The sequence below is a fragment of the Apium graveolens genome, chromosome 6, assembly GCF_009905375.1.
Source record: "Apium graveolens cultivar Ventura chromosome 6, ASM990537v1, whole genome shotgun sequence".
NCBI lineage: Eukaryota > Viridiplantae > Streptophyta > Magnoliopsida > Apiales > Apiaceae > Apium > Apium graveolens.
In genome coordinates, this window is record NC_133652.1 from 118651878 (window position 1) to 118723966 (window position 72089).

The window sequence follows — 72089 nt, forward strand, 5'->3', positions numbered from 1 at the left end:
TTCTTGACTTGCTCTTCGATGAAGTACTTGAGGGATAGGCAATTCTCTGTCTTGTGGCCAAGTGTTTCATGATACCTGCATTGCATGTTGTAAGATCTGCTATCTAGAGGAGTCTGCATTGGCTTCGAAGGGTAATAGAATGGATTATATTTTATTTTCTTCACGATTTCCTCCCAGGTCTGGTTCAATGGAGTCCAATATGAATCTTGCTTTGGCTCCCTAGCTTGCTTAGCTGGTGCTGGGTCACTCTTGGGCTCTGTCCTAGGACTAAGTCTTTAGAATATTGGAATAGTCTGCCTCTCCAGATTCTGCTGGCTTTGCATGAATTTTTTGTCCTGATGGTAACCCCTTTTCGGTCGGTCATCAGAGTTCTTACTCCTAGATCCCTCACTCTAGGTCATTCTCATAGCTTGGAGCACATCTATTTCTTTGATGAATCTGCAAACCATAGAGTAAGCTGCATCCATACTCCGAGGCTCTTTGTTGATCAGTTTTGCTCCGGGTCTAGGTTCCTCCGGAAGATTCTCAGAGCTTCCCGCTCATTTAACTTAATGATCTTATTGATTGGTTTCTGGAAATGCATCATATAGGCTGAGAGAGATTCATTGTCATACTTCCGGATAGTTTTCAGGTGACACATATGCAGCTCATTTGTCTTGTTAGCTCGGAACCTCCTGAGAAAGAATCCGCGGAATCCTTCCAATTATGGATGCTTCGGGATGGGATCCGAATAAACCATCTCTGATCCCCCCCTTAAGAGTTGATGTGAATAACCTGTACTTTGTTAAGTCGTTGTAGTAGTATATTTGTGCAATTTGCTCAAAATAATTCAAGTGTTCTTATGGGTCTCCCATCCCGTCAAACGAATCAAAGTTATAATGCTTGAGGTTTCTCTATCGGGGAATAGCCTTCAAGGAGTGGGTAAATGGTGTTAGAGTCTCCCCAACTTCCATCCAGAGTCTCTATCCATCTTCCTTTGCAGTTCGTAGATCATATCCTTAAGGTCCTTCTACTTCTCTTCGTCATCATCAGAGATGACTTCGGGGGTGGGGTCCCTCCGGGTCCTCTAGGTCGTGGACTTTTCCAATAGCTTCTCTTCTTCTAACTGCATTCTTTTTTGAATTTTTAGTTCAAGCTTTGCTTCTTCTTCCTTCCTAATCTGTTCCCTCATCTCTTCCAATCTCTTCTGTTTGGCTGCTTCAGTTTCTTTCTTATTGTTTTGATCCTTCTGGTTCTACTTCCCTTTTGCTCCAATTCGGTCAAAGACAGATCTCCAAGATTATTGGGAGTCATCGGACTCTTCTGATTCCTCCTCTTGTTCGGCCTCCCCCTAACCCCGAGCTTTGCTCTTTCCAATAGAGCTGGATTGCTTCAGCTAGTTCATTACTGGTCAGGTTAGCAATGTGCTCCTCAGCGACTGAAACATTGGTATACTTTTATTGGTTTAGCTCAATGAGGCTCCTCGCATCCCAGGGTGTTATTACTCTCTTCAGAACTGGGGAATGTGTTAGTGGTTGATCCTGGAGGGTGTCTCAGTCGGCCCCCGGGTCTTGTGCCCGGGAGTGGTCCGGGTCCTGGGCCTAGGTACTAGCAAAAAGTCTCCTAGCAGTATTCTTTCCTGCTCTTGCCATTGTTTCAAATATACTAACAATAATTTGGACAAGATTTTAAACTAACAATATCGATCTAAGGTTGCTTTTTTGAAAATAGTGAACACCACCCAGAACAACAACAAATAACTTTCTGGGACTGTTTAAAACAATTTTTTGGGGCTGGTTAACAATATCGTAGAATAGGTGTAGCGGGTCTTAGAACACAAAGGGAATATGCAAAATAAAGCAAATTTGGGGTTCTGAAATGATCAAGGCTATCTATAGCACACACAAATGTGGCTCAAATTAACAAAATATGGCTCACACAAATGTGGCCTAAAATAACAAGCACACACTAACGTGGCTTAGATAAACAACATTCATTGTTATGAGATCTAGGTAGATTGGGTTCTTACAGATTAAAGAAATGGACTCTTTTAGGAGTTTGCTGGTGAAGGCGAATTTAGGGTCACCGAGACTCAAGGATGGAGAGCCTCTCCTTCTAGCACCAAATGATAACTCTGGTGTACGGGGCTGCTCTTTTGATGCCGCGCCTGGATCTTTGTAGCAGTTATGGTGTAGTTGTTGTGGGGTTTTTCTATAAAACAACACCGGAAGGGGGATTTGAGTCCCGTGGCGCCTTCGGTGTGAGAGTAAGAACTCGCTTTGGGGAAGATGAAGATAGATAGGAATGCAAGGTGGTTGTGTGTGTATATGAGTGTATGAGAGTTATTAACCCCAAAACCTCTCCTCCTGGGGCTATTTATAGCCCAAGGGTAGGGTTTAGGGGTTTGAATCGTAGTCGTTGGCTCTGGGAGCGGAGGACACGTGGTTGGGTTGGATGCCTCACACCTGTCAGGATGGGAATGGCTGAGGAATATTCTAAAGATCCTCTAACACGTGCCCTGATTATTCTTATGATTGATCAATGACAGTTGTCTCTATCACGCGTTTGGATATGCGCCTCAGGTTTTAGGGCTCTTAAGGATTTGGTCATTGGGAACCGCTAGTCCGGGCTAGAGGTAAGTGGGACCGGATGGAGGCAAGAGTTTGGACCCAGTCCTTCTAGGAGCCATGTGTACTATCAATGACAGCTTTCAAAAGGGCAGAATGGGGAATATGGGGTGAGTAATGCTAAATGCATAAAAATGATAAGAAAAAGTTACAAAATGATATATCATAACTGATATGACAATATGAATAATTTAAATGGTGGTATCAGTGTAAATGAAAGGTCCATTTTTAGGCCGATAAAAGAAAAGGTTCATTTTCATTAAGTAAATAATAATTTACATACGATATTTTATAACTATTTTAGTAATCATTTTATTCCTGTAGTATTTTCCTTTAATCTCTAGCACATGTGGATAGCTAAAACTACTACTTGGAATTTTCCTACCAACAAAAAGCTTTAGTGTTCGTTTAGTTGCTAAGTGAAGTCGCACGGGGTTGTAATAAGAAATCGGGTTACGGTAATATAAGTTCAAGGCATGATTTTTGTTATCATGTATTTGATTAAGTGTTGAAATTAATATAATTAGTTTAATATAATTTTAAGTTCTTAATTTTAATTAATTTTAATTTTAATATAATTAATATTATATATATATATATATTTAAATTATTAATTTAATTTTATATTAAATATTTATACGTAATAATATAAAAGATAAAAAATATATTTAATCACCTATATTCATATATCGTACCAACCTTCCTGTTAGGATTTCAAATCAAAAGACTGATAACCGGTGGGTTTGAGGTAGGTCCGTCAATAGAGCAAAAATCTGATTCGGTCTCGTCCAATTCGAGATCACTTTAGCGTATATGGATCGATCTAATTAAAATCTGATCTAGGATCTGATCGGATAAAAAAAACGATTATAAATGGAGCGGATTTGGATCTAGACCGATCCGATCCGTTAATAACTTGATACGGTTTATATATATATTTATTTAAAATTATATATATATTATAATAATAAAAATATTTTTTACTATTTATAATTTAGAAGTTTTATCCTTAGTGAAGGTCCATTGTCTATATTTTATTCGATCCAGTCTCAGAGTTTAGTCCATTTTTATATTATACCCTTTTTTAACTTTTCAAAGCCGCGTGTCATTCCCAATCTCAATTCACATAACAGGTCTTCATTGCTACATCAACTTTTCATTATTATAATCAAATACTTTTCAATCCAACGATATGTTTAAATTTTGGCATATTTCCAATTTATAATAGCTTTTGTGATAAGTTAGGTTAAAAATAAATATACATAAATAGAGCGGATATCTGATCCGAAATTCATGATCCGAACGGATTCGGATAAGGATTGGCCTATAAAAAATCCGGTGTCAATCTGATCTGAATCTAAATAAATAAATGGATATGGATATGGATTTAGGTCGATCCGATTCAAATCCGATCCATTTACAGGCCTAGTTTAAGGTATTGGTTTGTTAGAATAAATTTTAAAACCAAATATTATGAATGAATTTGTAATGAAAAAAACTTATAGGTGATACTTGAAATCCTTAATAATATGCTTACTCTTTCGAAATAAGAATAGATTTGTATTTTCAAATATAAAACACATAATTTTTATATATACTCCATCCGTCTCAATGAATTGTTAACATTTGAAATAGAGTGTTCGACACACATTTTAAGACTTTTATCTACTATAATTACATAAATTATTTTAAAAACTTTTTCATTGGATTAAATATTTATTTTCAAATTTTTATTCAAAAAAAAATAAAAATAAGTTAGGGAACTATACTAGACTAGTAATATAGCCCGTGCCCGTGCTTCGCACACGGGAATTTCTTTTTATATACAAAATAAATTGTAAAATATTAATATTAGTTTAATCTTTAAGTTTGCACCTTTATATAATTGTTTAAAGTGAGACACTTTGTGAAGTTGTACTGATATCAAAATCAATGTGGTTTAGTTCAATGAAGGTGCTCACCTAAAGATGTGGCAGGAAGATAGTTAATTATATCATTTTCTTAGACAATTGCTTTAGTATTAAGGAAGCTTTAGTTAAAAATTAAAAGAATGAGAAGACATATAACTACAATGGTGACTTTTCCCTTTAACATTCGATTTTTCTCATCTTAATACATCAAGTTTTTTGGAACATTATAAGTTCAGAAAATGAAAGCAGGATATCACGAACTCTACTCGAAGAAAATACAAATAATTTCCTACGCTAATTTGTGGTTAAAATCTGATATATTACACAGAAAAGACTAACAAATTCGTTGCTTGAATATGTAGAAAACCTCTATAGAAATCTGCTAAAATAATATGCAGAAAAATGTGATAGGTTTGCTGCAGAAAACTGTAAATATAACTGATGAAATTGATTTCAACATCGAGTTTTGAGATTACTTTCATGATTTGTATCGAAGCCCTTTTTAAACTTGAATTAACTGTTATCGTACTCTTAAAGATGCTTGAAGTTCTAATATTCAAAGAACATGAAACTATGTTAGAATTTTACTATATTAAGATATTCTGAAATTTAGGACCAAATCCTAATACTGAATTTTTAGATGCAGTATACAGGATAAAAGTTATGCTAAACTTTTCGATGATCAAATGTCCAAACCTAGTGAATCCAGATTATGGGTAATCACATTCCAGTGAGAGCCTTCAGATTACATCAATGTCCTCAGTGATGGATATTGATATTGTACTATCGATGTTTTTGATATGTTCGATGATAGATAAATATACCAATGATCATGGTGGTTAATGTGATATTGTAATAATGATCAGAATTCTAAGATAGTTGTAGCAAATGCTTCTAGGACAAATGGATTTTCTAGCCTTTCAAGTAAAATACAGGCCCTTTCCATTTACACATACACATGTTTAAAATTACTTCTGATAAGAAATTCTTATTGGTTTATCTATATTTTGTAAGTCAAGAGACTATAACATACTAACTTATATGGTTAATTAACTTTGACTATAAATTGTTCAAAACAAAATCAAATGCTACCACTGTAAAATAATACAAAGAGAAAGTTCCAGATATTATGAAAAATATCTATGACTGGCATATGAAATGACCCGGTAATGTTCTATCGATTTAGTGTGAAAAATCAACTCCATTAAGCCTTTGTTGGGATGGTGTGTTAAGAACTGCAGTGCCTCACATAATTCCAAAATTTTCTTTGACAAATTGATAGATATAGGTTTTATTATGTATTGATTTTCATCATATTAAACCTTATTCGATAATAATATACCCATTATAATAGCATTAGCAAGTGGTAAACTATGTAAACTAAAGTGTAATTTGGTGTAAGCATAGAAAACTAAAGTGACAAAGAAGCAAAATTAAAAAACCTTGTAAATATCCGACAGATATGAGGTTGCTACTTTTTCCTGCTCTAGGAGCGTCTATGCTTGAGGATAAACCGATATAAAGTGGGGAATGTGAAAAAAGCTATATTGTTATTAACAAAATAGTAAATGATACTTAACAATGAATAAGCAATTTACAAAAGAATATAATCAATATCACATCCAATTTGTCAAAATTAATAAACTGCAACCTTTGGTAACCTGATAAGTTAGTTGGAAGAGGTTAATAGCCCTAGTTTTCATTAGAATCTGACTGATTAAATGAGCATGATATGATTTCTTATCTCGACGTTATTTACTTTCTTTGTTTGGCTGGCTACATACAGTTTAGAGTCTTGAAAACTCTATCCACCTTGCTACTTATTTCTTTTTCAAAAAATGACGGTATGCTGAGAGAGTGAAAGTCAGATTATAACTTTTAATCAAATAAGATTTCTTGTAAAAGTGTTGAATATGTCAGACCCCCTAAATTTAGTTTCTTATTGTAACACTTGTGAGATCAAAGTAAACATTCCTCATTACCAAAGTCATTTGTTGATGATTCGAGAGGAGTGAGGACAATAGCTACTGTTAAAAAATTTGATAATAAGGATCTATATTGTTAACTAATCTAACTACTTAGATTCAATTTAAGTAAAGCCAAGTTTATGTTTTCTATTGTAAAGATTAAATTTTTCTCCTTGATCAAATATGACATAAGTATTGGTTATAAATTCAAAAGGAAGAGACGATTATTCAATATAATCATTAATCATTTAAATGATTATCCGATAAAATTAAACAAGCAGAATTATGTATTAAATGTTGGTAACATGACGAGTTAGTTGGAAGAGGCTGAGTAATGTCAACTCTAGCCCGTCTTTTCCGAGACGGTGTTAGCGGATTCCCATGAACGAGATGAAGAGTAGAAATTTCTTAGAGTTGGAAAAAGCATAAATTCTGAAACACTTAAGATACGTTATTCTGAATATCAATAAAATATATAAATTTAAACGCAAAAAAGAAATAAGACACAATTGTCCTACCATTGACTGATAGTACAAAAATTTAAAACACTTAACATTGACTGATAATAGAAGATAGTGTCAGACCTGATGTTCTTAGTTGTTGTGTCAGTATATTCATCCAAAAGGAGTTATCATGTGTCAATGCCTCTACATGTAATGGATTTTTTTTATTTGCTGAAGTACGTTCTGCGGAAAATTAGGATAAAAACGTGTATTTAGATGAAAAATAGAAATATTTAATCTATAGTATAAAATGTGTGGCGCCCTCCAAACCCGGGTCAGAAGTTTGGGGTCCACACACACACACTGTAACACCCCCAGATCCGGGGTCGGGGATCCGGGTCGTCACGGTCTTTCTTTCCACAATATCACTTCACTTAATTAATAATAATAACCTTATGCTGTGACCCCACACTAACACACACCATAACCCGTTATAGTCTCAGAGATAAAATTGAAATAAGAACAAGTCTTTGAATCCACAATTTAAAAGTTATTACAACCCAAAATGATTACTTGATAAATTTACAGTTAATTGCCATTATCTGCCACAAGTTATAATTATACATAATTGATTCTCAAAAGTAGATGGTCTGATCTACAATAGATCTATCTCTGCAGCTATAGCAGCTACAACATCAACGGGAAGACGCGGGACGCTTCCCACGCGCTTGCGCTGGGTCTGCTAGAGTCTGGCCATATTTCCTAACTGTTATTGTGTGATGAAGAAATAAAGCAAGAGTGAGCCATACAGCTCGCAAGATAATATATAGTGATAACAATAATACAAGTATCTAAATGGATACTTACTAGAATTCTTTATCATGAGTAAGGTAATTACTTACCGGATATAAGTTTTAAAAGAAGATGAAGTTACCAATTACTTCACTATACTTATACCATTTTGTTAGAAATCTACTTGAACTACTACTGTTCGAAGTATAATAAGATTCACGTGGTCATCCCATAGATGAGACCACAAATAAAACTTGAAAATATTTGATCTTTGAAATATTTTGAAAAGAAATGAAGTTACGAGATACTTCATTCAATGGATACACCAATAAAAATGTTTGACCCTGTCAATGCTTCGGCAACCACCCATTAGTAGCCTTTCAATCGAAATGCTACGGGTAGTGTTGCAGAATTATCCAAATGGATGATGAACTCATTACGGGAGTTTGTCGCGCCAGGAAGACCACTTACGATGATCAGTCGTAGTAGTACAATCCCACCATTTTCTACATGTAGAGGAGAACCTGTCGGATTTACTTGTCAACCGAACACTGAACTCCTAAGGAATGGACCGCCTTAGCGGAACTTCCAGGCCATTTGGGCCAATATAATAGGGCTGGACCGGCGCCACTCGACCACTTACACCACTCCTAGTTCAGATGAAATCCATGACTCTGAAACGTAAAGCTCGTTCCCCCTTTCCCCAAGTAGAACTTGTTGATACGGCTCCACCAAGAAGTCGTATCTAGTTGGAAAGGAAAACTCATCGATATTTCCCAGGCGATGCCTGTTAATGGATTAACTTGTTCCAAGAATTTTACTTCCCGAATATTGGGTAAGTAATCAAAAACTCTTTTATCAAGACAGCAACCTTGTTGCGAATATAAAATACACCACAGAGCCGGATCCCTCAGGTTTTGAGCGAGTATTTAAATCCCCTTAAAAAGGAAGATCTTAAATATAAAAATGAGTTTTGGGATCCGCTCTAACTTTTAAAAATCATTTTGAAGACTCGAAAACACTTTATAGAGTGTTTGGAGTAAAGCTGATTTAATGAAGTAAATCAGTCCCCAGAATATTTAGAAAATGACTGAATATTATTATTTAAATAATATTCCCATATAGAATAATCTTTATAAAATAATTGAAGTAGAAGTATTAAAACTTATACTTGAAACGAATATTAAATAACCAAAGATATACTTATATAAAAGTACTATCTTTATTTGAATAATTGAAAATAAGTTTGATTATTGACACCTTATTCTTTAATAAAATAAAGAATATATTTCAGTAATAAGCGGAGTCATAATACCTCGAATGAATATTATAAATAATATTCATAAAATAAAGGAGTCATACATCCTCAAATGAATATCCAAGTAATATTCAATAATAATATAAAGGAGTCATAAGCCCTCGAATAATATTCGAAATAATATTCAATAAATAAAATAAAGTTATCGAATAAACCTTATTCGATTAATAGTTTTGAAAACTATAACCATATAAATATATATATAAATATATATATATAAAATCTACTCGGGATCCTCGACTCCCGGTTTTAGAAAATGTTTTCACCTTTGGGTCCCTATACTAAGGGTATATGCAAATTACTGTTATCCTCTAGCATAGGTATTATCAACTGAACCAACAGATATATATATGGCAAGAATACGAAACAGGCATGCATATGTACCATATAACATGCTACAATATATCGCAACATTTGCTAATTAACCAACATGCATCTACTGCAAGATAATGCATATACATATATACATCACAACAACAGTATAACGGGTAGAAAACTTGCCTGAGCGACTTGGGGTGATAAAAGGCTCGGGACGAGTCTGGTAACCTATAAACAACAAGTAAGTTGGAATTAAACCAAAGTCACTCGTAAATCTATTCTTTAACTAACTTAGACTCTAACGCTTGTTTTGCGCTCACTGATTCGCTTAAGTCACTCGGGTACCCTCGGCTCCACCATTTTTAATAATTTAACATTTACGAGTTTTAAGGCGATTCCTTCGCGAGTGTCTTACCAACTGCCTAACACACTTACCATAAATGTTTCTTACCCCAATTAGTCATTTAAGGTCCTTAACCAAGGTTTCAAAGTAAGGCGAGGGGAAATGTTTCGTTCGCGAAACGCCGTTACTTAAAATGGTCGTTTCTCCTAAACCGTGCATCGGAATCGAACGAACTAGATATCAAAACGAAGCTCGTAACATGAGCTATCTAAACATGGCAGTGGTCATAATCTAGCAGGGGGTCCTCGGGTCCTAATGTTATGCAAAAAAACAGTCTAAAGAAAATCGGACGTTACGACGGCTATGTTTACGCGATTTCCCAATTTTTAAACCATTCAAAACCAACCCAATTCAACCTCAAATCCAACATACAACCAACATCCATCCTTATCACATCATAACAACCCCAACCAATTCAATTTTAACATTCATACTTATGCCTAAGCTTAACTTTAACCATACTTAAGTTCTTTTAATCAAAACCACAATATTTACCATTCCATTTCACTACCATTTCAATTCCCAAACTCTAATCACAACAACAAGCTACAATATCATCCTACTAATCAAAATCATCTTATAATACATAGAAATCTAGGGTTTGGAGATGGTATACCTTCCTTGAAGTGGTGGGAGGAGCTAGGAAGCCTTAAGAAGCTTTGAGAAGTCTTAGGAATGCTTGGATCTTCAAGGAAAACAAGAAAAACTTCAAGTTAAAAACTTGAAAACACTATTCATAGTCTTCTTCTTTGATTAAATGAAGAAGATGGAGAAGGAATTGATGGCTTAAACTCATGATATAGCCCTAACTAAGCATGAAGATGATTAGGGAATTAACTCACCAATTTAGGAAGCTTGGATCTTGAATTTTTGAAATTTCTTGCCTTTTGAATAGTAAAAAGCCGAGAGCTTCTTCAAGAACAAAGCCTTGGTTCTTTTTGATTTTGATGAAAATGATTTTTGCTTGGCTTGGTTGATTTGTTTTTGTGTTTGATTTAGTCAATTACCTTCTTGCCCTTGAATTTGTGTGATTCTCATTCAACCACACCTCCTTCCTTCCCATGTCATGCCCATGTCATGTGGTGATGTCATCTTTCCCTCCTTGTCCCCTTCTCATTGGTTGGGTGACATCATCCCCCCTAATCCCTTTGATTACTTCCTAATTGTTTGCCTAATGACCGCTTATCTGTTATACGGTTCGCTTAACTTTCGTTCTCGTTTATCGTTTGAAGGATCATACCCGGGATCTTATTACTGAGGTTCCCTTAACCTTTCTCAATACATTATATTCCTTTTTATGATCCTCTATCATAATCCTTTAATTTAAATCCTTTTTATCCTGTTACCTTATACTCAATTCTCTCCGTATCTAGTTGATTTCCGGGAAAAATCAAAGTGTTCGGAATTGGATTCTGACGATCTTTACATACACTTATATACTACATAGAGTACTAATAATATCCCAGAATATCCATAACAGAACCCCTACATAGTGTGGCGTGAAAAGTTTTCTCATTCAGCTAAAACACTATTCACAAGGGTTACAAAAAGTTGAAAATTTTGGGGGTTATTACAGTCTCCCCTCCTTAAAAGGATTCCGTCCCGGAATCAAACAGAAAACAAATGGGGGTACTTTTCTAGCATTGCGCTCTCTAGATCCCAAGTTGATTCTTCTATATTATGATCCTGCCATAGTACTCTGACTAGCTTGATCACTTTGTTCCGAAGCACCTGCTCCTGCTTATCTATAATCCTTACTGGCTTCTCCACGTAAGTTAGATCTGGCTGCATATCCACCTGCCCGTACTCCACTATGTGTCTGGCATCCCGATGATACTTCCTTAGCATTGACACATGGAACACATTATGAACTTGTTGCAAGTTAGGGGGTAAGGCTAGCTCGTAAGCTAACTTTCCAATCCGTCTTAATATCTCAAAAGGTCAAATGTATCTTGGGCTTAGTTTTCCTTTCTTTCCGAACCTCATTAATCCCTTCCAAGGGGACACCTTTAGCAGTACTAAGTCCCCGACTTCATATTCCTTATCCTTTCGGGCTAGGTCTGCATATTTCTTCTGTCTGTCTTGGGCTGCTACAATCCGTCCTCTGATAAGATCCACTATGTCTTTGGTCCTTTGGACCACTTCGGGTCCGAGCATCTTCCGCTCTCCTACTTCATCCCAGTATAAGGGAGATCGACACCTTCTTCCGTACAGGGCCTCATAAGGCGGCATTCCGATGCTAGCATGAAAGCTATTGTTATAAGAAAACTCGATCAACGGCAAGTGATCATCCCAACTTCCTTTAAGGTCTATTGCACAGACTCTCAACATATCTTCTAGTGTCTGGATGGTCCATTCACTCTGCCCATCCGTCTGGGGATGGTACGCGGTACTCATATTTAACTTGGTCCCCGCACATTCCTGAAAGCTCCTCCAAAATCTGGAGTTGAACCTGGGGTCTCGGTCTGAGACAATGGACGCTGGGACTCCATGTCGCGTCACTATTTCCTTAAGGTAAATGTCCACCAGTCTATCGACTGTGTATCTCTCATTGATAGGAATGAAATGAGCTGACTTTGTCAGTCGGTCTATAATTACCCAAATGGCATCGTGATTGGCTTTCGTCCTTGGCAAGCCTACAACAAAATCCATCGCTATCTGTTCCCATTTCCATTCGGGAATCTCCAGGGGTCGTAAGAGTCCACTGGGTCTCTGGTGCTCTGCCTTTACCTTTTGGCAAGTCAAACATTTGTTTACCCATTCTGCTACGTCCCTCTTCATGTTGGGCCACCAGTAATATTCCTTCAAATCCCTATACATCTTGGTACTTCCCGGGTGAATGGAATACCTTGAACTATGGCTTTCATCCAATATCTCATCTTTAAGCTCTTGAACATTCGGAACCCAAATTCGGTAGGAGTACCTCATTATCCCTTTATCATCTTTCTCAGTATGGATCTCCTCTCCAGTCATTGACTTTCTGCCTTCATTCATTATTTTCTCCTGGCACAATCTGATCTTTTCCAATAACTCTGGCTGCATTGAGATCTCAAAAAGCTTTTCAGTTCCGGTTCCGGTTACCTTTACTTCTATTTCCATTCTCTCAAAATCCCTTATCAATTCTTCCGAAGTCGTTATCATTCTGAGTCTTTCCCTTCTACTAAGGGCATCAGCCACCACATTGGCTTTCCCTGGATGATAGAGAATCTCACAATCATAGTCCTTGATTAATTCTAACCATCTCCTCTGGCGCATGTTGAGCTCTTTCTGCGTAAATATGTACTTGAGGCTCTTATGGTCTGTGAAAATCTCGCACTTCTCTCCATACAAGTAGTGCCTCCAAATTTTTAAGGCGAATACTATTGCCGCGAGCTCAAGGTCATGAGTAGGATATCTAATCTCGTATTCCTTCAGTTGTCTCGACGCATACGCAATCACTTTACCGTGCTGCATAAGCACACATCCTAATCCTTTATGCGACGCGTCACTATATATCACAAAATCTCCTTTTCCGTCCGGCAATGCCAACACCGGAGCCGTTATCAACCTTTTCTTTAATTCTTGAAAACTGTTCTCACATTTCTACGTCCATTCAAACTTCTCTGTCTTACGAGTAAGTCGTGTCAAAGGGGCTGCGATCTTCGCAAAGTCCTGTACAAATCTACGATAGTAGCCGGCCAATCCTATGAAACTCCTTACCTCTGTGGGTGTGGTTGGCCTTTCCCAATTTGAGACCGCCTCTATCTTGGAGGGGTCGACCAATACTCCTTCTTTATTGATCATATATCCTAAAAACTGTACTTCATTCTGCCAGAATTCACACATCGAGAATTTGGCATACAACTGCTCCTCTCTGAGTATTCCTAGAGCTATCCTCAAATGCTCTGCATGTTCTGTCTCATTCCTTGAGTAGATCAAAATATCATCGATAAAAACTATCACACATTTGTCCAAGTACTTCTTAAATACTCTATTCATTAAATCCATGAAAGCCGCTGGGGCGTTGGTTAATCCAAAGGACATTACCAAGAACTCATAATGCCCATACCTGGTACGGAACGCTGTCTTGGAAATATCTTCGGGTTTAATCTTTAGTTGGTGATATCCAGTTCTCAGGTCGATCTTGGAAAAATAAACAGCATCCTTTAGCTGGTCGAACAGATCGTCTATTCTAGGTAATGGGTACCTGTTCTTTATGGTTAGCTTGTTCAACTCTCGATAGTCTATGCACAGCCTCATGCTCCCATCTTTCTTCTTAACAAATAAAACCGGTGCTCCCCACGGAGACACACTGGGTCTTATCATACCCTTATCCAAGAGTTCCTGCAATTGGATAGCTAATTCCTTCATTTCTAACGGGGCTAACCGGTAAGGTACTTTTGAAACTGGCGCCGTCCCTGGGGCCAACTCAATAGCAAATTCAATCACTCTATCGGGTGGTAATCCCGGAAGGTCTTGTGGGAATACATCTTCAAATTCGTTGACTACTGGAATTTCTTGTAAGTTGGGCACCTCCTTCTGCGTGTCCACCACATAGGCTAGGTAGGCCTCATTTCCTTTTTGTAGCATCCTTCTGGCCTGGGCCATAGTCAAAAATTTCTGCGTCTGCCTCTTTCCTCTAAATATAACTTCTTTCTTCCCGGGGATATTTAACTTAACTTTCTTCCCTTTATAGTCTATCTGAGCATCATTGCTAGATAGCCAGTCCATTCCCAAAATCACATCAAACTCCCCTAATTTAAAAGGAATCAGATCAACACTAAAAGATTGCTCCCCTATGCCTATCTCACAGGCGGGGTGAATCTGGTTAACATGAATAATTTCATGATTGGCTATTTCTACTTGTAAGGGTTCTATCAAGGGTTCAGCTTTAAGTCTTAATTTACGCGCAAAGTCCCTTGATATAAAAGATTTAGTTGCTCCCGAATCAAATAAAAAGTTTGCACTGACTGAATTTAGAGAAAGGGTACCTGCTATCACATCTGAATCTTTTATAGCATCCTGGACTGTCATGTTGAGAGTCCTTGCAGTAGGTGGCTTATTGGAAGCAGCCCTGCTTGCTCCCGAAGCTGCTGGTTTGTTCATTGGGCATTCCCTCTTCCAATGACCCGGGCGTCCACACAGATGACAATTGGTGGTTGGAATGACGGCAGGGGCTGACGAAGGGCATTTGTGAGAATAGTGGCCCACTTGCCCACACTTAAAGTAGGTTACTGGCTTTCCCTTACATTCCCCAGAATGCACTCTTCCACAAGTGTTACAGGTTGGCAATGGGGGTCAAGACTGGTTGGAATAAGACATTCTTGACTTCTGGCCGCTCTGGCTCACATTCATGCTCATTGGCCGCTTAAACCCAGTGTTCTTTCCCGGTAGGGACACTGCTCCTCGATTAAATCTAGTTGGGAAGCTCCTTCCTACTGAACCCCCACCCATGCTCATACTTTTCCTCTTTATTCCCTTCTTCTCTCTTTCCTTCTGCATCTGTTCACTTCCGGCTTCTACAATCGTTGCCTTTTGCACCAGAGTGGCATAATCCGTAAGCTCAAGGATTGCCACCCTATTCTGAATCCACGGTTTCAGTCCCTGCTAAAACCTCCTAGCTTTCTTTTCCTCGGTGCTCACAAACTCCAGCACAAACCTTGATAACTCAGTAAATTTCGCTTCGTACTCTGCTACAGATAAATTATTCTGCTTTAGCTCCAAGAACTTAAGCTCCATCTGGTTTTCCATAAACCTCGGAAAATACTTTCCCAGAAATAACTGACTGAACCTCTCCCAGGTTATGATAGCATATGTCTCCATTTTTTTCTTGGCCTCCCACCAGTAGTTAGCCTCTCCTTTTAGAAGGTAGGTAGCAAATACAGTTTTCTGTGCCTCATCGATACTCAAAATCTCAAAGGATTTCTCCATTTCCTTTAACCATGCCCTTGCCTCAACTGGGTCGGCTGATCCGTGGAACTCAGGGGGCTTAAGGGACTTAAAAGCCCTGAAAGAGTTTGCCACAGTATTGTTATTTCCTTGAGGGGGTGGGTTGGGTTGACGTTCCAAATTCTGCCTTAGGAGTTGCATGAACTGGCCCATGGGATCCATGCTTGGGTTTGGTACTGGTTGCTCAACCTCGGTTTCTCCTTCTTCAGCCTCTATCTCAAATCCCTCAACATCATATGTTTCCTCTTCCTCTTCATACAGGGAGTCATCCTGTTCCACATAATCCTCATCTTCCTCTTCACTGTGTTCCTGGTTCCTATCATCCTGGTTATGGCTTCCCTGGTCCTCAGATCCAGGGTTCGCCCTAGTTCCAATCTTTCTTGGCGGCATGATTCTGATAAATAAAAAAAAATTATTGGGAAAATCAACGTTAGGTCACAATCATATACAACATTGTGCCTTGCACGGCTCTTATAATGGGGAGAACGTATCTCGCAATTCTATTATTTTATGACAGTTCTAATACGAAGTGCAGTAATAATAATGATAAAAACAGTGATCTCGTCACTAAGGAACTGAACCGAAAGGAAACAAATATATACATAATACGAGAAATACATAGTTGATCTGGTCAAAAGTACAACAGTGCTACAGCCATCTGTCCCAAAAGTGATACACAAGAGTCTATCTGTCTAGTCAGAAAAAGGGATGCTATATACAAGTCAACTATCCCGGAAAATTGGCTCTTACTAAGGCCTCGGCTAACTAGACACCTAGACTATTCCATCGTCAGTCCTAAATCATACACCGGAGCGGGTCAGCTCTCATACTCTTTCCATCGCACGACGGAAGATATAGTCGGCCTGCCGCCTGGAGATCCTACCATGCCTGTCCCCCTGGAGAGATCTGAGTCTCGCTCGGGACGTGAGCTCTATCCCCGTAAGCTCCCTCCTCAAGGATCGGGGTATAGAAGCCCTAGTCTCATAAGCTCGGGTACGCCTACCCGCCCTCTCCGCATCCAACTCCCTTCTGGCCTCATCCAGTCGGCCCTCGGCAACAGCCACTCGGGTCCTCAGAACATCCTGAACATATCCATGTGCTAACGAAGACTGCCTGTGGGCAGGGTCAAGAGGTGGTGAATCCGGAGCCGCTGAGGGTGCCTCCTCGGTCTGCCTAGGCTCAGAAGTATGGGTCTCTGAGCTGTCATCATCGGGAATCCAGGATAGTGGTGGAGGGGTAGGGGCTCTGACCACCGGAAGTGTGGGTAATGGGGTACCAGCATACACTACCATAGGTCCAACACGCTCCTCAGCTACTGGGACCTCATCCGGGTCCTCCTCATCTGGAATAGCAATAACCTCTGTCTCTGACTCCTCTGAGGGGTCCTCCTCATCTGAAATAGCAATGACCTCCGTCTCTGACTCCTCTGAGGGGTCCTTCTCATCTGAAATAGCAATGACCTCCGTCTCTGACTCCTCTGAGGGGTCCTCCTCATCCTCCTCCATCTCAGGCTCCTCCTGATCCTCAACATCTAGCAATGCCTCATCGTGCTCACGCTCGAACATCTCAGGGTCCTCTATCTCAGGCGCCTACACATTAAACGAGCTAAGTTACTATCATGATACTTATAAGGGTTCCCGTAAGGGTTTTAACTGTCAGCACTACTTTAAGTAGTCCGACCATGAACTTGGCAAGAGTTCTTATTATCTTTGTGAGTTTGTTATTATATCGACGCATCATCTCTGAGGTTTATAACGCTTAGCTCTGATACCATTTCTGTAACACCCCCAGATCCGGGGTCGGGGATCCGGGTCGTCACGGTCTTTCTTTCCACAATATCACTTCACTTAATTAATAATAATAACCTTATGATGTGACCCCACACTAACACACACCACAACCTGTTATAGTCTCAAAGATGAAATTGAAATAAGAACAAGTCTTTGAATCCACAATTTAAAAGTTATTACAACCCAAAATGATTACTTGATAAATTTACAGTTAATTGCCATTATCTGCCACAAGTTATAATTATACATAATTGATTCTCAAAAGTAGATGGTCTGATCTACAATAGATCTACCTCTGCAGCTATAGCAGCTACAACATCAACGGGAAGACACGGGACGCTTCCCACGCGCTTGCGCTGGGTCTGCTGGAGTCTGGCCATCTTTCCTAACTGTTGTTGTGTGATGAAGAAATAAAGCAAGAGTGAGCCATACAGCTCGCAAGATAATATATAGTGATAACAATAATACAAGTATCTAAATGGATACTTACTAGAATTCTTTATCATGAGTAAGGTAATTACTTACCGGATATAAGTTTTAAAAGAAGATGAAGTTACCAATTACTTCACTATACTTATACCATTTTGTTAGAAATCTACTTGAACTACTACTGTTCGAAGTATAATAAGATTCACGAGGTCATCCCATAGATGAGACCACAAATAAAACTTGAAAATATTTGATCTTTGAAATATTTTGAAAAGAAATGAAGTTACGAGATACTTCATTCAATGGATACACCAATAAAAATGTTTGACCCTGTCAATGCTTCGGCAACCACCCATTAGTAGCCTTTCGATCGAAATGCTACGGGTAGTGTTGCAGAATTATCCAAATGGATGATGAACTCATTACGGGAGTTTGTCGCGCCAGGAAGACCACTTACGATGATCAATCGTAGTAGTACAACCCCACCATTTTCTACATGTAGAGGAGAACCTGTCGGATTTACTTGTCAACCGAACACTGAACTCCTAAGGAATGGACCGCCTTAGCGGAACTTCCAGGCCATTTGGGCCAATATAATAGGGCTGGGCCGGCGCCACTCGACCACTTACACCACTCCTAGTTCAGATGAAATCCATGACTCTGAAACGTAAAGCTCGTTCCCCCTTTCCCCAAGTAGAACTTGTTGATACGGCTCCACCAAGAAGTCGTATCTAGTTGGAAAGGAAAACTCACCGATATTTCCCAGGCGATGCCTGTTAATGGATTAACTTGTTCCAAGAATTTTACTTCCCGAATATTGGGTAAGTAATCAAAAACTCTTTTATCAAGACAGCAACCTTGTTGCGAATATAAAATACACCACAGAGCCGGATCCCTCAGGTTTTGAGCGAGTATTTAAATCCCCTTAAAAAGGAAGATCTTAAATATAAAAATGAGTTTTGGGATCCGCTCTAACTTTTAAAAATCATTTTGAAGACTCGAAAACACTTTATAGAGTGTTTGGAGTAAAGCTGATTTAATGAAGTAAATCAGTCCCCAGAATATTTAGAAAATGACTGAATATTATTATTTAAATAATATTCCCATATAGAATAATCTTTATAAAATAATTGAAGTAGAAGTATTAAAACTTATACTTGAAACGAATATTAAATAACCAAAGATATACTTATATAAAAGTACTATCTTTATTTGAATAATCGAAAATAAGTTTGATTATTGACACCTTATTCTTTAATAAAATAAAGAATATATTTCAGTAATAAACGGAGTCATAATACCTCGAATGAATATTATAAATAATATTCATAAAATAAAGGAGTCATACATCCTCAAATGAATATCCAAGTAATATTCAATAATAATATAAAGGAGTCATAAGCCCTCGAATAATATTCGAAATAATATTCAATAAATAAAATAAAGTTATCGAATAAACCTTATTCGATTAATAGTTTTGAAAACTATAACCATATAAATATATATATAAATATATATATAAAATCTACTCGGGATCCTCGACTCCCGGTTTTAGAAAATGTTTTCACCTTTGGGTCCCTATACTAAGGGTATATGAAATTACTGCTATCCTCTAGCATAGGTATTATCAACTGAACCAACAGATATATATGGCAAGAATACGAAAAAGGCATGCATATGTACCATATAACATGCTACAATATATCGCAACATTTGCTAATTAACCAACATGCATCTACTGCAAGATAATGCATATACATATATACATCACAACAACAGTATAACGGGTAGAAAACTTGCCTGAGCGACTTGGGGTGATAAAAGGCTCGGGACGAGTCTGGTAACCTATAAACAACAAGTAAGTTGGAATTAAACCAAAGTCACTCGTAAATCTATTCTTTAACTAACTTAGACTCTAACGCTTGTTTTGCGCTCACTGATTCGCTTAAATCACTCGGGTACCCTCGGCTCCACCATTTTTAATAATTTAACCTTTACGAGTTTTAAGGCGATTCCTTCGCGAGTGTCTTACCAACTGCCTAACACACTTACCATAAATGTTTCTTACCCCAATTAGTCATTTAAGGTCCTTAACCAAGGTTTCAAAGTAAGGCGAGGGGAAATGTTTCGTTCGCGAAACGCCGTTACTTAAAACGGTCGTTTCTCCTAAACCGTGCATCGAAATCGAAAGAACTACATATCAAAACGAAGCTCGTAACATGAGCTATCTAAACATGGCAGTGGTCATAATCTTGCAGGGGGTCCTCGGGTCCTAATGTTATGCACAAAAACAGTCTAAAGAAAATCGGACGTTACGACGGCTATGTTTACGCGATTTCCCAATTTTTAAACCATTCAAAACCAACCCAATTCAACCTCAAATCCAACATACAACCAACATCCATCCTTATCACATCATAAGAACCCCAACCAATTCAATTTTAACATTCATACTTATGCCTAAGCTTAACTTTAACCATACTTAAGTTCTTTTAATCAAAACCACAACATTTACCATTCCATTTCACTACCATTTCAATTCCCAAACTCTAATCACAACAACAAGCTACAATATCATCCTACTAATCAAAATCATCTTATAATACATAGGAATCTAGGGTTTGGAGATGGTATACCTTCCTTGAAGTGGTGGGAGGAGCTAGGAAGCCTTAAGAAGCTTTGAGAAGTCTTAGGAATGCTTGAATCTTCAAAGAAAACAAGAAAAACTTCAAGTTAAAAACTTGAAAACACTATTCATAGTCTTCTTCTTTGATTAAATGAAGAAGATGGAGAAGGAATTGATGGCTTAAACTCATGATATAGCCCTAACTAAGCATGAAGATGATTAGGGAATTAACTTACCAATTTAGGAAGCTTGGATCTTGAATTTTTGAAATTTCTTGCCTTTTGAATAGTAAAAAGCCGAGAGCTTCTTCAAGAACAAAGCCTTGGTTCTTTTTGATTTTGATGAAAATGATTTTTGCTTGGCTTGGTTGATTTGTTTTTGTGTTTGATTTAGTCAATTACCTTCTTGCCCTTGAATTTGTGTGGTTCTCATTCAACCACACCTCCTTCCTTCCCATGTCATGCCCATGTCATGTGGTGATGTCATCTTTCCCTCCTTGTCCCCTTCTCATTGGTTGGGTGACATCATCCCCCCCTAATCCCTTTGATTACTTCCTAATTGTTTGCCTAATGACCGCTGATCTGTTATACGGTTCGCTTAACTTTCGTTCTCGTTTATCGTTTGAAGGATCATACCCGGGATCTTATTACTGAGGTTCCCTTAACCTTTCTCAATACATTATATTCCTTTTTATGATCCTCTATCATAATCCTTTAATTTAAATCTTTTTTATCCTGTTACCTTATACTCAATTCTCTCCGTATCTAGTTGATTTCCGGGAAAAATCAAAGTGTTCGGAATTGGATTCTGACGATCTTTACATACACTTATATACTACATAGAGTACTAATAATATCCCAGAATATCCATAACAGAACCCCTACATAGTGTGGCGTGAAAAATTTTCTCATTCAGCTAAAACACTATTCACAAGGGTTACAAAAAGTTGAAAATTTTGGGGGTTATTACACACACCTTAATTATAACCTGCTTATAACAATAATAAAGATAATAATAATATATGCAGTGACCCTACTTACCAACCACCACGGACCGCAACAGGTTAAAGTATGCACACAAGCCAAACACACTAATATATTACAAACCGTTCAAATCCCAACTATTTCAAACTCAAACTGAGTATTAAACATTATTACACACTTTTACAAACTTAAATTATCCCAAAAGAAGCCTACTAGCTCAGCTTTCTCAACCTGAACCCCTAGCTCTCGCGCTGGACTGGGGATCCTCGCTACCAACTGGTTCCTTTTTAACTGGAAAGAATATAAACAACATCGCACAAATGAGCTAACTAGCTCAGCAAGTCACAATGACAAAACTGAGAATAATGATCATCAGGTGAATATGATTATGATATCAAGTGAACAATGGATTATGATTTAGAATTGGATATTATACTTTTAATTTAAAAACCAAGGTTAGGCTGCTGATCAGTCACGCACTAACCCCGAGCAAGGCACACAGCATTGCTCTAACTACTGGATCCAAGGCACACATTGGCCTAACTTGACCATTATATGGTCTGACCACGAATCTGGTCCATAATTTTATAAAAACAATCCAATTCTAACATAATAACAGAATATGCAATAATAAACAATAACCGAAATCATTAACAACAATAAATGTTTAACAATGAAAGGGTTTCAATCCTTGTAAGGATCAATAAGGCAATTTAAAAGCTTGGATGCTGGGTAATGAAAGAATTGGATAACAAAGGAATCAACATTTCAGGGTTTCAAAGATTTGGGCTTTCAAAGCATAGGATACAATGATTGAATGTACAAGTAATTCAGTTCAGTGTTTGGGATTTTGTTTACATGTATTTGTGGAGTAATATCGTATACTTGAGATTTGTGTTTAGGTATACAACAATCAATGGTCTAGAAAGAATAAGGTTTATGGCTCAAGAACAATAACTGGAATCAGAGTTTAGGTTTTAGTGCTTCAAAGCACTTGCAGTATCAATCTGACTATCAAATACTATAATATCTCGAGAAAGTTCAGAACACTTGCCTGATATTAGCTTACTACACTGCACTCGCTTCCAATCACAAGCGTCTTACTCCTCAACTATTTGTTTCCCTTTCCTACGTCTTGCCTCTTCTGCTCACATATCATAAGCATCTATCAATAATTTACTCATGGAATTCTATTCAACACATACTTCTATCTACCCTTCGTTTTACCCAAATCCGATTAACGGATTGAAAGTTATGCGATAATCAAGTAAACACCGAATATATAGACCGATAGTCAATTAACAAGTCACATATAGCACATAATACATCACGTAATCAATGATATATTATTTATAAAGAAGTCTCGGGTCATAAATAGGCTTTCTGGTATTTAAAATGATTTTTAAAACATTTTTTGGAATTAAAACGGGTCGTTGGATCAATTTTGGGTTAATAAATAGGGTTCGGTTGGCCAATTCTGGCTCCGAAATAATTTTAGAATAATTATCGAGCCTTAGAAATAATTTAGAATAATATTTTAAAGCTCGAAACTATTTTTCAGAATTTTTAAATCATTTTTAAATAATTAAATCTAATTAAATAATTAATTAAAATCAATTAATAATTAATTAAATCAATTAATCAATTAATTTTCGAATTAATTGACCAATTAATCAATTAGAAATTAACTGGAATTAATTAACTAATTAATTTAGATTTATTTGTGAATTAAAAATAATTTTCAGAATTAAATAATAATTTTTAGAATTTTCAGAAATTAAAAACGAATTTTTATAATAAAAATAAATAGGAAATATGATTTTTAAACATTTTTAAAACAGAAATCCACCTTTTGCAAAGTCTGGAAACTACAGGGACCAAACTGCATCGTTTTCAAAACTATAGGTACTAAACTGTAATTTTCCAGGGGGGTCGCCGAAAAACAGTCGGGGATGGCCGGAGAACACGTTCCAGGGATGCTCAGGCCACCATCACCTCCAGATCACATCTACACAACACCAGGAACACAACCATGCAATCAATTCATCCTAACAATCCCTGAGTTGGCCGGAATTTGGCCGTGAAATTTTCCAGTTTCCGGCGAACATCGGAAAACTTCAAAACACAACTCCCTTCTCTACAGACCTCGTTGGTTCATGAAACTTATACGACTAGATTGCAAATTTCACAGGGAACACAACTCACTATAACACAACATCAATCTATCACAGAATAAGAAACCCCCAAATTTCAATTAAGAACATTCATACCGGTTATAAACCCTAATTTTTAAATTCGAAAATCAAACTCAAATTTGAACATGTTATTGAACTCCAAATCAGACGTATGACATATGAAAATCATCAGGAAAACAAGCTCTACAACATGCAATCATCAAATCATACAAATAATCATCCGAACAAAAATTCATATTTTTAATAAAATAAATTCGAAAATAAATAAATTTTTAGAAAAATAACCTTGATTTCTGCAGGTGTATGGATTACAGAATCTGGTAGAGCTCTTCAAGACCTTCAGATTGGTTACTCGAGCTTTCCAAACCGAATTCAATAACACCTCCAAATGCTTGTTTGATTCTTAGAACAGTTTTAAGAAATTAGGGTTTTTCTCTGAAAATTATATAATTATCTGTCTGCAAATGATTTTGATACGAAATAAAATACGGTAAAAGGCTATTTATAATTACGGAAAATTAGGATCCCGTTGGATCATTCCGGATATAAAACGGTACGTTTATTTGTAAAAACTGATCCAAACGGTATCGGTTTTCGGGATAATTATCCAAATCAGTATAATTTGTACTGCGGTCTTGGTCTCAGCGCCTGGTTACACGTATTACGAAGTGATAATTGTGATAGTTTAATAAAAAAACTTCCGTTTATCAAAAATACGGGTTTTATTGATTTACCGAAACAAATATTGTATCGAAAATGTTGCGCCGGGACCCGCGCAGGACAAACTGTATGCCGGATCGAAAAAGTCAAAACATGGAATATGCTCGAAATATTACAATTAGGTTAGGAAGGAGTTCTCGAAAGAGTTTCGGGTTCCAAAAACGTAACAACGGTTGACGTCGGTTGGTTCCCGTTTTTATAAAATAGATTTTAATTACCTGGAAAAAGATTTTAGAAATTTCATATGATTCTTATAAATCCATAAACCAACATAAAAATAATTAGGAAGATATGACAATCATCAATATTTTATTTTGGACATATAAAAATTAAAATACTCAATTAATATTATTTTTGGATATTCAAGTACAGATAACACTTAACAATTAGCTCACAGAATAGATACTGAACACACATAATAATTATATAATAGCAAAAATAATTACACGATATATCCCGGATATTACATCCTTCCCCCCTTAAAAGGATTCTGTCCTCAGAATCTCTAAGAAAACAAATGAGGGTACTTTTCTCTCATATCACTTTCTAACTCCCAGGTTGACTCTTCAACCTTTGGGTTTCTCCACAATACTCTTACTAACTTTACCACTTTATTTCTCAATACTTTCTCTCTTTCCTCTAGAATCTCTATCGGACTCTTTACATATGATAAATCTGCTTGAAGTTCTATTGGCTCATATTCTATTACATGCCTGGAGTCTGGATTATATTTCTTAAGCATTGATATGTGAAAAATATTGTGGATGTGCTCCATGTGCGGAGGTAACGCCAACTCCTAAGCTACTTTGCCAATACGTTTTAGGATTTCAAAAGGTCCGACATATCTTGGGTTTAGCTTCCCTTTCTTCCCGAACCTTGTTAGTCCTTTCCACGGTGATACTTTCAATAATACCAAGCTTCCTTCTTCAAATTACATGTCTTTTCTTGACTGGTCTGCATATTTCCTTTGACGATCTTGTGCGGCTATTAATCTTTTCTGGATAATTTCAACAACTTCCTTTGTCTGCTGTACCAATTCGGGTCCGAGTATTTTGCGTTCTCCTACTTCGTCCCAATATACTGGAGATCTACATTTGCATCCATAAAGGGCTTCATAAGGTGGCATCCCAATGCTAGCGTGATAACTGTTGTTATAGGCAAACTCTACTAGGGGTAAATGTTCGTCCCAACTTCCTTTGAAATCAATAGCACAAACACGTAGCATGTCCTCGATTGTCTGGATCGTTCTTTCACTTTGGCCATCCGTTTGGGGGTGATAGGCCATACTCATATTCAATCTTGTTCCCAAACATTCTTGAAAACTCTTCCAAAATCTTGAATTAAATCTTGGATCTCGATCTGATACAATAGACACTGGAACTCCATGACGAACTACGATCTCTTTCAAGTATATATGAACTAACTTGTCGAGCGAAAATCGTTCATTTATAGGCAGAATATGAGCTGACTTGGTAAGTCTATCTACTATAACCCAAATGGCATCATGATTAGCCCTTGTCCTTGGTAATCCAACTATAAAATCCATGGTAATATGTTCCCACTTCCACTCTGGAATCTCCAATGGCTGTAGCAATCCGCTTGGTCTCTGATGCTCTGCTTTAACTCTCTGACATGTATAACATTTACTAACCCATTCCGCAATTTCCCTCTTCATATCTGGCCACCAATAATTCTTCTTTAAATCTTTGTACATTTTGGTACTCCCTGGATGGATGGAATATCTTGAACTATGTGCCTCTTATAAAATTTCATTTTTCAGCTCCGTCACTGGTGGAATCCAAATTCTTGAAGAAAACCTAAGAATACCTTGATCATCTTGTTGCGTGCATAATTCCTCACCTACCAAACTATTTATATCTTGATCCATTACCTCTTTCTGGCATTTCTTTATTTTCTCCAATAACTCCGGTTGGAAAATCATACTGTACACTTTTGCTTCCTCAGGCTTGTAAATTCTAATCTTCAATTCCAATTTTTTAAATTTTTTATATATCTCTTCTGGTACGGATAACACATTTAACCTTTCCTTCCGACTTAACGCATCTACTACAACGTTCGCCTTACCAGGATGATAATTAATCGAGCAATCATAATCCTTGATCAATTCTAACCATCTCCTTTGTCTCATATTAAGTTCCTTCTGGGTAAATATATATTTCAAACTTTTATGATCCGTGAAAATCTCACATTTTTCTCCATACAAATAATGTCTCCAAATCTTCAAAGCAAATACTATGGCTGCTAACTCCAAATCATGAGTAGGGTACTTCTGTTCGTGTGGTTTCAATTGCCTTGACGCATACGCAATCACCTTATCGTGCTGCATAAGAACACATCCTAATCCTTTGTAAAAAGCATCGCTATAAATTACGAAATTCCCTTGATCGTCTGGAAGTGACAAAACAGGTGCTGTGATTAATCTCCGCTTCAATTCCTGAAAACTTTCTTCGCACTTGTCATTCCATATAAACTTTTCATTCTTTCGTGTAAGCTTTGTCAATGGTGTTGCAATTCTTGAGAAATTCTGAACGAATCGTCGATAATATCCTGCCAATCCCAAGAAACTTCTTACCTCAGTGGGTGTTCTCGGTCTTTCCCAATTCGTAATTGCCTCGATCTTTGTCGGGTCCACTTTGATCCCTTCATTACTGACTATGTGTCCTAAGAACTGAACTTCCTGTAGCCAAAACTCATATTTCGACAATTTAGCATATAACTTCTTTTTCCTTAAAATCTCCAAAGTTGTCCTTAAATGTTCCGCATGATCCTCCTCCGTCTTTGAATAGATCAAAATATCGTCTATAAATACTATAACGAACTTGTCCAAATATTCCTTGAAAATTATGTTCATCAGGTCCATAAACGCTGACGGGGCGTTGGTCAATCCAAAAGACATCACTAAAAACTCGTAATGTCCATACCTTGTTCTGAAAGCTGTCTTTGGTATATCTTCTGGTTTGATCCTCAGTTGATGATATCCCGATCTTAAATCGATTTTGGAGAAATACTTGGCTCCCTTCAATTGGTCAAACAAATCATCAATTCTGGGTAACGGATACTTATTCTTGATTGTCAACTTGTTGAGCTCTCTTTAGTCGATGCACAGTCTCATGCTTCCATCTTTCTTCTTGACAAATAATACTGGTGCACCCCACGGGGATACGCTGGGTCTGATTACTCCTTTCTCTAACAGCTCTTGTAATTGCTTTGCTAACTCTTTCATCTCAACGGGCGCCATTCTATACGGGGCCTTGGATACTGGTTCGGTTCCAGGTGCTAAGTCGATTGCAAATTCAATTTCTCTATCTGGAGGAAGTCCTGGTAACTCGTCGGGAAATACATCTGGAAATTCCTTCACAACTGGAATATCTTCAAGTTTTGCTGGCTCCTGACTTCTGTCGATCACATATGCTACGAAATGCTCACATCCTTGTCATAGTAACTTCTTGGCTTGAATCATCGTTAAGAACTTCTTTACCTGCTTCTGTCCCTTGAACGTTACTATTCTTTCGTCTGGCGTTTTCACCATTACTTTCTTATTTTGACAATCTATCTGAGCATCATGCTTAGATAACCAATCCATCCCTAATATAACGTCAAATTCTCCTAACTTAAACGGTATCAAATCTACACAAAACTTACTACCAGAAATCTCAATCACACAATTCCTACAAACTAGGTTAACAGTTACACGTTCTTGATTTGCTAATTCCACAGTCATTATTTCATTTAAATACTCAACTGGACAATTTAACTTACTAACAAAATCTTGTGAAACAAACGATCGAGTTGCTCCCGAATCTATTAACACTTTGGCACATAAAGAATTCACATTAAGCGTACCTGCCATGACATCCGCATCCTGGATCGCATCCTTCACCGACATGTCAAAAACTCTAGCCCTCGGAGTCTCATTCACTGTTGGGGTAGATCCCATAATCCTTAATGCATTACTGACTGGGGCTGGTGTCTTGCAATCCCTGGCCATATGTCCTGGCTTCCCACATTTAAAGCATGTGAATCCAATGACTGGAACCTTCACTGCTGGATTCCGGATAGGCTGATCCTTATTTGTTGGCTCTCTTGCTGGCTGATTTCGGCACTCCCTCGAGTAGTGCCCTTTCTGGTTGCATTTAAAACATACCACATTCAACTTGTTAGAAACTCCTCCATGCTTCTTTCCACATACTTGACAATCTGGAAAAGTTAATCTTAACTGATTCGGCTGATTCACATTAGCTGGACGATTGCCCTGGCCTCCGTCTCCTGCATTTTGTCTCCTGAAATTAAAATTTCTCCCAGGCTGAAACTTGCCCTTCTTAAAATTTGGAAACTTCCCTGTTTGTGACTGACCCTCACTTCCCTCAACTTTCCTTTTCTTGCTTTCCTTTTCTTTCTGGAACATCTCACTCTCTGTCTCTACGATCATAGCTTTCTGTACAACCCCGGCATAGGTATCCAATTCAAAAATAGCTACCTTCCCTCTGATCCATGGCTTCAAGCCTTGCTGGAATCTCTTAGCTTTCTTTCTATCAGTATCAACATACGACGGCACATACCTTGACAATTCCTCAAACTTCCCCTCATAATCTGTTACCGACATGTTCCCTTGCTTTAATTCTAAAAACTTCAGCTCCATTTGATCCTGAACAAACTGAGGAAAATACTTTTCTAACAACAATTCCTTAAACCTTTCCCAAGTAATAACATTTGTGCTTTCCAATGTCTTCACCATCTCCCACCAATAGGTGGCCTCATACTTCAGATAGTAACTTGCAAATTCAACCTTCTGCTCCTCTTTCACTTTTACCAAGGCAAATGCCTTCTCTATTTCCTTTAACCACACATTTGCTTCAATTGGCTCTAAGGAACCCTTGAATTCTGGTGGGTTTACTGCCTGAAAAGTTTTGAAAGTTACCTGGGGATTGGTCTGTCTCTGCTGTTGTTGTGCCAGGTGAACTGTTTGTTGGGCCAAGATTTGAAGAATCCGGGCTATTGCTGGGTCCATGGGTCCTGGGTTCACATTCTGGTTTGTATCATCTTGGTTGTTATTGTTGTTGTTGTTGGTTTCTTCATTCTGGGTGTTGGTGCGGGTATTTCTTCTGGGAGGCATTTTCTGTAAAGAATCAATCAATTTATTTAGCTTTTGAATCAAATCTTTGTATAAAAGAAAAGTTTTGTAAAATAGGAATATCTCTTTTTGAAAACAGTTGTAACTAAGTAAATTGCATGCATCTTTACAGAATATAAACAGTTATGGAAAACAGGGTACATGGTATCACAGGGTATACTGGTGCAATAAATAAGGTAAAGTAAAACAGGTGCAATAAAGTAAATGACAGTGTTGGAAAGGAAAAAGGTACTGATATATAGATCAAAAGTTTTAGGTAGTACAAGCGTAAAAACGCTTCGAAAGTAAAAGCAAAAAGGGTACAATAACCTACTCACTAGTCAACATCGCTAGTCTATAAATATAACTCAAAAGTCTACTGATACACACTATACACTACTGTACATACAACATAACCATAACAACACTACTCAGCATCTCCATCTCAGAATCTCTGGCTCATGGCAAATCTGGACCTCCTATCTCCTCAAGCTCCTCTAGAACCCACTTAGCCCACTCCACTAGGAAATCAGGGGTGATGTCCTCATGTGTAGCCTCAGCAATCCTCACAGCAGCTGCTCTACGAAACGCCTGGAGCCTCTCCCTAAGTCGCCTCTCACCACTCCCCATCTCTCTGGTACGCATGATATGCAATAACTCCTGGATCTGACCCTGTAGGAATCGCTGCTCCATAAGGCAAGCCTCAAACTGATGATATGGGACAGGATAGGAAGAGAACTGGAAAGGTACTCCTATGACTGAATGACTAGTAAAGCCTGAATCAGCAGGTGGGGGTCCTCTGACAGGTGGTGTAACACCCCCTTCTTAAAATAGAAGGGAAATATTACTTATAATCCATAAACCTGCAAATAGAGCACTAATATATCTATAAATAAAAAAAAATAAACAGTCTAAAATCTCCAAAATAATATTAAATCTCCAAAATGTCTAAACCAAATATATAAACGCTGAAATCTCTAATAAGTAATTATGTCTCAATAATGATAGAAGTCTGAAATCCTAAGAACGAAATAAAGGGAGCTCTCCATTCACACAGTCCCAGATCCCCCTAAGCACCTGCCAGAAAAAGAATACGGCATGAGCCAAACGCCCAGTACGGATTTGGAATACAATTTATAAAACAAAAAAAATCAGAAATAAATAATCAGCAATTTATAATAAAACAACAATTTTAAAAATAACTAAGGCTGAAGCAACGAGGGGCTAGGATCTTTCATACCGAGATCAGAATAGATACAAATACACACATCATAGGGTACCTAATGCGTGCAACAGAATGGATAACGTGTACGGCATATACGACATCACCATAAATCAAATCACAAATCAAACTCTGGGTGCACCCACGTATCCTGAACAAATATCAAATACGCAAAAGCTCCTCCCGAGAGCTAACAGAAGGATACGCCGTGACCAATCACACTGTCACGGAAGTGTCATGTCACTGGTGCCGCAATGACATGGCAGTAGTACCCCTACAGCTAGTTAACTCGGTATACCCTATATCACGCTAAGGGTTCAAAATAAATATTCTCGCAAAATTTAAAATCACCTGATATAAGTAATTCAGATTTCCAAAACAAAGGGTGTCATAAATAATTTTTGAAAATCGCATAAACAGATATCTAAAATTTTCCAAATCAAATTTTAAAATAATTTTTGAAAGTCAAAATGATCAGATAATATTAACGGATCAAATAAAATATGGAATTGAGTGAATTAGAGATATTCAATTCTAAGATGAGTAGCGCTGAATAAAAAGGGGATAGAATTCGTACCTTAAAAAAACGGAAACTCTAATACTCACGAAATCCACACGCGATTCGCCAACTTCCCGGCCCGCGATCTAATTTACAAAATATAAAATTTTTTTTATTAGAAATTTATTTCTTCACTTATTTTCCGCACAAGATACACGTACTAGTCAACTAATTATTTAATACTCTATAGCTATAACATTATACTGACTTAACTAAACTAGATCTACGCCACATTATTCCAATTATATTACTAAATATTAAAACTAGCAGTGTATAAATTGTGTTCATCATAAAGGAGTAATGCCCTCTGTACAACACTAAATTGGATTGTCCTTTTTAACTTAATTATTAGATAATGAAAAACTCATGCTACCATTTTGACTACATCAGCCAAACTTGTCCAAATGGTACATGACTAATATATAATAACCTTATTATACAACATGCAACATAGATATTAGATATCACATGCATTACAGATTGAGATACCAGCACAAGTTAGCAATCTTTTAAAAATTTAAGTGTACTAATCCAGTTTTGTACATGCAGCCTATTAATTTAATATAAATAAATAGTATACGAATAATATAGTAACTAATTTAGCCTTAGACACATATAAAAAATATATATATTAACGAACCAATATGGTGCCCGTGTTAATTGAAAGAAAATATTTATTAACATATATAATCTAAATATCAATAATCATAAAACCAAATTTAAGTACAATTGCCACTGTGGTGTGCAAATATCATTATTACAACTTAACAATTAAATTATTATATATTAAACAATCACCCATAATAATAACTCTAAATACACCCATATTTCATAACCTAACTGCACCTGAGACCTGAACATATAATTAGAACATAATATTTACACGATATTAAAATATACATAATTTGATTAAAGTTCACTTTAAATTTCACATACAGTTTGGTGTACCTTAGTTATCAAACAAGACAAAATAAGTCTCGACCAAGATCTACCAATCATGGAGTCATGTGCATAAATAAGTAGTAATAGTTAAACATCAGAAGTTTATTATAATAATAATAAGTGAAAGGAGTTGTCATACTTGATTACTACTGCACGGACTCACTCTCTCAGACTTGTCCGCCGCCCTGTTTTTTTTACAATCTCTACTTCGCTCTTCCCAGCTTTCACCAATAGGGTTTTTATTTTTTTTATGAGGCTGAATTATATATAATGTACTATCTCACCTATTTCAGTTAGAATTCTAAATTCTTTAATAAATTAAACTCAACTATAAAATATATTTTGGTTTCTAACTCTTCTCCTATCGGAAAATGCAAAAAAAATAATTCAAAGTCTAATTCCATTATGTTCTCTTTATTATTATTATTATTATTATTATTATTATTATTATTATTATTATTTTAAAATAATTCACGTATATTACATATATACCCCCTTAAAAAGGATTCCGTCCCCGGAATCAAACGAAACTAAATACGTACCTGAATCGAATAAATGCGGATATTTCTCACGAATAGACTCTTCTAATTCCCAAGTAGCTTCTCTCTCCGAATGATTTTTCCACAAAACTTTCACAAACGGAATGGTGTTCTTCCTCAAAACTCGCTCCTCTCGAGCTAAGATAGCCCCAGCTTCTTCCTCACAAGAAAGATCATCTCTAATCTTATGTAATGGATACTGAACTACGTGTAACGGATGATATTTATAGCCCCTCAAAACAGACACGTGAAACACATTATGTACATGAGATAGTTGTGGCGGCAACGCAACTCTATAAGACACTTCCCCCACTTTCTCCATAACATCAAAAGGTCCAACATATCTCGGACTAAGTTTTCCCTTCATACCAAAACGTTTAACACCCTTACAAGGTGACACCTTTAAGAACACATGATCACCTGGTTCAAATCCACCAAACTTCCGATGTTGATCCGCATAACTCTGTTGACGCGATCGAGCCTCCTTCAAACTTTCTTTAACTTTCTCCACCTTCTCATTAGTGATTCTAACTAGCTCTGGTCCTTCAATGACTCTCTCTCCAACCTCATCCCAACAAGATGGTGCTCTACACCTCCTACCATATAAAGCCTCAAATGGTGGCATACCAATACTCGCGTGCCAGCTATTATTGTACGCAAACTCAACAAGATACAAATATTTATCCCAATCACCTGTTCACTCTAACGCGCAAGCCCTCAACATATCCTCCAATGTCTGAATCGTCCTCTCTGACTGTCCATCGGTCTGCGGATGATAAGCTGTACTGAAATTAAGCCTCGTACCCCAAGCTTGCTGGAATCCCTTCCAAAAACGCGATATAAACCTTGTATCTCTGTCAGAAACTATCGACACAGGCACACCATGAAGCCTAACAATATCTCGCTGAAAAATCTCTGCCAACTCATGAATAGGAGTAGTCTCTCTAATAGGCAAGAAGTGAGCGGACTTAGTAAGTCTATCAACCACCACCCATATGACATCGTTCTTCTTGAAAGTCCTCGGTAAATGAGTCACAAAATCCATAGTAATGTTTTCCCACTTCCAAACTGGAATATCTAGCTGCTGCAACAATCCACCAGGCCTCTGATGGTCTATCTTCACTTGTTGACATGTAAGACATTTTCCCACAAATTCTGCTATATCTCCCTTCATTCCACTCCACCAAAAGTGCTTCTTCAAATCCCTATACATCTTGGTGGAACCTGGATGAATAGAAAATGAAGAACTATGAGCCTCCTTCAAAATTTCCTCACGAATCGTCGGGTCTGCGGGCACGCACAATTTTCCACCCAACCATATCACGCCCTCATCATCAACACGAAAGTGTTTTTGCTTTCCACCTGCCACCTCGGATCTAATAGCTTCCAAACCTGTATCACTCTTCTGAGCTTCCTTAACCTTTGAAACAAGATTCGGTTCCACTTTCAAATTTGCAATGCTACCACTTGATCCTCTAACATACAACTCAACACCCAAGCGCTCCAAATCTGAAATAAGGTGCGGCTGAGTAATGAGAGATGCAACACTCCCCAAGTTCTTCCTACTAAGAGCATCTGCCACTACATTCGCCTTCCCCGGATGGTACTGAATATTTGCATCATAATCCTTAAGAAGTTCAAGCCACCTCCGCTGCCTCATGTTAAGCTCCTTCTGAGTAAAGATGTATTTGAGACTCTTGTGATCGGTAAAGATGTCACAAGTCTCTCCATAAAGATAGTGTCTCCAGATTTTCAAAGCAAAGACCACTGCTGCTAACTCCAAGTCATGGGTAGGATAATTCACCTCATATGCTTTAAGCTGCCTAGAAGCGTAAGAAATCACTTTCCCATGTTGCATAAGAACACACCCCAATCCTCTCTTAGAAGCATCACTATACACCTGAAAACCTCCACTCCCTGATGGCAACACAAGTATTGGAGCTGACACCAACCTCTTCTTTAACTCTTGAAAGCTCTTCTCACGATCATCATTCCACTTGAACTTAATTCCCTTCCTCATTAGCTGAGTCAATGGTAAAGCTATGGAAGAGAAACCTTCCATAGCTCTGATACCATCTCTGTAACACCCCCTTCTTAAAATAGAAGGGAAATATTACTTATAATCCATAAACCTGCAAATAGAGCACTAATATATCTCTAAATAAAAAAAATTAAACAGTCTAAAATCTCCAAAATAGTATTAAATCTCCAAAATGTCTAAACCAAATATATAAACGCTGAAATCTCTAATAAGTAATTATGTCTCAATAATGATAGAAGTCTGAAATCCTAAGAACGAAATAAAGGGAGCTCTCCATTCACACAGTCCCAGATCCCCCTAAGCACCTGCCAGAAAAAGAATACGGCATGAGTCAAACGCCCAGTACGGATTTGGAATACAATTTATAAAACAAAAAAAAATCAGAAATAAATAATCAGCAATTTATAATAAAACAACAATTTTAAAAATAAGTAAGGCTGAAGCAACGAGGGGCTAGGATCTTTCATACCGAGATCAGAACAGATACAAATACACACATCATAGGGTACCTAATGCGTGCAACAGAATGGATAACGTGTACGGCATATACGACGTCACCATAAATCAAATCACAAATCAAACTCTGGGTGCACCCACGTATCCTGAACAAATATCAAATGCGCAAAAACTCCTCCCGAGAGCTAACAGAAGGATACGCCGTGACCAATCACACTGTCACGGAAGTATCATGTCACTGGTGCCGCAATGACATGGCTGTAGTACCCCTACAGCTGGTTAACTCGGTATACCCTATATCACGCTAAGGGTTCAAAATAAATATTCTCGCAAAATTTAAAATCACCTGATATAAGTAATTCAGATTTCCAAAACAAAGGGTGTCATAAATAATTTTTGAAAATCGCATAAACAGATATCTAAAATTTTCCAAATCAAATTTTAAAATAATTTTCGAAAGTCAAAATGATCAGATAATATTAACGGAGCAAATAAAATATGGAATTGAGTGAATCAGAGATATTCAATTCTAAGATGAGTATCGCTGAATAAAAAGGGGATAGAATTCGTACCTTAAAAAACGGAAACTCTAATACTCACGAAATCCACACGCGATTCGCCAACTTCCCGGCCCGCGATCTAATTTACAAAATATAAAATTTTTTTTATTAGAAATTTATTTCTTCACTTATTTTCCGCACAAGATACACGTACTAGTCAACTAATTATTTAATACTCTATAGCTATAACATTATACTGACTTAACTAAACTAGATCTACGCCACATTATTCCAATTATATTACTAAATATTAAAACTAGCAGTGTATAAATTGTGTTCATCATAAAGGAGTAATGCCCTCTGTACAACACTAAATTGGATTGTCCTTTTTAACTTAATTATTAGATAATGAAAAACTCATGCTACCATTTTGACTACATCATCCAAACTTGTCCAAATGGTACATGACTAATATATAATAACCTTATTATACAACATGCAACATAGATATTAGATATCACATGCATTACAGATTGAGATACCAGCACAAGTTAGCAATCTTTTAAAAATTTAAGTGTACTAATCCAGTCTTGTACATGCAGCCTATTAATTTAATATAAATAAATAGTATACGAATAATATAGTAACTAATTTAGCCTTAGACACATATAAAAAATATATATATTAACGAACCAATATGGTGCCCGTGTTAATTGAAAGAAAATATTTATTAACATATATAATCTAAATATCAATAATCATAAAACCAAATTTAAGTACAATTGCCACTGTGGTGTGCAAATATCATTATTACAACTTAACAATTAAATTATTATATATTAAACAATCACCCATAATAATAACTCTAAATACACCCATGTTTCATAACCTAACTGCACCTGAGACCTGAACATATAATTAGAACATAATATTTACAATTAGAACATAATTAGAACATAATATTTAAAGTTCACTTTAAATTTCACATACAGTTTGGTGTACATTAGTTATCAAACAAGACAAAATAAGTCTCGACCAAGATCTACCAATCATGGAGTCATGTGCACAAATAAGTAGTAATAGTTAAACATCAGAAGTTTATTATAATAATAATAAGTGAAAGGAGTTGTCATACTTGATTACTACTGCACGGACTCACTCTCTCAGACTTGTCCGCCGCCCTGTTTTTTTTACAATCTCTACTTCGCTCTTCCCAGCTTTCACCAATAGGGTTTTTATTTTTTTATGAGGCTGAATTATATATAATGTACTATCTCACCTATTTCAGTTAGAATTCTAAATTCTTTAATAAATTAAACTCAACTATAAAATATATTTTGGTTTCTAAATCTTCTCCTATCGGAAAATGCAAAAAAATAATTTAAAGTCTAATTCCATTATGTTCTCTTTATTATTATTATTATTATTATTATTATTATTATTATTATTATTATTATTATTATTATTATTATTATTATTATTATTATTATTTTAAAATAATTCACGTATATTACAGGTGGCCTCATGCCTGGAGGTGGAATAGCCTGCAATGGTACGGGCTGCAACACCGGTGGAGGTAGAATAGCCAATGCTGGTGGAATAACAGGTTGTGGATCCGATGATGGTGCTCCAACTGAAGGCTCTGAGTGATCAGCTGATACGGGAATAAAAGAGTCGGCCATCTCTGTTATCTGAAATCATATCGTAATATAAGAATCTTGTACCACGACGCAAACTATACTAATACCGGTTATACCATAACACTCAACCTCTCGACGTTCTATCATCCTATACCTTACTTCTAATCCTATCCCTCTACCCATTCCCGTCAACCTAGGCTTGTGTCAGTGACTTATAACCTATAGCTCTGATACCAAACCTATGGCGTCCTCCAAACCCGGGTCAGAAGTTTGGGGTCCACACACACACCTTAATTATAACCTGCTTATAACAATAATAAAGATAATAATAATATATGCAGTGACCCTACTTACCAACCACCACAGACCGCAACAGGTTAAAGTATGCACACAAGCCAAACACACTAATATATTACAAACCGTTCAAATCCCAACTATTTCAAACTCAAACTGAGTATTAAACATTATTACACACTTTTACAAACTTAAATTATCCCAAAAGAAGCCTACTAGCTCAGCTTTCTCAACCTGAACCCCTAGCTCTCGCGTTGGACTGGGGATCCTCGCTACCAACTGGTTCCTTTTTAACTGGAAAGAATATAAACAACATCGCACAAATGAGCTAACTAGCTCAGCAAGTCACAATGACAAAACTGAGAATAATGATCATCAGGTGAATATGATTATGATATCAAGTGAACAATGGATTATGATTTACAATTGGATATTATACTTTTAATTTAAAACCAAGGTTAGGCTGCTGATCAGTCACGCACTAACCCCGAGCAAGGCACACAGCATTGCTCTAACTACTGGATCCAAGGCACACATTGGCCTAACTTGACCATTATATGGTCTAACCACGAATCTGGTCCATAATTTTATAAAAACAATCCAATTCTAACATAATAACAGAATATGCAATAATAAACAATAACCGAAATCATTAACAACAATAAATGTTTAACAATGAAAGGGTTTCAATCCTTGTAAGGATCAATAAGGCAATTTAAAAGCTTGGATGCTGGGTAATGAAAGAATTGGATAACAAAGGAATCAACATTTCAGGGTTTCAAAGATTTGGGCTTTCAAAGCATAGGATACAATGATTGAATGTACAAGTAATTCAGTTCAGTGTTTGAGATTTTGTTTACATGTATTTGTGGAGTAATATCGTATACTTGAGATTTGTGTTTAGGTATACAACAATCAATGGTCTAGAAAGAATAAGGTTTATGGCTCAAGAACAATAACTGGAATCAGAGTTTAGGTTTCAGTGCTTCAAAGCACTTGCAGTATCAATCTGACTATCAAATACTACAATATCTCGAGAAAGTTCAGAACACTTGCCTGATATTAGCTTACTACACTGCACTCGCTTCCAATCACAAGCGTCTTACTCCTCAACTATCTGTTTCCCTTTTCCTACGTCTTGCCTCTTCTGCTCACATATCATAAGCATCTATCAATAATTTACTCATGGAATTCTATTCAACACATACTTCTATCTACCCTTCGTTTTACCCAAATCCGATTAACGGATTGAAAGTTATGCGATAATCAAGTAAACACCAAATATATAGACCGATAGTCAATTAACAAGTCACATATAGCACATAATACATCACCTAATCAATGATATATTATTTATAAAGAAGTCTCGGGTCATAAATAGGCTTTCTGGTATTTAAAATGATTTTTAAAACATTTTTCGGAATTAAAATGGGTCGTTGGATCAATTTCGGGTTAATAAACAGGGTTCCGTTGGCCAATTTTGGCTCCGAAATAATTTTAGAATAATTATCGAGCCTTGGAAATAATTTAGAATAATATTTTAAAGCTCGAAACTATTTTTCAGAATTTTTAAATCATTTTTAAATAATTAAATCTAATTAAATAATTAATTAAAATCAATTAATAATTAATTAAATCAATTAATCAATTAATTTTTGAATTAATTGACCAATTAATCAATTAGAAATTAACTGGAATTAATTAACTAATTAATTTAGATTTATTTGTGAATTAAAAATAATTTTCAGAATTAAAATAATAATTTTTAGAATTTTCAGAAATTAAAAAAGAATTTTTATAATAAAAATAAATAGGAAATATAATTTTTAAATATTTTTAAAACAGAAATCCAATTTTTGCAAAGTTTGGAAACTACAGGGACCAAACTGCATCGTGTACTAAACTGTAATTTTCCAGGGGGGTCGCCGGAAAACAGTCGGGGATGGCCGGAGAACACGTTCCAGGGATGCTCAGGCCACCATCACCTCCAGATCACATCTACACAACACCAGGAACACAACCATGCAATCAATTCATCCTAACAATCCCTGAGTTGGCCGGAATTTGGCCGTGAAATTTTCCAGTTTCCGGCGAACATCGGAAAACTTCAAAACACAACTCCCTTCTCTACAGACCTCGTTGGTTCATGAAACTTATACGACTAGATTGCAAATTTCACAGGGAACACAACCCACTATAACACAACATCAATCTATCACAGAATAAGAAACCCCCAAATTTCAATTAAGAACATTCATACCGGTTATAAACCCAAATTTAAATTCGAAAATCAAACTCAAATTTGAACATGTTATTGAACTCCAAATCAGACGTATGACATATGAAAATCATCAAGAAAACAAGCTCTACAACATGCAATCATCAAATCATACACACAATCATCCGAACAAAAATTCATATTTTTAATAAAATAAATTCGAAAATAAATAAATTTTTAGAAAAATAACCTTGATTTCTGCAGGTGTATGGATTACAGAATCTGGTAGAGCTCTTCAAGACCTTCAGATTGGTTACTCGAGCTTTCCAAACCGAATTCAATAACACCTCCAAATGCTTGTTTGATTCTTAGAACAGTTTTAAGAAATTAGGGTTTTTCTCTGAAAATTATATAATTATCTGTCTGCAAATGATTTTAATACGAAATAAAATACGGTAAAAGGCTATTTATAATTACGGAAAATTAGGATCCCGTTGGATCATTCCGGATATAAAACGGTACGTTTATTTGTAAAAACTGATCCAAACGGTATCGGTTTTCGGGATAATTATCCAAATCAGTACAATTTGTAATGCGGTCTTGGTCTCAGCGCCTGGTTACACGTATTACGAAGTGATAATTGTGATAGTTTAATAAAAAAACTCCCGTTTATCGAAAATACGGGTTTTATTGATTTACCGAAACGAATATTGTATCAAAAATGTTACGCCGGGACCCGCGCAGGACAAACCGTATGCCGGATCGAAAAAGTCGAAACATGGAATATGCTCGGAATATTACAATTAGGTTAGGAAGGAGTTCTTGAAAGAGTTTCGGGTTCCAAAAACGTAACAACGGTTGACGTCGGTTGGTTCCCGTTTTTATAAAATAGATTTTAATTACCCGGAAAAAAATTTTAGAAATTTCATATGATTCTTATAAATCCATAAACCAACATAAAAATAATTAGGAAGATATGACAATTATCTATATTTTATTTTGGACATATAAAAATTAAAATACTCAATTAATATTATTTTTGGATATTCAAGTACAGATAACACTTAACAATTAGCTCACAGAATGGATACTGAACACACATAATAATTATATAATAGCAAAAATAATTACACGATATATCCCGGATATTACAAAATGTCAGAATGGTATTGTGTATGATTGTAAAATTGGAGATGAGAAACAGCATACCTATATTCCTTTGTCAGAAAATATTAGGATCTATGTTCTCAGCCAGTGTGGATTGATGTGTTGAGTTATCATTAACTATTGTGTTCTGAGATGCATTAGTTGCTCGTTTTTTGGATACTACAAAAAGAAAAGAATTACAAACTTAAGCAATAATCATCTAAAAAAAGATCGATAAATACAAAGATGGATTAAGAACAAACCATTATATGCAGATGAAGGAGATGACGGTTCAAGCGGTTCATGTTTACGATCTTGAAACACAAATGATTTCATGACTAGATATTTAATATTAACATCATGAAATACAATTATTATGTAATAACTTACCGACTCTATCCATCAGAAATCAAAGAAGATTGTGACTGCAATTATGATGAAAGACTTGAAATATTAGGCATCTGTGAATGGAGGACTTATTTCTATGATTGAATGTGGTAATCGTGATTTTGAATTTTAAATTTCTGATTATGGTTATTCAAAAAGTTATATCAAGCATTAGGCACATAAATTTTAATTTGAAAAACACGGGTCGATCAGCTAGTATGGATAGTCCGACAACATACAACTAAAGTACAGTGTATATATCTAATTGGGTCGGCCCATTTTACCATCGGATGCTCCGGTATTTTTTTTTGGACCAAAAAGTACATTATGTGGAAGTTAGTAAGTAAGGGAAGGAATGGCAGTTTCTGTAAATTGGCAAACCTAGTGCTAGTAAAGTTTAGTATATTGATAAAAGTTTAATGTCGAACTTTTCGTTTCAAATGTCGAGAATCTACCGAGAAGGGGGAGTACTATTTTTCAAAAAAAATTATTGAAAAAGACTATAATGTTACAGTTTTATGAAACAAAAAACATGAAAAGAAGTAATATGTGAAAGTAATTATTTGTTACATTTGAAAATTAAACTATTTTGAAATAGAGGAAATAATAATTTAAATCTACCAAACTTGGCATGATTGACATGACTGATATGTAGATAAGATAATGTTTTAACTAGTAAAACAATTTATGGTTATGAAATGATATCCATACCCAAAAATGCTAGAGATATCAAATATTGTTATAAATTTTTTTCTCAAATATTTTACAAATTATAACTTTTCTCGTAATAATATTAATTTTGCATGTATTCATATACGTTCACGAATTAAATTTCGACACTTATGTTGTCACGTCATTATTTAAATATTTTGATATCAGTTTTTGTTTCAGTAGCATTATTCTTCAAAATAAAGATTTCGATAGGGGGTGCAATGGCAAACATACTACTAGAAAAACGTCAATAGACATCAGTTCTGGATCGATGTAAAAAACTTAAAAAAACGATGCCTATGTGGGTGTAGAGAAAATTCCATATCTTTGACATCGGTTCCAGGCCAATGTTATGTTAGGAGCAATTGATGATATCAAATAAAAACTATCAGAAGCATCGGCGGATGATGATTACAAGCATCGACGGATGATGATTACAAGTATCGACAGATGACGATGAAATCGACGAATGTTGATATTCGAAGGATAACAATATTTACGGATGATTATGTCAACGGATGATGAAATCAGTATTTGTCATATCAGTTGATCTTTGAAGAGGAAAAGGAAATAGAAACTCAAGTCGGTGAAGGACTTTATCTCAGAAGCAATAGTATAGGTTTTCTTGTTGTTAATAGAATAGGATTCCTCATACATTGGTAGTTGTGCTTTATTTAAAGCACAGATTAGGTTCATGCTATAAGAATTGCGATATTATTATATCTTTTGCATAGCCTAGTAGCTCTCAAGGATATTTGTTCATCCTTTCGAGAGAGTACTTTTGTAATAAGTTTTTATAAGCTTAATATAAAAACTGTTGATTATGTTGAAACTTTGTCTAGTTGATTATATTAACTGTATTCACACCCCCCCTCTATAGTTGATTAAGGGTCTAACATGTTAAAATTATCTTATAACTTCAGTTTCGAAGTAGAACCGATATATGTAACATACTATCACATCAGTTTTTAACCGATGTAAAATATCTCCATAAAAGTACTAAAATAGACAATAGTTTTTAGGTGATATGTTAAAGACTCAAATCGATGTATGTAATGCAGTAACATCGGGTTTTTTTAAAGCGATGTATTATATAATTTTTAACATCAGTTTTTTCATTACCATGTGACGTGTATATTTGATTATTATGTGCCCAAAAATGTACAAGAAAATCACCAAAAACCAAAATTGGCATTGCATCCAAATTCCATATATATATATATATATATATATATATATATATATGTGTGTGTATATATATATAACCAAAAACTATAATACACAAATTCGTCCAAAGTCATAATTCACTAAATCTACTACTACATCCTTCCTTCCAAGATCTTGTTTATAATTTATTTATTTAAAAATTGACAAAAAATATTAAGTGACAGGAAATTGGTGTGCACTTCTTCCTCCTCACATCTTGTGCTCCTCTATAATCATCTCCATTATTTTGTCAAACCTTCCGCTATATACACAAGTCTCTTCCTTATTCCATGTAAATTTAAATTCTTGAAAAACCATACATAATTGGAAAAATTAAACTTCCCTGTAATTCAGCTACCTCCTTAGTTGGTCTAGTACGACGCCCTTCCAGCGTCACGGTTCTGAAAATTGTCTAATTGTTAGATTCAAACTCTTTAGTCCAGGTACTCAACTTGCTCTCACTCAGCATTTCCAAGGACGACATGTATTTTATATATAAAGCTTTTATCTAGTTTTGTCTATCATGTGAGCATAAAGGATAATTAGAACTGAATAGCAAAGAATAATTCATGGCATTAAGAATTCATTTTAACGTAATTGTAGTTAAGACAAAATTCCCCAATTACGAAAAGATAATATATATTATGCAAGAATAAGGTCAAAAATAAACTAAAATATAGAAGACAAAGCAATATAAAAGTAAAGGTAAAACTGATAATGCCAATCAGGTACAGGGCAGTTCAATTAAGCTCCTGACATTAAGATCTAAATTTCTTGCTACAAGAAATTAAAACCTCTCAATAATTCATATATTTATATTAAATTATTTATCATTTGTACTAAATCTGAATTTCCACTAATATAGGGGAATTATATAAGCTTCCCGGACTTTTATCTAAGGATTAAACTGACTGAATCCATAAATGAGAAGGTAAATTATAAAATAAACAAACACTAACAAAATTTTAATTCTGTAGACCAGGAAGTACAGTCTACGTAGAAAAAGGAACATACAAAGTAATGCACTTCTCCAACTGAAAAATAGTGAATGCAATATAAAATGCTCTAGTTATTACTATCGGTAAATTAGTCACACAATAAAAAACAAAACCAACTAAGTTGTTTTAGTAAAAAAGGTACTTCAGCGGATATGTAAAGATATTAGCGGATATAAAATTAAATTATGTACCTTTGAGATGCTAGTAACAAATTGTACCTCAAGTCGCTTTTGTTGGCAATAGATGCATCAGGCTTTCGAGTCCCATTTCGTGTAGCTTCTTGCTGTTCAAAAGCCTTTGAATCAAAATATTGAAGTACTCAAGTCAGGCAGTAGCATCCTGTACAATTGATTTTTGCAATTAGAACTACACAAAACTATTGACTGGCTGATGTTTATCGTACATAAGCAGTGGAAATAATTATAATTACCCACTGTTACTTTTATATGTTCCCTTAGATTATATAAGACTGTCATATTTATGTATCATCACATATAACCGTTGAGAAGGAGAGACAGGAAAACAACAACAGTCATTGGAGGTGCAAATATCAATTAACCTAATTAGAATGGCAGGTACATGTATGCACATGTCATCTAGGCCCAAAATTATTTTTAGAATCTGCAACTACTATAAGTTCATCGGATGCAAATAACTTCTAGTTTAATTCCCCTACTAATTTCACCCGCTTTGCAGATTCTAGAGATTCTGGTCGCGTAAACCAGTCATCCACAACTCCAAGGTGCTCTGCCTATGAAGACATTATGTATCCATATATATGCAAGTTAAACATTTCTATATAGTAGTTAGATACTTTCATTCAATTACACATCCATCAATTAAATTTCATTATGGTGAATCAATAATAGTCCCACTGAAATGAGTTATAAAGTAATTAATATTAGTCTATTACATTAATTTTAGATTTCAAACATAGTAAAAGATAGCAAAATGCAGATAGTCCTAGCCTTGTGGAATTAAAATCCTGCTCAAATACTACCAAAACACCTTATAGAGATGTCACATGATGTTATTTACGTCTATGGAATGGGTAATAGAGCACCTACTGTAGGGATCCTGATCCTAAATCTTGTTTGTAGGCATACATCATTTGCATTTTTTTGTGCAGTAGAATTGAGAAAGGAAACTTTTATTCGTATTCATTTCAACATATTGAAAAGATGAAATCTAATTATCGTCCGTGGTATACTCAGAAAGTATTATAACAAAATTGCAAATAGAGCCCTACAACCAACAAAACAAACAGAGCTCTACAATCAACAACAATCAAACTTTAAAGGTACAAAACAATATGAAATTTATTTAAAAACCAAAATCGACAAGCATACATCTATAACATTAAATTTGAATAATGACTTAATTTAGAGTTGACCCATGCTGAAGAATAAATAAATCTGTAAAAAAAAGTTTTATTAAAAACTAAAATTTGAATTTCGAAACAATATTTAAAAAAATAACTAGTAATTTGAGGGGATTAGAGATAGATGAAGCCTACTTTGCAACAAGTACATCTACCTAAAGTCTCTTATGCAACCAACTAACAAAAATCAAAAACTAAGGTTCGACCTAATTGGATTCAAATTTGGAAGTTTTAAAATCTAGGGTTTGAATTTGGGGTTCAAATCTAGGGTTCTTGAGTGAGTTTCGTGAATGAGTGAATTTAGTTTGTGAGTGAGTTTGGAAATGAAAAGTATGGTGACTGAGTTTGAGCAGCGGGGGAATGAAATTGTCTGGGAGGGGAGGGGAAATGAAAATGTCTGAAGGGGGAAATGGAAAATATAAACGAGAAAATTTTACCAAGGAAGGGTGAAGAGATCTCCACGTGTTTTTTTAATTTTTTTAAAAGTAACTGAAAGATTGGTTTTAGTTACAAATGATGTTTATAAACTCCTAGTTAATAACCCGTACAAAGCACGGGCTGAGATCAAAATAATAATTATTACATAAATTAATTCTAAATTATAATTAATATATATAATAAATAAAATTGTACTATTATTGCAGCTTTTCTTTTGAAACTATATGTAGTTTTCATTAACTCAAACTTTTTTAAAATAACCAATTCAACGTTATTATGTCTCTTTTGTCCGAAAAGACATAACTAACATTTTACATCGAAACGTTAGCCAAGCAATGAGCAACACTATTGACAAATAATTTAACTAAATATTAAATCAACGTTACTATGTAATTGCATATTATATTTCTTATTGTTAGCTTGATTTGTATTTTTATATAGTTTGTGATCGCATATTTTTTTTAATAAAATATTCTTTATGTAGGTAAAATTTTTCAGTTGGTGCTAAAATGGAATTTTATAGGTATGAATATAGAAATTACAATATATATACGATTTTATTTATAAGAAAACAATATAATTATGTGATATATAAGAATCAGAAGATGGGTAAAATATTTTATTTAAAATAATAAGTCATATAGGAATGAAAAAGAATAATAATGATATATTTAGAGCTATAGTAAGATTTAAAAAAGGTAGAATTAGAAGTTCGTGAAATTAAAAAGGAGTGAAACCAAACTACCCTTTAAAGAATGGATTCCCTTATTAATAACCGTATAAAGGATTACATTTTATTATTTTAATAAAAAATAAAAAAGAATTATACGAAAAATAAAAATATCGTAATTATAATACGATTTCAATAATCTACATTTCCTTAAAAATCAATATAGAACTCTACATGAAACAGAAATCTTGGGGTGAAACCAAAATATAGCGTAACCATACTCAGATGAAACCAATTACCATATCAAGAAATAATTTAGAGTTTTACATAAATAAAATTGTAATCACTATACGGTTTGAACAATTTTACTATTTTTAGGGGTGAAACCAAAATACAGTATTTATAATATTCATATCATTTTATTAAAATGGAATTACAACAACTTAAAAAATTCTGAATTAAAATATTCCAATTTAAACACATGACATATATACTTGGTCGTGTTTTATATTTTTCGGAAACTATTTAGTTGGGCCAATATATGAACATATTTATTTTAGAACATAATTAAAAATAGGATTTAAACTTATAAAAAAATAGAAAAACATGGCTTATAAAATTTAAAAAAGGGGTAAAAGTAATACATTTAAAATTATAAGTCATATAGGAATAAAAAAAGATAAAAATAATACACTTAGAGTTATAACATGAATCATAAATGATGAAACCAAAAGATGGTGGAACCGCCCGCAAAAGTTGGCTCAATTGGTTTAAGAGCGGATAACTATCCTCTTGGTCAAAGGTTCGAATCCCACGGACAGCCAGAGTCTGTCGCTTAAATGCGGTTTACCTTGGTTCACGTAGTTTGCACGCTATTGTGTAAACCCATAAAAAAATGATGAAACCAAAATATCACTTAAAAGAAATTTTGCTTCCACATGACCTATTTACTTGCTCATGGTTTATATTTTTTGGAACCTATTTCGTTGGGCTAATATGAAAGTATTTATTTTTTAAAACATAATTAAAAATAGGATTCAAACCTATAAAAATAATTAAAAAAAGCATGGCTTATAAAATTCAAAAACGGCTAAAAATATTACATATAGAATTAAATTATAAGTTATATAGGAGTAAAAGGGATAAAAATAATACAGTTAGAGTTATAACATGAATCATAAAAAGTGAAAATAAAAGATGGAAGTACCAAAAAATAACTGAAACCAAAATATCACTTAAAAGAGGTTTCGCCTATTAATAAAAACTAGCATAAATCCCGTGCGATGCACGGGTTTCCATTAATATTTTAAATTTTTATTTATGAAGTTATATTATATTTTTAAAATATTTATATAAATATATAATGATTATAAATTTTTAATAAAAATAATAGAATCATATGTGGTCGTAATTTAGTAGAATAAATAGACTATTTTTAGTAGTTTAACAATTTAGTAGTTTAGCAGATATGTAACACTATTATTTATATTTTTTAATAATATGATAAGTTGTATTCGTAGTTTAGTAGGATAAGTATACTATATTTCGTAGTAGTTTAATAATTTAGTAGTTTATTAATAGATATATAACAGTATTTATCTATTTTTGTAATAATCAAAATTAGAGAATTATCGTTGAACCAAACTGTTGAACCAAATTATCTCTATTCCGGCTATTATAATATAGTATAGATTATTAATTTTAACATATGTACAAGTACAAGTAAAAGTGATAACTAACCAATGTCAAAAGATGATGTTCGTTATCTATTTTCTTCCGGTATACTAAAAATAAAGATTTCAAGGGGTGCAATTGCAAACATGTCATATACAAATGAGCTCGTAACCGAAGATTCCTTTAAACGAGTCCCTTTATTAGCAAAGTAACTGCTTCCTAATTGCAAGTAAATGTAAGCATAACCTCAAGATGATTAAATGATCCGAATTTCCTGATTTAGATATAATAGGCATAAAAATCAACAAGCGGGCATATATATCCAAACATGTATTAGTTGAAGGTCCATTGAATTTTAGCTGTGATTAGGAAGTTGTGTATTTTCTTCAGGCTCTTTTCTGGACCAATAAAAATTGCTTTAATACCAGTATGTATTGTTCGACCCTGACATTAAACTGATTAATCTTAACTTCGGTGGTCAAAAGGTGCGATTTAGAACGTCTGGTTATTCTCATCGCATACAATGCTATCCATATTATTGTTAGGCCATGTATAATATTTAGAGCATGGAATTAGTTATATGCATATGTTAAAATACAGCAGTACTGAACGCTACCTCTTGTTGTGAACCAGATAAACTCAAGTATATGATTTTCATAATTTTATCGCGACTAAAATGTGAAATTTCAATAAAAACACACATTTTATCAAATTTAACGAAAATGTCAGTTTTTTTAAGGGGTATTTGAATAGGCCAATTCGGTCGAGTGACAATCAAATTTTTAACAAATAATTTAAAAAGTTACATAAATCACGAATGCTCCAACAAACAATGCATGGATATAAAACTGTCAAAGGAAACCAACTACATATTTCACAAATAAGGTTCAGATAATTGTGTAATGGCGTACAGGCACATTATAGAGGTTAAGGATTTCCGTGTTTAAGCAGTAGTATGCTGGTTTCCATAAACTTCAAGTACTTAAAACAACAAGCCTTTTATTGGATAATAATTCCATAACCTAATTTTCGTTCATTGTAACATAAAATCAACTAACTGTGCGGCTGTGCCTGTCCTATGAAGCGGAACAAAGCACATACACATAAATTTGGAGATATTAAATGGCTGCCACCAAAATAAGAATAGAGACATTTGTAAAGTATACAGCTAATTGCAAGCTTTGAGCGTGTCTTTGTAATCATACACATACACCATGTAAACTTCTACTAAATAGTACTAAACCTGCAAATTTCCTATTTACAAAGTTTGGTGCCCACGAATTCCCCACGGCTTTCACTTATCTTCCTTTACATATATATATATATTTATTTATCACTTCCTCTTTTTAGTATACCAACGTGAGCTTACCAGCTCTCCTTTTAGTAAAACACCTACCTTGCCAAAAATACTAACTTATTATACATTTATTTAATATTGCATTTTATTTCTATTTAGATATGGCTGACTCTATAAATAGCGGCTTAACGAATATTGACCAAAACCAACCTCCTATTCACATTGTACCCCAAAGTCACCAATTTTCCAATACTAGCAATACAACCCGCACGTGTGACACTAAGTCCCTTACTAAACCCAAACCACCAAAATCCATCATGCCAACCACCTCCTCCTCTGGTAGCCGTCCGGCAACCGGGAAGCACCCTACGTACCGCGGGATCCGAAGCCGAAGCGGGAAGTGGGTTTCTGAGATTCGTGAGCCTCGTAAGACAACACGAATATGGCTTGGCACTTATCAAACACCCGAGATGGCTGCTGCAGCTTATGATGTGGCCGCTTTGGCACTTAAAGGGAGTGATGCTGTTATTAACTTCCCTAATCATGTTCATTGGTATCCGGTACCGGGGTCTGCTTCCCCGACCGCGATACGTAATGCGGCTGGAGCTGCAGCTGCTTTGATTGGATCACAAACTGGGGAGATCAAATCAGTGTCTGCAGATGAATTTAATTGTTCTGCAGCTAGTGTGTTTACGGAGAGTGGTGATCATGAGTTTGTTGATGAGGAAGCATTGTTTGATATGCCTAATTTGCTAGCGGATATGGCAGAAGGAATGTTAATGAGTCCACCAAGAATGAACTCTCCACCGGTTCAACAAAATTATCCACAAGATAATTACGATGATTCTCTGTGGGGTTATTTTTAACAATCTACCAAATATAATAAAAGTATGGTATTGAAAAAAAGTACTAATTGATCAAGGGTTTTTGTCAAGGCTGCACCTTCTCCCTAAGAAATATGGTTTTACTGGGAAAAAAAATGAATGGTAAGGATTTTTGAACCATGGATTTTGGGGGAAAAAACAAAAGAAGGATGCATGGATCTTGCAAGGGGTTTTTAGTACGTGTAATTTATACACTATATGCTTGCATGTATAAAATATTTGAGGTTTATGAATATGTATTTTATATTTATAAGTCTGTTTTACAGTACTGTATTGTATAATCGTGGACAATTTGAGTACCAACTTGATCTGTTTTCAAAAGTTTTTAAACTTTCCTTACTATTGGTGAGGAAAATTCATGAGTTTAGAAAGCATGAACTCCATGTATAAGAGTTTTTATGTATTTTCCTGGATCTTAAAGCATGCATGCCACTTGAACAGCCATAATAATTATTAGACTGGATAACGAATAATTACAAAGCTTACGTACTGCACAGTCTTATACTTGATTCATGTTATAATTACATTCTAAGCCAAAATACTTAAACAATGCCGGATTGAACCTATGCTCCACCTCTGGTTAATGAAAGTAAAAAAAAAAAAAACAAATTAAGACCTGGGAAATTGTTTTAGGGACATAATCTTTTAGTCCGGGTCTCTGGGAATCTTAATTTGTTCGGTCACCGTACGTAAATGATTATCTTGCAAACTCTTGACAAGTGTCAATTTTGACTCAATGTATAATGAGCAGATATGCATCAGTGAGAAAGACGATCGGGTGAGAGAGACTATCTGTAAAAGTTGAGATATTTGGGTCATGGTCGTATCGGATACTTAAACATGCGTACTCATCAGTTATACGAATTTTTTGAAAATATTAATCAGAAATATTTTCTTCAAAAATTATAGTCAAAATTCAATTTAACAAACTACATTTACAAAATTAAGTATACATGTATACGAATTACTAGAGAGCAATTGATTATTATATTATGTTATATAAACTAAAATATTTTACTTTCATTTTTGTGTTGATTAATAAAATGATGCATTTGATTCATTTTTCGTGTATTTTTTGATTTTTTAGTATGATTTATTATTTTTAACATGAAATAATGTATTTGAATTTGTTATTTATTTTTTCATATTCCCGCATTTATATTTCTATTTTATTATATTTATTTATCACAATTTTAATATTCCTGCACTTCAAATTCCCCCATCTGCACCGGTCTCCTTGCTTCCCTGGTGTTTTTGGGTTCATATATAAATTAGTCTTAGTAGTAATTTTTCTTCTTCCACACGAATGTATGTGGTTGTACGTGTGCATGTGTGTATCTGTGTGTCCAATCAGAACTACGTGCATGGATCGCCTAGATTTTCCTTGGAAGTAAGATCGAAGCTAAACGCACAATGTTAAACGAACAAAGTTGTGCTCAAAGTAATTTACGAACGACCGCTAGTTACATTACTCAACACGCACACAATAATCTGTTAATAATTTGTCATGTCAATATGTCGTCATAAATAAAACAGAAAAAATTAAGGCGCCGAAATCCCTCCATTCGTACCGATGTAAAATCTTTGCAAAAATCTTTGATAAAAAAGAGAAAAGATGTTTATTCTGAACTAAGTATCTGGTCCAAAAAGCAATTGCACGTGCCACAAAAATGGCCGACAGGCTTAGCGATCAACTTTTCGAGTTGGTGCTTTGTCTCGCTCAGTGCTACTATAATCGTTTCAATATCTGCGGCCGCCCGGAAGGCACACCGATAACGATACATGTCGCATAACACACACCTTTTTGTTTATACTGTACACAGATGGTTTAGAAGCTCAGACCAGGGGTGTACACAACCCGACTAAATCAACCAAATCGATCTGAACCGATCTTATTTCGACTGATTTAAACCGATATTTTTCAACCCGATAAATATTTGGGTTGAAAAAATATTAACTCGATTTAATTGGGTTGAATATGGGTTTCAATATTTTTAAACCGATCCAATCCAACCCGATTAAAAATATACTTACACATTAATTTATTAATTTTATAACTGTGAAAATGTTCGGGCCTAATAGATAGGCTAATTTATTTGTAGCTTATAGCATCAATCCTGAATATTTAAAAAATATGCCACTGTTTTCGTTTATCGAGTTCAATGTATAAACAATGTTTAAAGGCTAAGTATTGTATTATCATTTTCTTTTGGATGTTTAAGCTCTTAATGACTATAAGATCTTGTTCGGGTCTTACTCTACCACCTTAAGGTTTTAGTGCGACTGGTTACTTAACATGATACGCGGGTTTGAGTCCTCTCACCCCCATTTATTTAATTTAAATATTTCTTGTTGGTATTGATATTGGTATTGGTTGTATTTATCGTACGATTGAGGGGAGTGTTAACGAATATAAAATCATGTTTGGGTCTTTCTCTACCACCTTAAGGTTTTTGTGCGACAACATAAGCCATATCTGACATGGATTATTGTAATATTTTATTGAACTATTTGCAAGTGTTTTAGAATTTGAGACTTTTCGCTTTATTTTATAATTATTAATCTTAGCTTCGAATATTTAGTAAACCGATCAAAACAATCCAAACCGAAGTATTATAAATTGGTTTGGGTTACAAATTCTCTCAAACCGCCCAACCCGATCTGTGTACACCTCTAGCTCAGACTGTTAAAGGGAGGAACCGGTCGTTTAAAGGGCGTCTATTTTCTGAATATTAATTAATTATTTTTTTATAATAAATTATATTTGATATTCCTGTAAAAGATATTGCGAGTGGCAAGATTGTTATCTTTCTTGTTCATAGTAAATTATAAGAAATATTGGGGATTGCATGAATCGAAATTGAGTCATTTATCAAAGTTCCAATATCATATTATGCAAGCAGTGATTCTAAAATCTTAAAGAGGAATGTACTTTTTCATAAATTTATATTATTGTTATATAACACAATCACACATTAGAGATGGATTAATACTATTAAGCAGCAATCATACTGTTGATTAAAGCATTAACCCTTTTCACTTTCAGTGTTAAAAAGTTCTTTGATGACATAATTGTAATCAACTTTTAGATGGAACATGTCATTTTTTAAATATTAATAGTCTCTCAGGGTTAGAGATTGTGTCCCTTAATGTTTGCCGCACATAATTACAAACTTCATTGATTACCAGGCTTTGTTCGGTTGTTTTTACTAAAATGGAATGCTTAATTAATCATTACGGGACTAGTGCTTTCTACTTAATTGTTTAATTTAAATAAGAACTAAACGAACATTAAAAAAAATGTAATACTTTATTTCTCTCGCACGAAATGGAAACATGTATTGCACACGGTCCTAAAGCGTTTTGGAGTACCCAATTGGAGTAATATAATATTTGAAGTGAAAGTGTTTAGGTTTATACAATAACTAGTTGATAAAGTCGCGTTGCGCGGCGGTAAAAAAATTCTTAAAAAAATTTAATAGGAAGATATTTGAAAAAAACATGAAGTATAATTAAAAAAACTTATTCATAATTATTGTTCATTTTGTGTCACGCTTTGTTAGGCAGACACATGTTATAATATACATAACATAACAAAGTGGCGTACTTTTTTCTTCATTATACCAGTTTATATCACGTCTTCATAAGTCGATAATAATCGTACTAATTATGATGTTTTGTTAGGCCGATGCCTGTAGTAAAAAAAATATTAATTAGATAAATTTTATAATAAACTAATATTATAATTTAAATAAAAATTAGTTTGATCCGCTCTCCCGTCAAATGCAATACTATTAAAAAGTTATTATGATTTAGATAAAAATTAGTTTAAGGTGCCCTCCTGTCAAACACAATTCTAATGAAAAAAATCATCAAATTTAGATAAAATATAGTTTGTGCCGCATTTCCGATAAACATAATACTAATGAATTTTTTTTTTTAGATAAATTTTGTTTGATCTGCCCTCCCGTCAAATACAATACTAACAAAAAATATATTATAATTTAGATAAAATTTAGGTTGAGTCGTCTTCCTGTCAAATACAATACTAATACAAAATTATTATAATTTAGACAAAACGTATTTAAATTTAAAAAAATAGATGCAAACCTCTGCAAATAAAGAATATTGTATAAGATATATTTATATACACTCTAAAACTAACGTCCTGCAAAATTAAATAAAAAAATAGGGTTACGATAAACAATTTTAAAGATTTGTACATCGAGTGTCTATTGGCCCCTCCAATGACCATGAGTCTTTCCTGACTCTTTGTATGCAGAGATGTTATGGATTAAAAACTAAGATATATAATTGATGTATTTATTACTAAGGAACGTGAGTTTCGAGGCTCGATTTGACTGCTCTTGTGTTTCGTGACTCAATTTGTCTTAACAAGATGCCTACGTACCTTGCTGATTGCCAAGGATCATGTCAAAAAACATAATTCTGATTTGTGGGGTGAGACCCCTTATATAGATGTTGGTGGTCCTTGAATTGGACTTGGTATAGGAGACTTGGTAGCCAAGTCTCGGAATTAGAATGGACTTTGGAGTCCTAAATAGTAGGAAATTGATTCTTTATCCTACTAGGTCCCTTAGAGGCTAATCTGCAAGGATTTATGTCCTTATTGGGACTCTTCTCAATAGCTGATTTTTTTCTTATTAATTAATTACGAAATTAATTAATATTCAGGGTTTTTGGGCCTTCTTTGTTTCATCAGGCCTGATCTGGTCCATCAGGCCTGATCAATGTGTTAACCTTTTTGGTCTGAATGTCATACATCTTCTTATTGGGCCTAGCAGCCCAAATCATGTATAAATAATATAATATTTAATTTACACAATCGGGATTTCTTTATCCCTATCATTTGCCCCCCAACTTTTGGGAAACCGTATAAAATTTTGTAAAAGTTAAGTTCATTCATTCCCTTACAGGGTATCGTTTTGCGTAAAGTGTGGAGCGAACTACACGTTTACAACGATTTGCCTTGTACGCGGCTTTAGGGTCGTTTAAAAACTTCCTTTTTATTTTCTTACCTTTTCCCTATTTTTAGGAATTTTCTGGTATTTTTCAGGAATTTTCCCTTAATTTCCGAGATTTTTCCAAATTTTCTGCAATTTTTCACAAATATTTTTAAATTTTCAGCCCCTTTTCGACCAGGATCCTAGTCGAAATTTCGACCTGGATCCTAGTCGAATTTTGGGCCATCCTTTCAATCCTGGTCGAAGGATTTCGACTAGGATCCACTACCTGGATTTCGACCAGGATCCTAGTCGAATCTTCGACCTGGATTTTGGTCGAAATTTGTGTCTTTCTGTGCTTCCTGGTCGTAAGGTTTCGGCTAGGATTCACAACCTGGATTTCGACCAGGATCCTAGTCGAACCTTCGACCTGGATTTTAGTCGAGATTTCTGAGCTTATTTGCTTCCTGGTCGCAAGGTGTCGACTAGGATTCACGACCCGGATTTTGACCAGGATCCTAGTCGAACCTTCGACCTGGATTTTAGTCGAGATTTCTGTGCTTATTCTAAAAAAATATTGTGCTTGGTTCAGGAATTCGACCTCAATCCTGGTCTTATTTACCTAGTTTTCGACCTCAATCCTGATATTTTTTACCCGTAATTTTCGGGTGTCTATTCGAAAGAATTCGAACAGAATTCACGACCTGGAATTCGACCTCAATCCTGGTCTTTTTTACTCATAATTTTTGGGCATCTATTCGAAAGAATTCGAATAGAATTCACGACTGGAATTCGACTTCAATCCTGATCTGTATTGGGCTTCTTCCTAATTCAATTTGGATTGGGCCTTGTTTGGGCCTTCTCTCTTTAGGGCTTTGATTTGGGCCTGTATTCTTCTAAATCCTAATTGGATTTGGGCCTTTATTTTTCCAAATCCTAATTGGATTTGGGCCTTCTATATTTCCGAATCCTAATTGGATTTGGGCCTCCTATTGGGCCTCTTCCATATTAATCTGGACTTTAATATGTTAAAACACCTTCTTTAGAATTCTCGCGAATTTTTATTTATTTCCTTTGGAATTCCTTGGAGTATTCTGGAACGTTCCATTTCTGGGCTTTCTTTTTTGGGCTTTTAATCTTACTGGGCTTTTTGTCCCTTTAACTTTACTTTTTCTCCTATATAAAGGATTGAGTAGAGTCTATTGCTCCTCACTTTCTCATTTCTAACTTATCCTTCTCTTTTCTTCTGTTAAGGATCTCAAAGAAATAACTGTAGGTCGGAGTTCTTTGAGCCCCAAAGCCTCCATTTAGCAAGCCAGCCTCTTTTAGCATCATTAGTTCAGGTAAACACTTTTCCCTTTTTTCTTCTTGTACTTATTTTTGCATAATTTGAGTTTAAAGTTGTCTTCTTATGTGCCCTTTTTTTTCAGATGGCTGATAAGAAAATGACTCGTTTGGCCAAGATGAACGTGGCCAGAAAGTCCAATGAATTCCCCATTCGATCAAGGTACACTTCCTTGATTGATATGATCAACACCCGAGGGGATGAGTACCCGTCTGATGCGCATTTAGACGCGCACGACCATATCAGTGTCTTGCGGGATCCAAAGGAGCTGGACAAGTTGAGTGCTTGCTTCAAAATCAAGGAACCTTTCAACCTAGTTCTTGCGGGTCCGGCCGACAGGGCCTGTCAATGGAGGAAGGACGCACTATGTGTCTACAGGGACACTCTAAGGGCAGGTATCAGACTCCCCTTTCACCCATTTGTCCCGATTTTGCTAGCTGATGTGGGCATCAGCCCTTGCCAACTCCCTCCAAACTCTTGGAGGTTGATTATGTGCTACTTGTCGCAATGCGCCAAGCACAACGTCCCTACTTCGGTTGCCGTTTTTAGAAAGATTTTTCAGTTCAAGAATTGTCCCGACAAGAATCTGGGGTGGGTTTCTTTGAACCAGCGCCCAACCGTTCCCCACATAGTGAATGGGAAGTCCATCCCCGATAATAATTTGGGGTGGAAGAAAGATTTTATGTACGTTCTTTGGGAGGGCGGCGATTGGGGCACCCTCTTTCGTTTGTCTTTTGGGCTAGCTGTAGATGTGAGCCCTAACGATATAGTTTTGTCTGAGGAGGAGACCAGAGCTTTCAACCTCCTTACTCAAGATAATGGGACTTCCCACTCCTGGGATCTCATCAGGGAGACCGTTCTTGTAGAACGTGGCCTTTCTCCCGTTCCTAGAAAGAGTATGTTTCCTTCCTTCTCTAGTTGTCTTCGTTTCTTCCATCTTTTACTTTGCTAATTTCTCAATTCACTTATCTTATTTGTTGTAGTGGCTGAGAAGACTGAGGAGGCTACAAGGCCTAAAGACCTGGAGACAACCAGGATGAAACGTGCTGGGAAGGTCTTCAAAGACCCGCGCCTCGGGGGTCGTTTCCCGGAGTTCCTCCTCCAGGCGAAGGAACCAGGGGGGGAAGGCCCCAGCCAACCTTTACGTACTGAACAAAAACCAGGGGCTTTCTTCCAACCCGCCTGGGGAATCCGGGGCAAGGATTCGATTGTTGGAAACACAGCGCTTGCCAAGGAATGGTCTATGCATTCCATTTCCCCAGTTGACTTCACGACCTTGTCCTTCAACAGGACTTGGAGGCTAACGAGCTTTTCGGAGCTCAGGCTTTGGCGACGGTGCGCCTTTTTCTTTTGGCATTCATAGCTTTTTGCCATAATTTTTCTCATTTCTCACTTTTGCTTTGTATCTTGTAGACAGACGTCCATTTTCAAGGGGCGATTCACCAAGCCAAGGCTTGGAAAGTTGGCCTAGAGGATGCAAACACGAAGCTGGAGGAGGCCAACTAGAGGATAGAGGCTCTTGAAGCCCAACTCGCCTCATCAATTTCTGACCTTGAAACGGCCCGGGCTGAGAATGTTATCCTCAAGGCTCAAAAAGACAAAGCTTTTGACGGCTGGATGGATACTCAGAAATTCAAGGATTTAATGGTGTAGCATGACGCCCTCCTACATCCAGTCAGCTACAAGGAAGGCTGGGACGCTTCTGTGGAGGCTATCCAGGAAGAATTTCCTGAGGTTCTTGAACAATCTTCTTTCCACTGCCCTGTGGAATTCCCAGCACTTGGGGGCGTTACAGATAAGCTTGTCGATCTGATTAAGGATGGCCCATCGGGGAGTCAAAGCCAAGGCCAAAAAAGGAAGGAGCTTGAATCCAGCTCTGAAGAGGAGGAATCTGAATCTTCTTCTGAGGAAGAGCCTGAGCCTGTTATAAAAAAGGCCAGGGTAGAAGAGTCTCCAAAACCAGCATCCCCTAAGCCAGCGTCTCCTACGGTATCCAAAGCATCTGAGAATAGTTCCGAGGGAACCTCTGCGGGGACTTCCGAAGAGACTTCTGAGGGACCGACTGAAGAGACGTCCGAGGAGACTTCGGATAGTGGTTCCGAAGAGTCTGAGCCTTCCAAGGCCTAAGTTTTATGTATTTCTTCTTTCTTAGACAATATTGAACTTTGTAATTGACTTTTATTATTTTCAGTTATATTGCCCAAGTATCATCGTATTTTTTCCGAGTTTTCAAACTCAAGTTTATAACTTGGTTTTTATCCTTAACAATGCATCAATCTAATAGGCTAAGATTAAGTCGAACGCTTTTTATTATAACTTGGTATTCTTGATACCTTACATGAAATAGGTTCAACCCTGATAAAATCTAAACATATCTTCCATATAAAAAATCCTAAGCAAGTAAAGCTTCAAGGTGCTTTTAAACCTACTTGTCACTCTGACAAGTGAGAATCGTACTTTAACTGTTCTACACATAGTAAACCTTCAGGTTTTGGGCATGCCAAGTTCTCGGGACTTCAAAACCATCTATAGTCTCTAGCTTGTAGGTTCCTCTACCCTGAACGCTCTTGACTTTGTATGGCCCTTCCCAATTTGGGGTAAGTTTCCCTTTCTGTCCTACACCAGAAGCTTCCACTTTCCTCAAGACTAAGTCACCTTGTTTGAAGAACCTTTTTTTAACCCTTAGGTTGTAGTAGAACGCAGCTTTTTTCTGATATTCCACTATCTTCGCATGTGCCTCATCTCATACTTCATCAATTAGATCCAGGGCTAACCTTTGCCCTTCTTCATTTTCCTCAGCATTGAAAGCTTGAATCCTGGGGGAGGAATGTGATATCTCTACAGGAACAACTGTTTCTGCACCATATGCTAACATGAAGGGAGTTGCTCCAGTCGTGACTCTACAGGTAGTCCTATAGGCCCATAGTATTGGGAGTATTTCATCGACCTGATTATTCCTTGACTTCTCGATCCTCTTCTTTAGTCCATCCAGGATTATTCGATTCGCCACTTCCGCTTGCCCATTGGCTTGCGGGTGAGCCACAGAGGTGAATCGCAACTCAATTTCATTCTCCTTACAATACTTCTTGAATTCCTCATTGTTGAATTATGTTCCATTGTCAGTGACTAGGATGCGGCGAATTCTATACCGGCACATGATATTTTCCCACAAGAATTGTGCAACTTGCTTAGTTGTGATTTTGCCAAAGGCTTGGCTTCAATCCACTTAGTAAAATAATCAATGGCTACAATCAGGAACTTCCTTTGTGCCGTGGCCATGGGGAAAAGCCCCAGTATATCCATTCCCCACATAGCAAAGGGGATGGGCGATTGATGGAGGTCAGCATCTTGGGGGGTTGTCTAACGACTGGTGTGTGCTGCTGACAGCGATCACATTTTTTCACATATTCTTTGGCATCAGCCATCATTTCTGGCCAATAGAAGCCTAAACGGGTTATCTTATGAGCTAAGGCCCTGCCCCCAAGTGTTGATCACATATGCCTTCATGTACTTCTTCAAGAGCCAAGCGTGCCTCATCGGGCCTGAGACACCTTAAGTAGGGAACCACGAAAGATCTTTTATACAGAATTCCATCTATCAAAGAGTATCTTAGTGCTCGAACATCCAATTTTCGTGCTTCAGTAGCATCGTTCGGCAACCAACCGGTTTGAATATGAGTCTTAATGGGATCTATCCACGATGTCCCCAGACCTATAGGAGCTACAATCTTAACATCAATGCTTCGTGTCTTCAGGATGCGGAAGTACACACTTCCTAAACTTTCCTCTATCTCAGATGAAGCAAACTTTGATAATGCATATGCCTTAGCATTTTCCTCCCTTGGAATGTGCTCAACATGGCATTCATCGAATTGGGTCATTACGGTCCTTACTAGGCGGACATACTTAGCCATCGTATCATCCCTTGCCTCAAACTCTCCCTTCACCTGGGATATGACCAGCTTCGAGTCTCCGCAGACTTTTAAGTTATTGACTCTAAGTGTCCCCACTAAGCCAAGACCAGCTATCAGAGCTTCATATTCTGCCTCATTGTTTATGGTTGGGAAGTCTAACTTCATGGCATACTTAATCAAGAACCCATCAGGGCTTTGTAAAACCAAACTTGCCCCACTTGAATTTGGTTTTGATGCTCCATCAAAATAGAGAACCCAATATTCTTTCTCCTTATCATCCTTTTCTTTGTCCCCCTTATCAACTTCCTTGTCCTGAGGTATGGTATCTTCCTGCCCCCCGACTTCTTGGTTGGGTATGGTACATTCCACCACGAAGTCAGCCAATGCCTGGGCTTTTATTGTCGTTCGTGGCTTATACTTGATGTCGAATTCTCCCAACTCTATTGCCCATTTGATCAGTCTCCCACTAGCCTTAGGACTATGGATTATATTTCTCAAGGGTTGATTTGTTAGAACCTCAATTTGATGAGCCTGAAAGTAAGGACGGAGCTTTCTTGAAGCCATTACCAGAGCTAAAGCAAACTTCTCAATGGTTGAATAATTCAACTCAGCTCCATGCAGAATCTTGCTGACATAGTATACGGGTTTCTGGATTTTCAGTTCCTCCTTAGCCAACACAGCGCTCAAGGCACTCTCTGAAATGGCCAAGTACAAGTATAAGACTTCATTCAAAGGTGGCTTGGCCAACAACGGGGCCTGGGCCATATATTTCTTTAATTCCTCGAATGCCTTCTGGCTTTCCTCACCCCATTGAAAATCTTTGACCTTCTTTAAGGACTTGAAGAATGACAGGCACTTGTCTCCTGACTTGGAGATGAATCGTCCCAGCGCAACAACCCTTCCTGTGAGCTTCTGAACATCTTTGACAGTTTTTGGTGGCTCCATGTCCAGGATTGCCTTTATTTTATCGGGGTTGGCCTCGATCCCTCTCTTGGAGACCATCAACCCCAAAAATTTTCCAGATCCTACTCCGAAAGCACACTTCGAAGGATTTAACATCATCCTGTGGTACCTCAGGACCTCAAAAGCTTCCCTCAAATGGGTTATATGATCAGTCTTTACTAGACTCTTAACTAACATGTCATCAACATAGACTTCCATAGTCTTGCCAATAAGATCCTTAAAAAAATTATTTACCAACCTTTGATAGGTGGCTCCTGCATTCTTGAGACCAAATGTCATAACAAGATAACAATAAACACCAAAGTCAGTGATGAATGATACCTTTGGAATGTCGTTCTTATGCATCTTGATCTGATTTTATCCACTAAATCCATCCATGAAGCTCAGCATCTCATGCCCAGCAGTGGCATCTATCAAAGTATCGATCTTTGGTAACGGGAAACAGTCCTTAGGACAGGCATCATTTAGATCAGTGAAGTCCACACACATCCTCCATTTTCCATTGGCCTTCTTTACCATTACAGGGTTTGCTAATCACTCCGGAAATTGAATCTCCTCAATGAAACCAGCCTCTAAGAGCTTCTCCACTTCCTATTTTATAGCTTCTTGCCTTTCTGGAGCAAAACTTCTTTTCTTTTGTTTCACTGTCTTTCGATTTGGGTCCATATTCAGCTTGTGAGTAATCAGTTCCGGGTCTATGCCAGGCATATCAGCTGCTGACCATGCAAATATGTCATTATTTTCTTGCAAAAATTTAACCAACTTCCCTCTAAGGGACTTCTCGAGCGTGGCACCAATAAAGGTCATCTTCTCAGGATCTTCGGGGGCTAAAGGAATTGAAACCAAGTCTTCTGCTGGCTTTCCTCTTTTCTCATCATTCTCTCGGATATCCAGATCTTCAATAGGAAGAACCAGCCCCCCAACTTCATCTGCCCTCAAAGAGGCCACATAACAGCTTCTAGCCATTTTTTGATCTCCTCTCTCTTCTCCGATCCCATGCCGGGTGGGAAACTTTATAACTGAATGGTAGGAAGAAGGGACTGCCTTGAAGGCGTGTATCCCTGTTCTTCCCATGATAGCGTTGTAAGCCGAACTAGCCTTCACCGCCACGAAGTCCAACATCTGAGTTGCTTGCCTTGGTTCTTGTCCTATGGTTGTTGGCAACTTGATTATCCCTTCTACGGGGCACTCCACTCCCGCAAATCCATATATTGACATGTCGGTTGGGGTCAATTGGGAGTCTTTATATCCCATCCTCAAAAAGGTGTCATGGAGCAAGATATCCACTGAAGCACCATTATCCACAAGGACCCTTCTCACTGGGTTCTTCCCTATTATTGGGGTTATAACCAACGGGTCGTCATGGGGAAATTTCACACCCTCCAGATCAGAATCATCAAAAGACATTGTTACTCATGTCCTGGCCCTCTTTGGGGCTTCCCCAACAATATGCATAACTTCTTGGGCATACGCTTTCCTGGAGTTCTTGGATAACCCAGCAGTAGTTGGTCCTCCAAAAATTGTGTTTATCACAGGCCCTCGGGGTCGTGGTCCTCGAAGATTGTATTCATCACCGGTCCCCTAGGCTGGGGATTCCGCCCATGATCGTCTTGGTCCCTCCTACGATCTTCAAAGTTCTTTCTTCCATTGTTATTCCTATCCCCTCCATCTCCAGTGTATATGTTCAACCTCCCTTTTCTAATAAAGAATTCAATCTCATCTTTCAGTTGCCTACACTCATCGGTGTCATGACCAACATCCTTATGAAATCTACAATACTTGCTCTTATCTAACTTGGCAGGGTCGGCCTTTAAGGGCTTAGGCCAGCGAATATCTCGATCTTTCTCGATTTCCATTAGAATTTGGCTCCTTGGAGCATTCATCTTAGCATACTCGATAAATTTTTGTCCAGGTCCTCCTCTCTTGGGAGTTGAGTCAGGATTTTGCTCAGTTCTAGGATACTTGTCCTTAGCGATGTATTCCAGATCGGTCTTCCGCTTCTTGCCTCCAGCGGGCTCATTGCTCTCGACTGTTTTTCTCATACTCTCTTCGACCTTGATATACTTCCCTGCCCTATCTTGGAGCTGCAATATGCTTTCAGGGGGGCGTTTGGCCAAGGACATCTTAAAAAACTCATCCCTAGTTCCCTTTTGTAGTGCTATCATGGCTACCTTGTCATCAAGGTCCGGGACTTTTAAAGCTTCCTTTCTGAAATGATTCAGGTAGTCTCTCAAGGATTCCTTCGCTCCCTGCACAATGCTCATGAGGGATGCTGAGCTTTTCTCATGCACTCTCCCACTAATGAACTGTTTAATAAAAGCCTGACTTAATTCTCTGAACGACCCAATAGAGTTTGGGGGCAAACGACTATACCACCTTTGAGCCATACCCGACAGGGTTTGAGGAAAGGCCCGACACTTAATAGCATCATTCACGGGCTGCAACAATAATGCATTAGAGAATGTCCTAACATGATTAGCGGGATTTCCCGTGCCATCATAAGCTTTGATAGTTGGCATCTTGAACTTTCTTGAGATATGGGCATTCATTATTTCTTCAGTGAAGGGCGGAGTAGGATCATCAGCATCTCCAAGGGGAAGAAGATTGCTTGGATCAGCCCTTGGGACAACAACCCTTCTCCGTATCGGACTATCCAGGTCTATGATAGGTGGAGGATTTCTCCCCCTAGGAGGTAGAGGAGGTCTGATGGTCTAGTGCGCCTCCAAGTCGCGCTTCATCCTTTGAATCTCAGCCTCGTGAGCCCTGATCCTTTCCTGCACTTCTTGGGGATTCATCCCTTCGGTGCTCCTAGGACGTTGGCTACCATCAACCATCGGCTCTTTGCCAGCACGTCTCCTTCTTGGGGCTACTTCATCATCCGAAGATTTGGAGTCTCTCTCAATGTAAGGGCCATAAAATTCCTGATCCTCAGGGATAGGAGCCAAATCTCGTATGTAGGGGGGCGATCGCCCTCGTGCTTCACTCCATCCAGCATGTCCACTTCCTCCAACCTCGGGGTAAAGGGGCATCCCATAAGGGGGGTTAGTAGTCACAACAGTTGAATATTCGTACCCAATGAGTGGAGAATTCACAGGTGCATGTAGTTGTTGAACTTGGGGATTCGTACCTTGAATGGCCGAGGGAATCGTCCCTTATGGCTGAGGTTCAGTTACCCCTATCTGGGCTTCTCCTTGGGTGACTGCATAAGTTGAATGAGGAGGTACCTCCACGGTTGACAAAATCACTTGGGTTGTCCCCGATGGTGTTCCTTTCTCAAGAGCTCTAATTGTTCTCCGTGTTCTCGCCATGGTTGTTGTTGTGCTGTCTCACAGACGGCGCCAAATGTTATGAATTAAAAACTAAGATATATAATTACTGTATTTATTACTAAGGAACGTGAGTTTTGAGGCTCGATTTGACTACTCTTATGTTTCGTGACTCAATCTGTCTTAACAAGATGCCTACGTACCTTGCTGATTGCCAAGGATCAAGTCAAAAAACGTAGTTCTGATTTGTGGGGTGAGACCCCTTATATAGATGTTGGTGGTCCTTGAATTGGACTTGGTATAGGAGACTTGGTAGCCAAGTCTCGGAATTAGAATGGACTTTGGAGTCCTAAATAGTAGGAAACTGATTCCTTATCCTTCTAGGTCCCTTAGAGGCTAATCTGCAAGGATTTATGTCCTTATTGGGACTCTTCTCAATAGCTGATTTTTCCCTTATTAATTAATTACGAAATTAATTAATATTCAGGGTCTTTGGGCCTTTGTTTCATCAGGCCTGATCTGGTCCATCAGGCCTGATCAATGTGTTAACCTTTTTGGTCTGAATGTCATACATCTTCTTATTGGGCCTAGCAGCTCAAATCATGTATAAATAATATAATATTTAATTTACACAATCAAGATTTATTTATCCCTATCAAGAGAATTGTTTAAATATCATACATATTTGAAGAATCTTCATTTATATATAGATGTTGATTTTTTTTATATTTTGAATATGTTAGTAGCAACTTATTTTTCTTTTGTATTTCGAATAAATTAAAACAAGTTTTAAATATTATAAGTATTTCCGTTTTAAATATGTCCGTAGCAAATTTTTTTATTTTAAATAAATTAAAATATTTTTTTTATAATTATAGCCTTACCTAAAATTTAGAAATTTACACTCGAGAGCCGACGACCTGTAAAATTAAATAAATAAATAAAAAGAATGTTACGATAAATAATATTAAAAATTTGTACGTGAAAGGTTTATGGACTTCTTTTAACTCCATGATCATGGGTCTTTCGTGGCTGTTTATATGCAGAGAATTGTTTAAATTCATCATTCTCAAAAAATCTTCATTTATTTATAGCTGTTGTAATTTATTTTTTCTTTTATATTTCGAATATATTAGTATTAATTTATTTTTCTTTTCTATTTCAAATAAGTTAAAATAAGTTTTAACTACTTCCATTTCGAATATGTTAGTAGCATTTTTTTATTTTCTATTTTGAATAAGGGAAATAAGTTTTAATTAATATAAATTTCGAGTAGAATTTTAATAAAATTCTACCCATATATAAACTTGAATTTTATTTTAACTTCTAAATTAACTTGGATTTTATTTTTTAAAATATAGAAACTAAATAAGAAAATTGTATACTCTATATAAACTTGGATTTTATTTCTACTTCTACATGAACTTTCTATTTTATTTTCTAAAATATTGTTGTGTATATGCTGTGAATTTGATGATTTCATTAACAAAACACCTTGGTAGATTTTACTTAGTGAAAATTGGAGCACTCGACGGATAAGGATTATAGTCCCGGCGGATAATGACTTATTATCCGTTGAGTGAGTAGCTTATGTAACAATAAGTCTGTAGCACATTTCTGCATACACCATTGTTTAGATTCTGTAAGTAGTACTCAAGTCATGTTGACTTTATCTAGATATGCAGAATAGGTTGATTAATTGTACATAGATGATGTCTTGAAATCCTGCATAAATGAAATGAAGTCAAGTGCCAGATTGCTACCCGATGGATAAACAACAATGCCATTCGACGAATGATCAACTAGAGAACTCGACGGATGATCATGAACCCGACGGATAAAGAATTCAAATATCTGTTGACAGTGACAACACAGTCATATGCGTCGAGTGTATGCAAATGGAATGTGGAAGCCTATTCAACTGAGTTATAGAGAACAAAGAAGCATTGCCATTTCCATGCTATTATTAAGATATTCAAAGATGCTGGAATAGGGTAATGAAGTAGCATAGTATTAAACTTGATAGTTTTTGTTTTATTATCCTGTCTTATTACTTTGTAATCTTGGTGATATATAAACCAAGAAGCAGCAAATAGAAAACTAACTAAGCAACCAAGAGAGAAATATTTGTAAGCTGTATTCTTAGCATTTCTCTGCATTCTTAGTTGTTCTACATTTGTAAGCAGCTGTGAGCATTTTGCTACACAGAGGTCTCTCGATATATATTATATATCTCTGGTGGATACATTCAAATCCACCAGAAAGTTTTTTAAAGACTTGTGTTTTTAATTACTTGTGTTTTGATTCTTTTGAAGTTATTATTCCGCACTCTGCAAATCAATTCACACTGATATATATATATATTTGAAGTTATAACAATTTTATTTAAGAAAAAATTTCAAGAATTCCATTCAACCTCCCTTCTATAATTCTTGTTAAATTGTTAAGGGACTAACAAATATAGGACCTAAATAAGAAAGTTCCAATTTTTTAGTGAACTTCAAATTTAAATAAGAAATTACGATTTAAGTTATTTGAGAAAAAAGTTATAAATTTTGTCTAAATAAATTCTAAATAGGATTGACTTCTAAATATTTATTATCCTTCCTATTAGTTCGATTGATTCAGAATGAACAAATTCTAAATAGGATTGATTTCTAGATATTTATTTCTTCCCTATTAATTTGAAATAAGTTGAATAAATATATTCTAAATATGATTGACATTTAAATATTTATTATCTTCTCTATTAATTCGAATGTATAAAAGGAAATTTAATTTTATTGAATTAAAATTGAGGAGCTCTAGAAAAATAGATATATATTTTTAGACGATTCTGGAGCTCCTGGGGATTTTCATTTATATATATTGTTAGGCCTCAATGATACTATAGAAGGGGGTTGAATATAGTATCTACAATCAATTCTATTATGAACACGAGTATGTAACAGAAAACAAGTTTATTCAATATATCAAACTCTGTTACAGTAGGTTTAATCTACTCTCTCAGTGATGTATGATATCACTAAGAGCTGCTGGGGTTACAATGAATAATATTCTCGTGAATGATAACACTTATGGTGTAAACCATAATCTGTGTTTATATATACTATACAGTTACAAGATATCTCCTAATTGATATGATAATGATTCTGTTTCCTAGAATACATCAATCAGAGATTATCTACTGCAGTCCTATATTATCCAATTCTTCATGCATATATTTACTTTTTTAATCCAAATCCTCTCCTGTAAATCAGCCGCTTTTCATTCCTGAAGTGAATCCGCACTTAAGTACTGATGTAAGTCCTGATGGCTTAAGTTCTGATAACTTCCTATCTTCAGTAAGTTCTAATTTCCAGTTAAGTTTTAATAATAAGTTATGAAACTAAACAAATCAGATTAGACATGATATCATAAATATATCTAACAATCTCTCCCAACTTGTAAATTATGAAAAATATACAAGTTAACAGATTTGATGATGTCAAAAATATTTAAGTACAAATGCAATGAGATATTATTTTAAACAGCAAAATACAACTTACAGTACATGTAGCTTTACCAATATTATTGGATCAATCTGAATCCATAGTGATTCCCTGTAAAGTCTGTTACCAGCTTGTCCTCAGCATTTCTCAGAATTTCAACTAACTGTGCTTTGACTTGCATCAGTTCCTCATCTTCATTATCACCAATCTGATAAATCGCTGCTCTGAGTGCAAGAATTGATGTTCTTTCAAGCCCATCTCCAAGTCTGATAACTCTGGGATGTGAAGAGTCTTCATTGTAGCATAGACACTTTCCCTTCAGAATTACTTCAATCTTGGCAGACTTCTTCTTCATAGAAACTTCCTTTCCATCATCTTTAGTGATTTTTGGAATGTATTCAGAAGCTTTTGCACCAGAAATTCTGAGAAGATCTCTTATAGCCTTCAAAATGTAATCTGACCATCTTCTTGTAATATCATATTTTACTTCCAGAAGGTAGTGAATATATTGAAACTCTTTGACAGACTTCTTTAGCACATCAGAATCTGCTAGTCTATAAATTCTGCCATCATTGAGAAACGAGATCAATTTTTCTTTATCTTCTGATTCATCATGAGTATCCATGACAATTTGAGCAGACAACACTTTGTCAAGGTGCTTTTGTTTGATTTTATCATATAGTTTGTCTGTCAAAATGAAAGGATCTCTGAGAGTAACTTCTACTCATGTTTGTCTCTTTTCTTTGTCAAAACCTAACCCATACTTGTCTTTAGCTTGTTTAGGTCTAAACCCAAAAGATACAAGCTGATTCAGCATTAGATTGGTCTTAGGTTCCACTGGAGTAGCTTTGTTCCATAGCAACTTCTTTTTCTGATCAAGTGTTAAGCTGTTTATGTCAACTTGAGCAGTGTCAGAGGTTGATGTCTTGATGAATTTGTCAGGATTTACAGTTTCATCTGTAGCTTGTTGTTCTAAAATATCTTCACTCTGAACAACTTGAGCTATGTCAGAGGTTATCTTAGCTTCTTCTGTCATCTTCTTTCTCTTCAGAGTTTCAACGGTTTCATCTTCAGAAGCAGCAGCATTAAAGACTTGCCTTGCTCAATCTTCCTTTTCTGATTGAAAGTAGCGAGCCACTCCACTACTATACTGGTACAGAGGCCAGAAAGAAGGTTGTTTCTTCTATATGTATGTTCAGGCGAAGAACATCTAGAAGCTAGCTCGAACCATCTTTCACACAGGATCCATCAGAATTTGAGGAATCTTCATCTCCTGTTTCTTGACTGTCTCCCCAACTTTTCCTTTTCCCTTGTCTTTGGGATCAGTAGTAGTTTGAGATCTAGTCCTTGATCTAGGAATCTCTGTGGCAGATCTTTCTCTTATCACAATCCATTTTTCTTTTGGCCTTGGTGGCTTTTAGCATCAGAAGCTTTTGACTTGGGTTTGCTCTTCTCAGCAGCAAATTTAGCTTCTTCTTCTCTTAATTCCTCTAAATCCACTCCCGGATTATCCTTAAGGAATAGTCTCTTGGCCAATTCTTCATCAACAGATTGAATTTTGGGATCTTTGTAGAAGAATGTTGCTTTCTTTCCTTTCAATATCAAAGTCTGCAAAAACTTCTATGACTCTTGGCTTCCAGCTTGGACTATCACATCAGAAGTTGTTGTCAGAACTTGATCATCAGTATTTGAAATATCAGCATTTGTGATAAACAAAGGAACATCCTGATTTGTTGGCTTGTTTCCTTCCTTATTCCTCCCTTACATAGCAGATCTATTAGAACTTGTCTGTTGAGTGGGAATTCTGCTCAGCTGCTTCCCTTGACTTTGACCTCTACTTTTTTCAGAGTTTCCCTGGTCATCTCCATGATCATCCTTTTTCTTCAGTGTTTGGCTTGGTGAGCATTTGGACTTAACTACCTTCTCCCCCATTTTGGCATCATCTGTCAGGAGTAGAGAAAGAAGGAGTTCCACTGAAGATTGGATCTCATCTAACTGAGTCTGTTGAGCAGCTTGATTTTGTAATACCTCATCCAGTTGGGTCTGCTGCTTGGTTTGAACACGCTCAATAACATCCACTTTTTTCTTGAATTGGTCTGATAAACCTCTTCTTGTCTTGTTTGTACATCATGTCTAGCTTATCAGCTGTTTCCTGAAGTTTATCAACCTTTACATGAGTCTTGGAGTGTACACCTTGTAGAGTTCTTGTACTGAGAGCAGTGACTTTTAGTTGATGCTTGAAGTCAGAATTTGTCAGCAACTCATCAGCTTTTGAAACATGTTCTATCAGAATATGTGGGCTGGGAATAAAATCAGTGTCATTCCATTTATGCAGCCACTCAATCTCTCTAAAGGTTTCCTCTCATGGAACTGGAGCAGCCTCTTCCTCAAACTGAAATAATGCCACTTTTCCTGTAGGCACTTGAGTGTTTATTGGAGCTGACTCTCCAGAACTTGCTAGAATCTCCTCATCTTCAGATAACACCAAGGTGTGTGTGGTTGTAGGAGACTCTGAATCATCTTTGTCTAAATTCTGATCTTCAGTTCCAAGATCAAGAATTGGTGTTGTTGGTAACTCAGCCTGTATTGGAGAAACAGGTGGAGTTGGTTTTTTTGCTGGTGGTGCTTCCAGATACAAAACAGTTGGAATATTCAACCTGTGAATGTCAATTTCAGGACTTAACTCTGAATCTTCAACTGAGGCAGTTTCTTTGAATGGAGAGATAGGAGGTGTGATCACTGTGTCTTGAACAGTGTCTTCAGGTTGAGGTGGAGGAGGAACAGATTCTTCTACAACAGCTGTCAAAGCTTCAATGACTGTAGGTTCTGATGAGATCAGAGATTCCTGATCCCCTTCCTCAGCATCTTCAGCATCCTCAGATTGAATTTGTGCAAAATGCACACCTGCTCTCACCTTCCTTGATTTTGATTTTCTAGATGGAGTGGTGACATGATATGTATCAAAATGTGAAGACCTCTTTCTTTTCTGAATTCCAGAAGCTTCAGCTGTTTTCTCCTTCTAAAGAGTTGACTCTTCAGCTTCTATTGTCACAGGTTCTGATGCAGGAACCTGGACTTGTTCATCCTCATCAGATTCATCTCTCATAATCAACTATCTTCTTCTCCTTGGTGGAGATTTAGGCACAGATATAGTTCTTTTGGATTTGGTCCTAGATAGTGTAGCAGATTTCACAACTGGCACTTGTTTAGATGTACCAGAGTGTGGTTTAGATTTGGACTTGAGAGGTGAGGTTCTGATAGTAGGTGCTGATGGTTGTGGTTGAGAAGTAGTTTTGTAATATCCCATATTTTCAGATATAATTCTTATTATTATTATTATTTGAAGTTGTTTATGTGAATTTTAGTGAATTATAGGATAATTGAA

The 72089-nt window shown here is 36.2% G+C and overlaps 1 protein-coding gene and 2 long non-coding RNA genes across 4 annotated transcripts; 1 reads left to right on the forward strand and 2 right to left on the reverse strand.

Moving 5' to 3' along the window:
• Positions 1 to 29805: 29805 nt before the first annotated feature.
• On the reverse strand, positions 29806 to 42015 carry LOC141668473 (uncharacterized). Its single transcript, XR_012553070.1, has 4 exons — positions 41380 to 42015; positions 41180 to 41296; positions 31359 to 31426; positions 29806 to 30636 (listed from the first exon to the last, which is right to left on the reverse strand). It is a non-coding gene; the product is annotated as an uncharacterized LOC141668473 (long non-coding RNA).
• Positions 42016 to 43528: 1513 nt separating this feature from the next.
• LOC141668472 (uncharacterized) lies at positions 43529 to 46235 on the reverse strand. Of its 2 annotated transcripts, none has more exons than XR_012553068.1 (2): positions 45935 to 46235; positions 43529 to 44757 (listed from the first exon to the last, which is right to left on the reverse strand). It is a non-coding gene; the product is annotated as an uncharacterized LOC141668472 (long non-coding RNA). The 2 variants fall into 2 exon arrangements; XR_012553069.1 differs by having other exon boundaries at positions 44849 to 46235.
• A 3692-nt stretch (positions 46236 to 49927) lies between these two features.
• LOC141667533 (ethylene-responsive transcription factor ERF027-like) lies at positions 49928 to 51083 on the forward strand. The gene has a single exon (XM_074474059.1). The coding sequence runs from the start codon at positions 50040 to 50042 to the stop codon at positions 50742 to 50744; it is 705 nt and encodes a 234-aa protein (XP_074330160.1). The 5' UTR covers positions 49928 to 50039; the 3' UTR covers positions 50745 to 51083.
• Positions 51084 to 72089: the final 21006 nt, after the last annotated feature.

Excerpts from the sequence above, each read along its gene's own strand:
- LOC141667533 (XM_074474059.1), top strand. The coding sequence starts at position 50,040 with ATGGCTGACTCTATAAATAGCGGCTTAACGAATATTGACCAAAACCAA.